We start from the raw sequence: 70,925 nt of genomic DNA, 5'->3' as shown, positions 1-70,925 counted from the left end.
GGAGACACAGGAGCTCACACTATACATGAAAGGGCAGAGAGCAAACTTCTTTTGGGGATCTGTCACCATGCTGGGGACTTTCATGCCACCCTTTCACTGAGTCTTTCCAACTGCCTTGCATCTCCATTTTTGCAGATGAGAACATGGGGGCTCAGAGAGGGAAAACCGCTTGTCCAAGGTGACCCAGTGAGTCAGGAAGTCAGCTGGGATTTGAACCCAGCTCCTTCCAACAGAGACGATGTCTCCCTTCCACTGTAGGACCCACTGCCTTCCTCCACATCCTCTATTAGCATCAATGTTCTGTAGCACCATGTGCTGAGCACCCTGCTAAGGGATTTGTCTCAGGTATTGATGATCTCATTTACTCTCCACCTGAGGTGGGGACAAAAGGTAGGTGTCTCACTGATAAGGAGTCCGAGGCTCAGAGAGGTTGCCACCTACCCCAGATCACACAGCTCTGCAACGAGCAAGACTGAGATTGGCACTCTGTCCTACTGGGTTCAGAGCTCTGTTCCCTAATGCCTGCACCACCCTGCCTCTCCTATCCTAGGCAAGGCAAGACTCGTACTGAACATTAACAAGTGTCAGCTTTTCTTTCCCTTTTGTTTGCTTTTTACAACATTCACTGTCCTCTTGTGGGGAGTCTGTGTAACCTGGAAGGATAGAGAAGACAGAAGAGCGCAGGAAAAGGGAAGACAGAGGAGGAATGTCTGACAATTCATCAAGCTGTAAGAGCCAACACCTCATTCTTCTACAGGAATAAAAATCCAGTTTCTGGAAAAGTAGCATGACATGGTGAAGAAAGAGACTGAAGAAAAGATTTGAAATCAGGTTCTTGGAGATACAGTTAAAGGAACTGGAAATACTTAACTCGGATAGAACTAGTTTTGTTCATTCAACTAACAAATATGTATAAGGCCCCTCCTCTGGGGCAAGTGTTGTGCAAGGTGCTGGGGACACAGAAATAAACAGGACAGACATGGCCTCTGTCCCCATGGGACCTACAGTAGGTGGGATGGTCACAGTCCCTGCCTGCAAATATCTGAAGGGGTGGTGGGGAAGAGAGAATGGCCTTGTTCTGGGTGGGTCCAGAAGACAGAGCTGGGATTGTTGTATGGAAGCCGTGGTGGGCAGATTTCCTCCCCAACAACGGAAGACCTTGCCAACAGGCACAGATCTTCCAAGGTGGACGGCTGCCTCAGGGAAGCAGTGAGCTCCCCGTTATGAGGGGAAAGAGGTGAGCACTTTGAGAGGATATGGAAAAGGGGCTATATCTGTCACCTTCAGCTGCCAAAACAAAACACCACAGACTGGGTGGCTTTATTTATCACAGTTCTGGAAGCTGGGAAGTCCAAGATCAAGATGGCAGCCAATTTGGTTTCTGGTGAGATCTCTCTTCCTGACTTGCAGACAGTTGCCTTTTTCCTGTGTTCTCACATGGCCTTTCCTTGGTGCCTGCTCATGGGGAGGGGGAGAGAGAGAGAGAGAGACCCATCGGGTGTCTCTTCTTATAAGGGCACTATCCCTATCATGAAGGCCCTGCCCTTGTGACCTCATCTAAACCTAATGACGGCACAAATACCCCATCTCCAAATACCATCACATTGTGAGGTTAGGGCTTCAACATATGAATTTGAGGGGGACAAACATTCAGTCCATAACAGGGTTTTCAGCATGAACAGGGCAGCTGAACTAGGTTCACCATGGGAAGCCCTTCTATATCTGATTCTGTACTTCTGGAGAAGCTGAGGCCCATGCAAACCCCTTGCAAAGGGTCAAATATGACACAGATAACTGAAGTTGAGCAGGGTGAGTTGTGGCTCACCCATGGCTCCCCTTTGCTCTGGGACTAGAAGTACAAAGAGGAGCCAAACCACTATTTGCTTATACACCCTGGGAAAGTCCCCTGCCCTCTTGTAGTCTTCTTCATCTGGAAAAGAGGGTGTGGTGGTCCCACCTACTCAGAAAATTATTGCGAAATGGGGATGAGTGGGGGAAATGTGTGTTAAAGCTCAGCGCAGAGCCTGACATATGATAAGCACTCAGTGGATGGGAGCTGTCATTTCTGCTGACTAATAATAATTATAACAAGTGCCTGCTGTGGGGTTTCCACCCAGTCAGGGAACATTCAGGAACACAGCTGAGGTGATTAAGGTGTGGCATCTCTCCACCTCACGGGATGTTTAATTCTCACAGGGTCCCCTCTTGGGGTAAGAGTTAGGGAAGGCTTCCTTGTGGAAGGGACATTCTGAGTTGAAACATGAAGGAAGCTTGAAGAAGTCTAGAGGGAAGGGGCAAGGTTGTTGTAAACTAAAGGTTGAGAAAAAAGAGGCTGTTGGGCTAACTGGAGAAAGAAAACAGCTCATGTGACCCCACAAATATATTCACCCACTTCATCATTCACCACCTCCCACAGCCCCACCTTGGATCCTGCCAACAACCGTAATGGCTCCAGCTCAAAAATCACAACTTGAACATCCAACTGACTACAGCCTCCACTCTTTCACCACATGTACCACCTTAGTCGCCTCCAACTGTCCATCACACTGGCTTCTCCAGCCACTGACCCTCTATCTTCTTCTAGTCCATCAACCCTCTTCTTTCTCTCATGTCTTTCCCCCCACCCCCACCCCCAGGCAACCCCTCTCTACTCTCTGTTTCTATGAGTTTAACAGGTTTTTGTTTTGTTTTGTTTTTAGATCCCACATATGATGTGATATTGTCAGTATTTGTCTTTCTCTGACTTGCTTCATTAGCATAATGCCCTCGCAGTTCATCCATGTTGTCACAAATGGCAGGATTTCCTTCTTTTTCACTATTGAATAATATTGCATTGTATACATACCAAATCTTTATCCATTCATCAATAGATGGACACTTAGGTTGTTTCCATATCTTGGCTATTGTGAATAATGCTGCAATGAACACAGGAGTGTGCATACCTTTTTAAGATCCTGTTTTCATTTCCTTTGGCTATATACCCAGAGTGGGATTGCTGAGTCATGTGATAGTCCTATTTTTAATTTTTTGAGGAACATCCATACTGTTTTCCATAGTGGTTACACCAATCTACATTTCCCACCAACAATGATACACGTTCCCTTTTCTCCACATCCTCACTAACACTTGCTATATCTTGTCTTTTGGATGATGGCCATTCTACCAGGTGTGGGTCATGTCTTCCTTTACTGCAGCTCAGAGTGAAGGCCCAACTTTTCAATGGTAGTCTTGCCAATGCCATGAATTCTCTTGCCACCCCCCCCTTGGTTTTTTTTTTTTTTTTTTTTTGATAGACTGATTGGGCAAACCTCTCCCCATTTGCTTCCTGTGGCTTGCTGTGCCTGGCAGCCAAACACTGCTAAGAGCTACATGCCATGGGGCAGAGGACTTTCCCAAGACTCTGGAACCCTCACCTCAAAAGGGCCTTGGACACTGACCAGCAATCATCTACCCTCCAATGGCCTTGTCACACCTTCACCACAGTCCTCAAGCCAGCTTCTTCTGCCTTCATTCTCAGTGGTGATTCTATCTTCTACTTAACAGAGAAAGAAAACCCCATCCCTTATATTCTACCCACCCCCCCACACACACACACACCTCTATACCCATCCTTTTCTTTTTTTCTTCTATTTCAACATGGAAGCTGATTTTCTCATCAAAGGTCAATTTTTCCTCCTGGGTTTTGATGCCCTCCCTTCACTCTTTCCCAGAAGCCTTGTATTTCTTATTATCCCTCCTTTCTCTTGGATTTTCGACCTCTACTGCAAGGCCTGTGAGGTCTGACTTCCCCTCTCCTCTCCAGCCCCACTGTACCTCATGCTCCCTCCATCCCTGGGCTCTTACCACACTGGCTTCTTTTGAGTCCCTTTAACTTCCTAGGATACCCCCATCACAGGACTTTGCACATGTTGTTTCTTCATCTGGAATGTTCTTCCCACTCATGCTGCAGACTTGGCTCAAGTACCACTTCCTCAGGGAAGCCCTCCTTGACTTCCCAAAGTTGGTCAAATTATCTTGTTACATCTTTACTTAGCACTCTATAGCTCTCTTTGTAGTGCCATGGTTGTGACTTGATTATCTGTACGTTTATCTGTTTCCCTTATAATATCGTTTCCCTCGATGAATTCCTAGGCAAGAGAGTGGGTCTTTGCCCACCATTATATCCCCAATGCCTGACCTAGTGGACTCAGTCTCCAGCATTACTAATAATAGTAGGTGTTCAATTAACGAGCATGTAGTGAGCATCTACAGGGTGCCACGTTCTTCTGTACATTTGGTCGCATTTAATCCTCACGACGACCTGGCAAGTAGGTATTTTGCTCTTTATAGATGAGATCATCATGGCTCAGAGACACTAAGAAACTTACCCACGGTACACGCTGGAGATGACCGAGCTTGAGCAAAAACCTGTCCGTCTGACTACAAGCCAGAATTCTTATCAGTTTCCCCAGCTGCCAGGAAGGGGAAGGATACATTCTCATATCCACTCCCATACTCTGAGGGCCCACGCAGACTAGGTGCTCCATAGCATTATCTCAGTTCATCCTCAGAATCAGCCTGTGAAGTGGGTGTTCTATCCTTTTCCAAGTGTGGTAATTGAGATACAGAAAGGTTTTGTGAACAGCCCCAAATTACTCAGCAAAACAGCAGAACTGAGCTTCAACCCAGGGTATCAGGGCTATTTTCACTGCACCAGGCACGACAGAACAGGTAAGTGAAAACATAGCCAGGGTGGAGGATCTTTAAACTCCCTTAAAGGACTGAAATAGCTTCTGGGCCTTTTATTTGGCCCACACTTGACAACCTGAGTCATCTTGGCTTTGAGGAATACTCGTGCCTAGATCTGCTCTGTTGACCCAAGACCCTGGATCAGACAGTTTCCAGCCAAGGGGGAGGCAAGAGTAGGAATCATGCCACATCCTTGGCTCCAACTCAAGGATCCATTGTCAAGATGGGAGGTGGCAATAAACTGTCTGGTCTTAGGGTGGCTTCCCGAAGACAGCTCCTGTTAGCCATCACCCTCCTTCCAGGGCACTGGGTAGAAGCACAGGGTTAGGTGCTAGAGGCCCACAGGCCTGGGGCAGAATCTGCAAGTTTCCAGCTGGAACAGAACCAAAGAGCCCTTGAGCACTGGAGCTGCTTGCGCCTGATCCTCGTTGTCTGACCTTCTGGTAGCCAGAAGAGACATATCACCTGTAGCAGCCTATGCTAAAGGTAGGGTTCCTAGGAAGGCTTCCTTTGACTCACAGAGTGACAAAACCACCATCTAAGTGGTGGGATGGACATTCTGCCCACCTGGGCCTCCCTATGGAGGACCCACTGGTGCCACAATGGTCTCCTTCGCTCATGCCTTTCTTCAAGAAATAACTGAATAGGGGCGCCTGGGTGGCGCAGTCGGTTAGGCGTCCGACTTCAGCCAGGTCGCGATCTCGCGGTCCGTGAGTTCGAGCCCCGCATCGGGCTCTGGGCTGATGGCTCGGAGCCTGGAGCCTGTTTCCGATTCTGTGTCTCCCTCTCTCTCTGACCCTCCCCCGTTCATGCTCTGTCTCTCTCTGTCCCAAAAATAAAAATAAACGTTGAAAAAAAAATTTTAAAAAAAAAAAAAAAAAAAAAAAAAAGAAATAATTGAATAGAGCAACGTTTCTCGAATTATCGACAACACATCTCAGAGCCATTTTTTCATATTTTGCACTTGGATGTCAAAGCAATGTCAAATAGCTGCAAAATGTTTCTAAATGCTTACTCAGAATTTTAGTATTTAACTCGCTGTGGACTGGTAACAAGAGTGGCTGGTCTCTGTCCAAGAGCCTTCTGTGGCAGCAGGATCAGAGGACTGACTGGATCGGGTAGACAATATTCCAGCTTCCTTGTCCTTCTGTGGGACACTTTCTGCAGTGTGTTCCACATAGTTTATCCGAGGGTCCCCTGTGGGACTGAGCCCCGGTTACCTAAGAGGCAACTTGCTCATCTTTTATTGACTTTTCTCCCTTCTCTGTCTCTTCTCCACTCCTTCACTACGCTTCCTGAGGACACCCTGTGAAATCTAGCACCTGCACCTAAATCTTGGATTCAGTGTCTGCTTTGCAGGGTACCCAAATTAGGACACTTTCAAAGTTCAGTCCCATCGTCTCCTTTCATGCACCCTTGACTAGAGCCAACTTAAACTCTAAACTAGATGCCCTGTGCATTGGCCTTCCATGTCTTTGTTCTTGCTGTGCCTGTTACCTAGAAGCCCTGCTGGCTTTTGCATTCGTCATCTCCTATCTGTTTTTCAAGAACCAGCTCAGGTTCCATTTGTTTCATGATAAGAACAAAGAGTGGTGTTGGCTCAAGGCTTTGAACTCCCAGAGCAGTCGATCAGTTATGGCATGATCTTTGTCTCCCAGGTTCCTTGACCAAGTGGAGTCGACTGACAATCTCCCTGCCCACACCCCTCCTGTCCTCCCTGCCGCCCCACTGATGTTTGATCACTTACTCCCATGGCCACAACTAGACCTATCATGTCTCAGAACTGCGCCGGCTCAGGGATCTTAAAAGCCAGACTCCCCAGGGTGGGGCACAGATGAGGCTCTTGCTCTGTTGCTCCAGGGGCTTATGCTCTCTGAGGTCACCAAGACCTCCCATCTCCTCCTCCTTCAGCCCAACTTACTCTCCTAGCCCCAGTCTTTCCCCCAAACTCACCGGCCGCTTGGCCACTTCCAGCCCTGCAATTGCAATACCCAGCCCTGGGCCACTCGGCCCATCGGCCTCGTGGGATCTCTCTCTACCAGCAGCCTGGGAAGTGCAAAGCAGTTAAAGGCACCCACAGGAGTTACCAGGGCTGGAATCCTGGCTCCACTACATACTCATTGTGTAACCTTGGGCAATTACCTAAGTTTTGGGTCTACAGGCTCCTCACGCATAAAAGAGAAAAATAATGAAACATGCCGCTCAGGTGGACGGTTCAATTTTCAAATGCCAAAGACATGAAAAACCCTCAATAAAAACAAAACAAAACAAAACAAAAAAAACCCAAACCTGCTTTTGTTGACATTGCTTGTATATGTCCACTTCATTGGGTTGGTGGTAGGAATTAAATGAAACAATGCATGTAAACCGTGCATTACATGAAATAATGCATGTAAAACTTAGAACCGTGCCAGGCACAGGGTGGGCACTCCATAAATGTTGGCTGCTGGTATTATTACTGAACTAGTCTCTTGGACAGCAGTAATAAATCACAGCAAACTTGTGGCTTAAATTAATAGAAATGCATCATCTCACAGTTCTAGAGGCCCAGAAGTCTGAAATAAAAATATCAGCGGGTAGGATTCTTCTGGGCCTCTCTCCTTGCTTCAGGGGGATCCTGGAATCCTCAGTGTTTCTTGGCTGTGGCTGCATTACTATGGCCCCTGCCTCTGCGTCTCAGAGCCATCATCCTCTCTTTGCGTCAGTCTCAGATCCCCCTGGCTTTCTCTTGTAAACACACCTGCCACCCTCCCTAAATCGAGGCTGATCTCATCTTGAGATTCTTAACTTAATTACATCTGCAAAGACCCTTTCTCCAAATATGTTCACCTTCAAAGGTTCCAGGGGTTAGGATTTGGACATATCCTGTGGGGGCTAGCACTTAACCCAAAAGCGATCATGACAAGAATTTCAGTGGATAGGCGGGAGCAGAGGCCTGACTGCAAAGAATGAAGAGACAAAGAAGGAAAACAAAGAGAGAGAGAAAGAAGATTTTAAAAAAAAAAAAAAAAAGGACAAAAGGGAGATGAAAAAAGGTAGATAATTACTGGAGAAGCTTGGTTAGGAAGGAATGCAAAAGGACAGGGAGCTGGAGAAGTAGTAGGTAGAAGAGGAATTTTTGTTCCCCTTTGAAATTATGGTAGAAACTTGGGTCTCTTGGGGGAAAAGATGATAGAAAAGAAGACCTTCAAGATGCAGGAGAGTGAAGGGAGGAGCCGTGGGGCAAAGAGCAGGCCCCAGGGCAGAGTCACCCTCAATAAATCAGGGCCGAATGGCTGACAGCAACTCTTGGGATGGGCCAGCTGCCGACTCACAGCAGGCTATGAAGCAAGTCAGAACAGAGATGTGGTCGGAGAAGAAAAGGGTGAGCCAAGCAGCCACCAAAGACAAGAGAAAACATTACCAACTAGCCTTGGAATAGCCTGAGACTTAAAAAGCCTGAGTCAGAGATTATACATTGGACGGTTTGTAAAGCACTGTCTCTGGTCTCTCATCTGAAGCTCCAAATACTGCTCGAGGGCAAGCAGAATGATGATGCCCCTCAGGTGGGGGAGGGGAGGCCTTGGGGTTACCAAAGAACACACGGAAGCCCCAGGCAAGGAGGCAGGGAGCCCAGGGAGGTTCTGGGGGATCCTCTACCTGGGTGCAGGCAGAGACACCACAAGGCCCCACGTAGAAGCGTGCACTCTTGTACTATTCCTCACATTCCCTTTTTCACTTTCCTCCCTGGGCTTCTTTGAGATGGGTCATCCCAGGTTTCTGCCTCTTGGATCCTCTCCAGACCCTTTCCAGAGCACCTTTTCTTCCCTCGACCCTCACACGAATCAAAACCAGATTTACCTTATCCTGCAACAGGCTCCGGCCAGGTCTCCCTACCTCTCGGCTTCTCCAGTCCCTCTTCCAAACCTCTACACCATGATCTTCCTCAACCACCTAGATGATTTTCTTGTTCACCTGTTGCTCACCTGTTTAAAGTTCTCTGCTGACCTCCCACCTCTGTTGGGTAAAGCACAAACCAGCTTTCCGATCTGGGTTAATTTCCTCGCAGTTTTTTTTCCCATGCAGTTAGTAGAATCTCCCTCTGCGAGGTTGCTGGGAAGGTTGAATGGAAGACTGAGTGAAGTCCTTAGCACACAGTAGAGCACCCAGCCCAGCACTACACGTGGCAGCTATTATGCATATTTATATACACGTCGTATAAAATTGGAGTCATGCTGTTTTATAACTTCCCCTTTTCACTTACCAGCATATCTTGAGGTTTCCTCATCTCTTTATTATTCTTCAAGAGTGTGATATTTAATTTCCCCACAGCCTTCCTTCTACGAATGCTGCACAGTCTATCTACCCAGGTCCCTGTCATTGAAAATTTAGAAGACTTCCAATTTACCCCAATTACAAATAAGGCTGGGATAAATCAGCTTTGATTTTAGGGCACATCCTGAAAGCAAAATTGCTAACTCAAAGGATTACTCTTCTAAAAGTTTTCATACGTACTGTCAAATTATCCTGCAGAATACTACAATTTACCTCCTCGGCAGAAAAAAAGGCCCTGGCTTCCCCCACATCGTACCAGCATCTGGTGTTTTCATTATTTTTATCTTGACCAATTCTATAGATAAGAAAAGCCGGAATCTCCTTTTCATTTGTACTTTGGGATTTCTGACATTTTCATAAGGTTTTTGTATTTCCTCGGTGAATTACGTTAATCATCCTTTGCCCCTGGTGTCCACAGGTCAGTTCCTCTCATTGTTACGGGTTTAGCAGGACTTGAAAGGGCCGCTGCGGATGGAAGCCCTTGGGCAGCTTCCTCCCCGCCCTTCTGAGCCTCTTCCTCCCACATTCCCACCCTCCCGAGCCTTCCTCTGCTCCCCAGGGAACCTTTGTCATTCAAAGTAGCCCTTGCTTCCCAGGGCCTTTTCCCAGGAAAGCCCACTCGCACCGCCCTCTCCACCTTTTGCTGGCCTTCCCTCTGGGAGCCCCACATTCTTGCAGCTCCCACCTCACCCCTCTCCACACCCTGCACATTCACCCCTGAAATTCCTCAAGGAGGCCCAAAGCCACAGAGGACCCAGACTGACCTAGCCCTGGAGCAAGAATCCCAGCCCTGCCCTGTTCTGGCCTGAGAGGGGGGAGGATTGAGGGGAGGTGGGGAGCAGTTCAGAGGAACAGTTGTCCCCAGAGGACGGCCTGGGAGAGCAAGGCCACAGTGTGAGGTGGGAGAAAGAGCTTATTTTTGATGTCTTTTTGATGTTTGATGTCTTTCTAGCACAGAGCTCACGCCCCAGGTCAGTCACTCCAAGGCTGTCACCTCACTATCTGGCAGGGTCATAAAAAGGGGGAAATGCAACATTATGCGTAAACAGCTGGCACGGAAGTCAGGTGCACAGATCACCACAAGGCCCCAAGGATCAGGCATGGCTTCCCCAGGAGCGATCCCCAGGACCCAGTGTGCACCTGTGGCTGAAGAGAGAGTGTATCAGGCAGAAGGAACAGCTTGAGCAAAGGCTAGGTGGTCCTGGCTGAGTTCACGTAAATGAAGCACCCAAGGCGTCCCTAGGGTCGGTGGTGCCGGGACTGACAGGGAAGCTCCCACATCGGCTCGAGCTGTGGCCCCCGCCCGGCTTTCCTTCAGGCCCCTCTCTGCCTTCGCCCATTCACTCCCGCTCCAAGGACAGACGGCAGTGTGGCGGTGGGGCCGGTGCCGGGCAGTGCGGGCCCGCCCTGCATGTTGAGGGGAAGCAAGCCTCGACCCGAGTGATCAGAGCCTGAGGGCGCCCCGAGGACAGTGACTAAAACCGGGAGTCAGAGGAGGCTTCCCAGAAGCAGCCTTCGAACTGGGCCTTGGGGTGCAAGGTGGTCAGGTGGCGGGGGCGGGGAAGGCGGGCCCTGCGCTTGGCGGGGGGGTGGGGGGGGCGGGTGGGGAGAGGGGTCGCCCGAACCCCGACCGGGAAGCTCGGCGGCAGCCAGGAGCGGGGCGCGCTCGGGAAGGGGCAGCACTAAGTGGGCGAGGGCCGCCTCCGTCAGCCCCCGACCCGGCAGCTCCAGCGCCCCCCGCCTCCTCCCTGCCCGCGGCCCGCGCACGTAGCGCTCGTCTGCTGGCGCGCCCAGGCAGGTGACCCTGCGCCCTGTCGTCGGGCGGGGCGGCGCCTGCCCGCTACCTGCCCGGCCGCCCGCGCCTCCGGGGCCCCGCGGACCGAAAGGGGGCGGGGCAGTCTCTTGCACCCGAGGCAGGCGGCGGGGTCGGGGTGCTACGGGCCGCCAGTCTGGACCCAGACAAAGAGAGGGGCTGCCCCGGGGCCCGCAGGGACGAGGCCGGCGGCCGGGCGGGGGTCGAGCAGGTGGTGAAATGTACAGTCCCGGGATTTGCAGGAGAGGCGCGGGCAGGGCCCCCCTGTACTTACGCGTGCCCCGACCACACCCCCACCCCGCGTGTGAGGACGAGGACTCCGCCTCGGGCCTCTAAGTGGAATTCGATGTACAAGGACATCCGGGTACACAAGTCTGCGCTCCGGAATGTCTTATCTAGGAGCCAACCTAGATGGACCGGTCTCCAAGGGGCCCTTTATGACAGATTGTCCAGTCCTGTCCGCATCAAAGGGAGGGGGAGAGGTGGCGCCGATGGAGGTCAGTGGGGAGACCAACGCCTTCTCAAGCCAGCCGCAGCACCACCACTGCGGGCACTCGTGCCTACAGGCTACCCTCGTGCTTGCTCACAGTCCCGCAAACACACGGGTACCCACGTATGCGCGTGCACGTGTGTGTAGTCCCACAGACCCTTGTCCACACCTGATCTCACACATGCACGCGTCGGTTCGTGCCCCTCACCAGCCACTCAAGAGATACCCGACTGTCGAGAAGGGTTAGAGAATGAACTCCAGAACGATCCTTTACATTATCTCTTCAATTCACCCTCCCCGCACTCGCCTCCACTCCTCCACCACTTTGTCCTCGGCGCAGGGCAATCCAGGGCCAGATAGGGAGAAAGAATGGGGCCTGGCTCACAGGAGATCAAAAGCACTGAGAGGGAATGTTTTCTGGACCGGGAGCGGCCGCCCTCCCCCACCACACCCACCGGCCAAGCCTCTGCGGAGGGACCTCCCATCCCCCATCTAAACAGCTAAATGCAAAGCCTGGGGACCACCCAGGATAGATTTGTAGGCAGAGGGAGAACTGGGAACTGAAAGGCTGGGCCCCTACCGTTTGGGGGGAGGCGCAGTGGTTGCCTCTGCTTTATCAGTACAGTGGCGAACAGGACCCAGCTCTGCGATCTGCCCCCTCCAGTTCTGCCCTTCTGCTTTGGACCTGATCTGCAGATTTAGGGAGTGGGGCCCTTGTGCTCACAAATACCTCCCCCTTGCAACCTGGCCTAGAGTCCCCATGCCTTGGAGAGGGAGCTCTGGTAGCAGCAGAGAGAAGCTTCAGAGAGGTCAACTAGCCTGGTTCAATCTCCCCCAGGTCAACCAGAGAGGCAGGAGACCAGGCCCGTGCCCTGCCCCCTCCAGGCACTGAGCAACAAGTTACACAAATGCAGACTTGAAACTGTAGCCCAGGGGCACAGGCCTGGGGATTGGTGTCCAAAGAGGGAGGACAGGCTCCCCAAACAGATATATAGGTGGCTCTCAGTACCATGCGGTGACCGAATGAAAGGAATAATGAGTAGGTGAATAAGTGGATGAATAAATGAATGTCTGAGGCCATAAATTTCTTTGGGTTGAAAACCCTCAGCAGGCCTAGGCTGAGACTTTTTGTGGATTGTCACTGCTCTGACCCTGGAATGTGTCATCGCCCCAGCAGGCTACAGCTCCCCAAGGGCCTGGAAACACTTTGATTCAGTCCCTCTGCTCCTGGGTCCAAGGCCTGACATCCACAAGGCGGCCAAGCTGTGCTTTCTGAAAATCTAGAGCTGCGTGTTGATTGTCCATCTCCCCAGACTGAGAACTTTTCACATGCATCTTCAGTGTCTGGGTCAGATTCCTTTCTGTCCCCGTCCCAGTGTCACCTATAGTGTAGGGCAAACTGTGCCAAAAGACAAGGACCCGAAATGGAGGCAGGCCTGACCACTTCCCAGCTGTGTGGCTTAGCAGCCATTTCTCTCTCGGAGCTTTTAGTTTCCTTAACTGTAAAATGGAGACAACAATGCCTTCATTGCTTTACTGAATGTGGGGTCTCTCGCAGCTCTACTCTGCCCTCTGAGCCCCTCCCCCTCAGCAACCTCCTCAGCACCAGGGCCCTGTGCACACTATATACCTTCTTACCCTCCCCTCCCTTTATATCTGCCTTTCTACCTGCACTAATATTCTCCAAGGCCAGGAATTGGGTCTCCCCTCCCTCTGCATGCCCTCTCTTGTTCAGCATTGCCCAACATATGGGCAAGCACATGGCAATGGAAGTAAATGTTCACTGAATGGTAGTGATGAGTGACAGCATTCTGTTCACCGGACGGCTTTGGTCCTGATGACAGTATTTTAAGTCACAGAGGTTCAGGACTTGAACATATCTTATAAATGAACTGAATCCCCCATTTGGAAGATGAAGAAATCAAGGTCCAGAATGTGAAAGAGACTGCCAGACATCACCCATGGAGTGGGTGCTTTGTCATGCTTGGACCTCAACTAAAGTCTCTGCACTCCCAGGGGAGGAGGGCTTTCTCCCTGGTCCCTCCCCAGGTTGTTCTCATCTAGACCCCACCCCCACAGGGCTCAAGCAAGCCAAGACACAGGGAAGCCCAGCCCACGGACCCTTGTCTTCCTCCTTCAGTGATCACCTTCCTCAAGACACCTGAGAGCTATGAGCTTATTGGTTTCTTGAAGGCTGAAGATGCTACGCTAAGGAAGCTGTGAACTCTTGAGTTTGTACTTCAGGTAAAAGCAGAGTGTTAGAAATAAGTCCATCGACCCAATCAAAGGAGGGACCCCAATCAAAAGAGGGACGTGGAGACTCGGAGCACAGTAAAGCAAGGCCTTAATCAACCTTCTTGTAAGAGCAGATGTCTGACGAACAGGCACACTTGAGGCAGTTACAGCAGACGATTTATCTCCGAGTATGCAAGTCCCTCCCCTGGTTCCTCATTGGCTAAGTACTACAGAGGTTACAGCCTAGCGCCCCACCCCCAACATCGCCTATGCCCATATAAGGCAAAAAGTAGTCTGATTGGAAGAAATGTATATTCCCTGATGTGATGCAGAGACTTTCAGTCCCTCCTCCCTTTGTTCTTTGGCACACACTCCTTACAAAGCCCTCGAAAATAAGCCCGGGAAACGGAGAGTGGAAGAAGAACCAGGAAGTGAAGTGTATAAGGGTTTGGGACTCCACTGTGGAGGGGCGGGGGGAGTTATACATATTTCCAGTAGGTTGTAAACCTAGTGTTAACTAGACAGCACAGCTTTTATTTGGTGTTTCTGAAAATGAATCATCTCCCTTACTATTCACAAGAGGCAGTGATGCTGTGAGTGCAGGGCAGAGCTGAAGCCTTAACTGTGGAGTTCCAGCTGAGCCCAGGGCAATGGAATCAGCGTGGCTTGGCTTGGAATCTCGGCTCTGACACTCATTAGCTGGGTGAGTGACTCGGACAAGTTACTTCATCTGTGAGCCTCAGTTTCCTCATCTGTCCAATAGAATACTAATTCCCGGTTAAGATGATTCAATAAAAACATAAACATAAGGGTCTATTCTTGTCTGACTGTTTGTATCCCTTCCTACAAATTCATACGTTGAAGCTTAACCCCCTGTATGGCTATATTTAGGGATGGGGCCTTGAAGGAATTCATTAAGGTTGAATGAGGTCATGAGGGGTCTATCCTGATCGGACAGAATTAGTGTCCTTATAAGAAAAGACACCAGAGAGATTGAGCTCACTCTCTCTCTCTCTCTCTCTCCCTCTCCTTCCCTTTCCCCTATGTACATGTGGAAGAAAGGCTTTGTGGGGACACAGCAAGAAGGCGGTTGTCTACAAGCCAGGAACAGGGCTCTCACCAGAGACCAACTACGCTGGCACCCTAATCTCAGACTCCCAGCCTCCAGGACTGTGAGAAAATAAATGTCTGTTGTTTAAGTTACCCGGTCTGTGGTATTTTATCACGGCAGCCCAAGCTAATGTAGTGTCTAATAAGTAGGAGGGCCATAACTATTCTCTCTCTTGGCTACCTCCAGTTTCCCCTCGACTCCCAGGAGGAATAAGGAAGGCTGCCACTCCATCCCCCGGCTCAGAGGCCATTGGAAGGAGGATAATGAGGTCTGTGGTGAGCTGAAAAAGGTGCCCCAAATGATATCCACATCAAATCCTTGGGACTTATGAGTGTTACCTTATTTATATGGCAAAAGACATGATTAAGCTAAGAATTTTGAGAAGAAGAGCTTCTCCTGAATTGTCCAGGGGGCCCTAAAAGTCATCACAAGTGTCCTTATAAGAAAGAGTTAGAGGGACACAGAGAGGTGAAGACCTGCACTCACGGAGAGAAGAAGGAGATGTGAAGATGGGGGCAGAGCCTGAAGTGATGTGGCCACAAGCCCAGGAACATCTGCAGCCACCAGAAGCTGGAAAGACAAGGAACAGAGTCTCCAGGGGCAGGGGAGCCCTGCTCATGACTTGCTTTCAGATTTCTGGCCTCCGGAGCCATGAACTAATGTGTTTCTACTGTTTCAAGCTCCCCAGTTTGTGGTAATTATAGGACCAGCAGGAAACCAACACAGGTCTATTGGTTCTAGCTCCAACTCAGTCAGCCCCTTGCCTCTGTACTTCTCATCTCCTAGCCAAACCTGGACCTAGACCCCCAGGCACTCACTCACTAAGATCTAGAGCCTGATCCTGGGTAGGGTGGGACACCTAATACCCACAACATAAGCTGAGTCCTAACTGCCACCTGCTCCTTGGCCCTGCCTGCCTCCATTAGACTGTAGTACCAGTTTCTTGCCCCATCAGACCCCAGAGGGAGTGGGAGGAGGTGGGCATGTCTGAAGGAGTCAAGTACTGGTTAGTGGGGGAGAGGGGATCTTGGGAAAATCAGGAGGCCTATACTTTCATTTTGCCTCTATATAAATTTGGGCAAGTTCGCTTTAGCTCTCTGGGCCACAGTTCTCTCACCTGTCAGATTCATGGATTGGAGTGCATGCTTTTTCTGGGACTTTTTAGTTCTGATTGTGAATGAGCAAGGAAAGGGGTGGGAGGGTTTGGGAGAGAGGATGAAGATAATGCATGTTAAGCATAAGAATGTTCAGGGGTGCCTGGGTGGCTCAGTTAGTTGGGCATCTGACTTCAGCTCGGGTCATGACCTCCGTTTTGTGAGTTCAAGCCCCGCATCAGGTGCTGTGCTGACAGAGCACAGCCTGCTTCAGATCCTCTGTCCCCCTTTCTCTGCCCCTCCCCACCCCCACACACATACACACTCTTTCTCTCAAAAAGAAATAAACGTTTAAAAAAGCATTTAAAAAAAGAATGTTCAATCCTATAAATGGGATTTGCGTTTCTTTCACGGATTGGGTGACAAGCAGTGTTAAGGTCACTCGAGGTTTAGGAGGAGGTAGGGCCTAGGGTTGGAGGTCTGTATGAGAGGTTTCATTGCATCACAGGACCCACCACGTCACACGCCTTTCAAGGGATCACTCTGTTCCCAGTCCTAATGCCCAAATGGATACACTTGCACCATGGAATTTTGACCCCGTGGACAGAAACAACTGGAAGGAAGAAAGGGGACCTGACTAGAGGGCTGCCAGGCAACCAATGACATGGAGGGAAAAGTTGAGACAGGCCAAAGCAGATCGTCACACTTGGGAACTTGAAGTGAGGAACACTGGGAAACATGGTAGGAAAATGGAGGCAAAGGAATTATGGTAGGGAGAAGTCCAGAGATCTGAACCTGTTTAAGCCAGTGGCTAAAAAAGGAAAGGAAAGGAAAGGAGTTAATAGCAGGCAGAATGAAGTGAAGCAAAGTTGGATAGTAATTGAGTTGTGGAGTTAGTATTGAGATGTGAATGTAAAAGTCCATTTCCTACTTTTGTTGCTGGTGGTCCTCAAGGTTCCCAGTGTCAGAGGGTGAGATCAGAGACTCGAAATTAGTAAGAACTTAGTTTATTAAAAGTGTACTGCTGGAAAGAGAGAGCAGCATGCTCACCAACCAGGAATTGAGGATTATCACATCAGTTTATGAACACATCAAAATTATAGACTTCTAAGCTACTAACACTGAGTTTAGCAAGGTCACAGGATACAAAGCCAATGTTCTCAATTCAATCAAATTTCTATATACTAGCAATAAGCCACTGGAAACTGAAAGTTTTAAAATGTCTTTTATGGGTGCCTGGGTGGCTCAGTAGGTTAAGTGTCCAACTCTTGGTTTCAGCTCAGGTCACGATCTCACAGTTTCTTGAGTTCGAGCCCTGCGTCAGACACTGTGCTGACAGCATGGATCCTGCTTGGGATTCTCTCTCTCCCTCTCTCTGCTCCTCCCCAACTCACACTGTCTCTGTCTCTCTCAAAATAAATAATTAAACTTAAAAAATTAAAATAAAACATCTTTTAAAATTGCATCAAGGGATGCCTGGGTGGTTCAGTCGGTAGAGTGACTCTTGATCTCGAGGTTGTGAAATCAAGCCCCACACTGGGTATAGAGACACTTAAAAATAAAATCTTAGGGGCTCCTGGGTGGCTCAGTTGATTAAGCACCTAACTTTGGCTCAGGTCATGATCTCACAGTTTGTGAGTTTGAGCCCTGCTGTCAGTGCAGAGCCTGTTTTGTATCCTCTGTCTTTCTCTCTCTGCCCCTCCCCTGCTTGTGCTCTGTCTGTCCATCTCTCTCTCTCTGTCTCTCAAAAATAAATAAATATTTAAAAAACTAAAATAAATAAACAAAATCTTAAAAATACATAAAACTAAAAAATAAAATTGCATCAAAAAATCAAATAGTGATACATTTAACAGAATAAATGCAAGATGTATGTATTAGTTATCTACTGCTGTGTAACAAATTATCCCAAACTTAGTAGCTTAAAACAGGAAACATCTGCTACTGCAGTTTCCATGGATCAGGAATTCAAGAGCAGTTTACCTGCATGGCTCTGGCTCAGTGTCTCTCGTAGGTTGCAACCCAGATGTTGGCCAGAGCTGTGGTCATCTGAAGGCTTGATGTGGCTGTTAGCAGGAAACCTCTGTTGCTCATCACATGGAACTCTCCACAGGGCTGCTTACAACATACCAGCTGGCTTCTCCCAGTGTGAATGATCTAAGAGAGAAAGGGCAATCCAATTGGAACGCCACAGTGTTTTTTTATGACCTAGTCTCCAGAGCCCCACACTGTCACTTCTGCCTTATTGTATCATTTGAACAAGTCAAGCCATCACATCTAGCCCTTACTCAAGGGGAGAATTAGTCTCCAATTTTGAAACGGAGAATTAGTCTCCAATTTTGATATTAGTCTCCAATATCAAATAATTTCTGAACATATTTTCAATTTTAATTTTTTATTTTTTTAAGTTTATTTATTTATTTTGAAAGAGAGTGCACAAGAGTACAGGAGAGGGTCAGAGAGAGAGGAAGAGAGAATCCCAAGTAGGCTTCGCACTGTCAACGCAGAGCCCAATGCAGGGCTCAAACTGATGAACCGTGAGATCATGACCTGAGCTGAAGTCAAGAGTCGGACACTTAACTGACTGAGTCCCCCAGGCACCCCTGAGCATATTTTTAAAACCACCGCAACCAGTACATTGAAAACAACAAAACGCTGTGAATAAAACTTGGCAAAGATAAAGTATGTTTGTAGATGAGAATACCTGTATTGTATTGTATAGATCTTAGACTGATCTATAGATTCAATACAATCTCAATCAAAACACCAGCAAGATGTTTTTGTAGAAATTAACAAGTTGATTCCAAAGTTACAAAAATGTGAAGGTCTTAAGACAACCAAAACAATTTTGTAAAGTAAGAACAAAGTTTCAGTATTATACTACCTGATTTCAAGACTTAATATAAAGCTACAGTAATCAAGACAGTGCAGTATTGATGTAAGGATAGACATAAAAATCAGTGGAATAAACAGAGTCCAGAAATAGACCTACAGTTAACGTAGTCAATCAATTTTTTATAAAGGGGCCAAGATAATTCAATGGGGGAAGGATAGATGGCCTTTTCAACAAATGGGGCTAAAACAATTAAGTATCTGCATGCAACAAAATGAATCTCCACCATCACATCAAATGCAAGAATCAACTCAAAATATGTCATAGAAATTGTAAGAATTTATGCTATACAGCTTCTAGAAGAGAATGTAGAAGAAAATAATTTTTTTGTTGGTTTAGGTCAGTGTTTCTTAACCTGGGAAAGGCTCCCCTCCCCCCACCCCCGAAACATTTGGCAATGTCTGAAGACATTTTTGGTTGTCACAACTGGAGGGGTGATGCTACTAAGTTAGTGGGTAAAGGGCAGGAAAGCTACTAAATATTCTGCGATACACAGACAGCCTCCCCCTACAAAGAATTATCTGACCCAGAATAACAATTGTACTGGAATTAAGAAACCCTGAGCTAAGCAAAAGTTTCTTAGATAGGACACAAAAGTCAGAAACCATAAAAGAAAATGAAAAACTTCTGCTCTTTAAAAGACATCATTTGGAGTGCCTGGGTGGTGCAGTCGGTTAAGCGTCCGACTTCAGCCAGGTCACGATCTCGCGGTCCGTGAGTTCGAGCCCCGCGTCGGGCTCTGGGCTGATGGCTCAGAGCCTGGAGCCTGTTTCCGATTCTGTGTCTCCCTCTGTCTCTGCCCCTCCCCCGTTCATGCTCTGTCTCTCCCTGTCCCAAAAATAAATAAACGTTGAAAGAAAAAAAAAAATTAAAAAATAAAAGACATCATTGGGGCGCCTGGGTGGTGCAGTCGGTTAAGCGTCCGACTTCAGCCAGGTCACGGTCTCGCGGTCCGTGAGTTCGAGCCCCGCGTCGGGCTCTGGGCTGATGGCTCAGAGCCTGGAGCCTGTTTCCGATTCTGTGTCTCCCTCTCTCTCTGCCCCTCCCCCGTTCATGCTCTGTCTCTCTCTGTCCCAAAAATAAATAAACGTTGAAAAAAAAATTTTTTTTTTAAATAAAATAAAATAAAAGACATCATTAAAAAGGCAAAGGCAAGGCACAAATGGGTGAAAGCATTTGCAAAACACGTATCAGATAAGGGACTTTTAGGCAGAATACATAAAGAGTTCTGACAACTCAAAGTAGGAAGGCAACCAACTATTTTAATGGAAAAAAGATTTGATTAGACACTTCACCAAAGAAGATACATAAACAGCCAAAGCGCACACAACGAGATACTCGTATCTAGACATCATTAGTCATCAGAGAAACCCAAACTTAAATCACAATGAAATGCCACTCCATATCCACTAGAATGACTAAAAATAAAAAAAAAAAAATAGAAAAATTGACCACACCAATGTTAACGAGGATGTGGACAACTATAACTCCCCTATAATGCTGGTGGGAATGAAAAATGGTCCAACTTTGGAAAACAGTCTAGCCGTTCCAAATAAATATGCACTTACATCACACCCATGCCATCCCATTCCTACATGTTTGCCCAAGAGATATTTACCAAGAGATATTTATCGAGGGACATATAAGTGAATGTCCATGACAACTCTGTTCACCATAGCCAAAAGCTGAAGAGAACCCAAATGCCAATTAGCTGGTAAATGGGTTAACTGTCTGTCGTATATCCACAGAATGGAATTTACTCAGCATACTACTGCTATTGTGATATATACACAATAATATGGATGAATCTCAAAATCATTATGCTGGCTGACGGAAGCCAGACACAAGAGAATGCATATTAGATGATTCCGTTTATAAGAAATCCTGGAAATTCGCAATTATGATGACAGAAAGCAGATCAGTAGTTGCCAGAGGCTGAGAGGAGGGGGAAGGGATTGACTTCAAAGGGTACAGGGAACTTTTAGGGTGATAGAAATGCTATCTCTCTCAATACATATATCGAGGTATAGATATATGTATATCTATATATATGGGGGCTATGCAACTATACATTTGTCAATCATATTTTACACTAGAAACTGGAGAATTTTATTGCGTGTAATTTGTGTCTAAATAAAACCTATTTTTTAAAAATACAGGCTTCTTTTTAGACACAAAGCCACCTCCAAGATTGGCCTTGTGGTCAGCAGTGTAGGAGGGGCCTCAGAGCACCAAGGTAGGACAAATGAAATCTTAGGAAGTTTAGCCAAAGGGGAAAGGCACTGAGCACTTTCATGAGCAAAATTTTTTAATTTGAAAGGAGTTCTAATATTATACATTTGAAAGGATTTACTATTTTTGTCCAGTATCATATATATGAGTTACAGTATTTGTCCGGTGGAGATTGCTACTAAAGATCTATAAAGGGGCGCCTGGGTGGCTCAGTTGGTTAAGCATCTGACCTCGGCTCAGGTCATGATCTCATGGTTCATGAGTTTGAGTCCCGCTTTGGGTGAGCTTGAGCCCCAGGTGAGCCCCACTTCTCTCCCTCTCTCTCTTTCTGTCCCTTGCTCACTTGCGCCCTCTCTCTTTAAAAAAAAAAAAAATCTATAAAGGGATCACTGTCCAGAGAACAAATCATTTCAGGATCTCTGTTAGTGGAGATGATTGATATTTAGACCCTGACATGAAGTTCCGCTGATTAGACAGAGGCTGTATCCCTCATCTTTAGGGACCTACCTCCATCTGGACCTCCTGAGGCCCAGCACTGTAGGATCTCTGTAAGAATATTCGTGGGGGGCACCTGAGTGGTTCAGTCGGTTAAGCATCCGACTTCAGCTCAGGTCAGGATCTTGCAGTTTGTGGGTCCGATCCCTACATCGGATTCTGCACTGCTGGTGTGGAGCCTGCTTGGGATTCTCTCTCTCTTTCTCCCCTTCTCTCTGCCCATTCCCCACTTGCACACACTCTCTCTCTCAAAATAAATAAATTAACTTAAAAAGTAAAAAAGAATATTCCTGGGATTTCGCTTAGCGCACCATACATACTCTCATACTAATGCCCCTCCGTCCTTTGTTTCTTGCCATTAAAAGCTCTTCACTAGGAAAGGATCAGAGTTGTAGTTTATGACTAAGGATTGGGTTAAGATTATATTTAGGGTTCTGGTCATGGAAAACCTAACTCCTATTGCTCCTACAAGTGTATCTAACACATAGGGAGAGATTAGTATATGTTGTTCAAATAAATGGATGAATGAAAACTGGTTTAAACAGAAGGAATCTGTTAGTTGGCTTTCAGTGGCTCAAACATCAGCGAGAATGAGGAAGGGGGTGCTCTCTATCTCTCTGCCCTGACCTCTGTCTGCAGTGCCATTCGAAAACTTCCCACCACCCACCACCAGTCTGCCAAGAGCCTCCTTGTGCCTCCCTGCAGTGTTCCATAAAAGGGGGGGTCTCCTGGTAGCACCCATGGAGAAGAGAGGCCGCTTCTCCTTCTCAGGAGTAACAGAAGAAATCTTGCTTTTCACTGGCTCTGATGTGCTTTAGGGCCAAACCTGGACAATGGCTGTGGATATATGGACTGGCTAAAACCAATCAGAACCTGTTCTTGGTGCTGGGGAGTGAGCAACTTCCTGCAAAGAGGGAGAATGGGTGTTTGAACTGTCACAAGGATGTCCAAAAGGCTCCAGCTTAGACTGAGCAGGAAAAAGGTTGAGTTGTGTTTTTTTAGACCCAGATAAGGAGGAAAAAGCATAACACTTTGTGTCTTGCATTCCACTTTTCAGGACTTTCCCTGAGAACCCAAAATCACCTACCTAAAAACTGTTTTTCTTGGTGTTCTTTGCTCGGAGGAGTATAAGACCACATGTAAATATGCAGGGTTGGGGGAGGGGGAACAAATGTTTATGCACATATTGAATTACGGTAGTAAAAACACTGTCTTCATATGGACAAAAATATGGAAAAACTAAATATTATGAGATGTGCTAGGATACTTAATGATATACAAGACATGGAAAACAATTTAAATGTTTCAACGCTGTTCTCCACAAATATCACAATGTTTGCATAATCATAAGAACAAATCAAACAGAGTTTGGATTAGGTTAGGAGCAAACGCTGGGGCTGGGATTCAGTGAGATGACATTTCCTTGGGGAAGTGATTTAACCTCTCTGAGCTTCAGTTTCCTCAGATGTAAAACAGAGATCATAGTAACAGCGCCACCTCACAAGGCTGTTGTGAGGCTTAAGCGAAAACTCCATTCATATATTTTTTAAGTGTTTATTTATGTATTTTGAGAGAGATAGTGTGAGTGGGGGAAGGGTAAAAAGAGAGGGAGACAGAGAATCCCAAGCAGGCTCCGTACTGTTAGTGCAGAGCCTGACATGGGGTTCGATCCCATGAACCATGAAATCATGACCTGAGCTGAAATCAAGAGCCATACGCTTAAACGACTGAGCCACCCAGGCGCTCCAAACTGCATATATTTAGTGGAAGTATTTAGGACACGGAGTTTGGTGCACAGCTACCTTTCACTGTGCCCTGGTGGTTGGGAGGAAGACACGGTGATGGATGCTGTGTTAGGACCAGCCTGGCTATGACCGCGCATAACTAGCATCAGAGTTTTCAAACAGCTTTATTGAGGTATAACCGACGTACAAGAAACAGCACATGCTTAAATGATACAATCTGACAAGTTTTGACACATGTATATGCACTTGAAACTCTCGCCACCACCAAGATAAGGCACATTATCTATCACCTCCGAAAGGTCTTCATCCCCTTGGTCATCCTCCTTGTCATCCCTCCGCCACCCTCCATCCCAGATAACCATGGGTCTGCTTTCTGTCAACACAGATTAGTTTGCATTTCCGAGAATTTCATAAAAATGGAATCACATGCATTATGTATGCTCTCTCTCTTTTCTGGCTTCTTTCATTCAACTGGCTTTGACATTTGTCCATGTTGCTGCATGCATTACTAGCTCATGCTTTTTCGTTGCTGAGTAGTGCCCCATTGTATAATTTGTTTCTTTAGTCACCTGTCAGTGAGTATGTAGATCGTTTCCAGTCTTCGGCTATTACAAATAGAGCTGTTATGGCCTTTTACCTACAAGTCTTTGGGTGAACATACTCTCTCCTCCATGTTGGGTAAATACCTACCAGTGGGACTGCTGGATTGTAATGTAAGTGTATATATCTTTAAAAGAAACTTCCTGGCGGTCAATGTGGCATTCCAACCGCACGCTTTGCGGGTGGAGCCATGCCCGAGTCCATCCTCACCAGAGCTTGGAGCCAGGGGCAGGTCAGACCCCATGCAGACTTCGGTTCCCCAGGATGGGGGCAGATGGTCATTGGACTCAAGATGAGTCTGAGGGGAGCCTCATCTGAAGACGGACGAAGCATGAGCAAGAAAGTAGCCCCAGGTGCCTCCGCAGCCCATCTTCACAGGTAGCCATAGAAGGGAAGTGGTTCATGACATAAAGGAACTGGAGGCAGGAGTCCTCTGCTCTTTGCCTTGTAGCTTCTTCCTTCAGGACCAGGGCTCTGACACCCCGCCTGGCTCCTGGGAACTCTTTTCCGGGGCTGGACTTTGCCCTGATTCCTGCATGCAGGCTGGAGTCCTGCTGTGGACCTCCCAAGTCTCTAGACCCAGACCCAGCTGCATCTGCTGACCTTGAGCCTACCCCAGCCCAAAGGCCAAGAGTTCCTAGAGCTCCTGCCTGCCTCAGCCTGTCTTTGACCTCAAGCCTGGAAAACGCCCAGTCGCCCTGATGGGGCCAGCTCTGCAGCCTGTCTGCCCCACGCTGACCTCGGTTCTTATGCCCAGAGGTGCTCACACCTGCTGAGCCACCCACCTGTCCTGCCCTAGTTAGGCCTTGGCTTCTCCCACCTGGACTATGTCTCGTCCTCTCCTGGCTGCTCTGCCTGGCCTTTCCTGCTCCAGCCCATTCCCCCCAAACCAGCTGCCACACGTTGTCATTCTAAGACACAAATCTGACCATGTCCCTCCCCAGCTCACAATCCTCCAATGGCTCCCCATTGCCTATGGTGGAAAGTTCTAGTTCCTTAGCCCAGCATTCAAGGCCCTCCATGGACCACCCCTCTGACCTCTCCAGGCTCCACCCCCTCTGTCCCTTGAGCCTTCCTTGTGCTCTAGCCATTGCAAACCATCTTTCACTGCCTTGATGCTTGCTGTTCCCACCGTATGCTACACTCTCTTTAAGTTCCTGTTCCTTCACCAAGAATCAGCCTTCCTTTGGTTCCTCCCTGGGTTTTTGGCACCCTGAGCAAAACTCCATGTGGCAATAGTCACATTGTATTACCGTTGTCCCATTGTTGTTTGTTTACCCACTCAGCTGGCAATTCCACGAGAGGCTCTCATCTGCCTACGGCTTCATCCTGTGTCTGGCACGTGGCACCTATATGTTGAATGAATGAGGGAAGAAATGAATGAATGGCAGAGTGAGTGAGTGGGACAGTGACATCGTAGCACCCACACTGGTGACAGCTTGGGTGGGGTTGGAGCAGGCAAGGGATTGTGATGAACCAGAAGGACTGAATAAAGGCACGAAGACGCAAGGAGATGGCTCTGGCGGGGGTCAAGGAAGTTGTTGCAACAAGGTTCTCCCCCCATCTCTCTGCGTGGGTCCATCCTGTACCCAGGCTGTGTGCTCTGAAATCCCCAGAATCCCTGTCATTTCCTCGTGTTTGTTATTTCTGCTACCCCTGTGAGGAAATGCTCCTTGACCCTGCCCTTGAGAAGAGTTGCTCAGGACTTACCGAAGGCTGTTGGCTTCTTTGTGGGCTGGGGGGTGAGGTGGAGGCTGCACAGCTCACCCCTTCCCTGGGCACCAGGAACTGCCTGGCAGAGGCACCATGGGGAGAGTCTGAGAGCTGGGCAGGCAAGGCCTGAGCCATCTGGGAGAGGAGGTGGGGCCTGTGGGAGAGAAGAATCAGGAAGCCACGGAGTCTGGAGACTGGGCCACTGGGCGCTGCTGCTGTCTCTGTCTGAGCCCCCCGGGTGGGTTTCCTGTCCCAGTTCTCTTGTACTTAGCCACATTCCTGATGACGAAGCACACCATGCTCCGCCAGCTAAGGGAGCTGGGGCTGATGGAAAGTTCTGTAGGGGGAACGCAGAGTGTCTGCTTTATTCACCACTGTACCTCCAGGACCCGAAACCTTGCCTGGCACATGTGAGGGAGCTCAAGAACTGTGTCTGGTGAACGGACAGATGGATGAATGGACAGAGGGAAGGAAAGTTGTCCTGCTTGGGGCCAGGGGAGTAGCATCTCCGGGGTCTATCCCTGGTGGCAAATGTGGCCATCAGAATGTGGGACTCTCTTGGACAGGGGGAGGGGGTGAGGAGTCTAAGTCAGGGATTGCTTGTATTACCTCCCCACCTTCTCAAGATCTCTGCTCAGATCTTAGAGGTCTGGGATTGGTATTTCAGTGAGGCCTATCCCTGCTTAGAGATAGCCTCTTCCGCAGAGCAGGGGGTTCTCATACCTGGTTGGGCACCAGAATTTCCTAGGGAGCCTTAACCACAGTGATTCCTAGGTCTTACCTGACACCTACTACTCAGCATATTGCTGGGTGGAACCACCAAAATCTGTGTTTTTCTAAAGTATTCTGGGTGATTTTGCCACATGGACGACAGGCATAGGAACTAATGAAACGGCTCTGTGGTTCCCAGACACGCTCACGCTCTCTCACCGCTGAGCCCTTCCTCAAATTCATCTCTCTACCTGCCCCCTCCTCTACCTGGGGAACTTCTGTACATCCTTTCACGCCCAGAAAACGCCACTTCCCCAGGAAGCCTTCCACACCCTTCTCCTACCCAGCCAGGCAGAACTTTTATCTCCTTCCTGTGAATTTCACAACACCTGTCACTCTGCTCGGTAATTATCTAATAAAGGCTGCGCCAGTTTGCACCAGCAGCCTTGGTAAATCCTTCCAAACATCCTTGGAGGTAAATGATGATCATGATGATGATGACAGTGGAAGCAAAGACTGATTAGGGGAAAAGCCTGCTTGAAGCCATTAAATCCTCACAACAGCCAGGTGAGGGGGGTACTATTACTAGCAGGCCCATCATACAGATGAGGAAACTGAGACCCAGAGAGGCAAACGCCCTTGCCCTGGGTCACCCTGGAAGTGGCAGAGCCGGGATCTACCCCAGGCACTGCTCCAGATCGTGCCAGATGGCACAGTCTTACCCACCACACTTCAGCCCTTTTACAAATAAGGACTGAGGCTCAGGGAAATATTGCCCCCAAACTCACCACTTTTTTTTTTAATATATATATAATAATTTTTTTCCAAACTCCCCATTTCCATAAGTGGCACACACATTATTTACACCCAGGAGGCCTGATGCCCGAGCTCCACACTCCCACATGGCCCCTTTTTAAACATGTTGGTAAGGAATCCATAGGCCAAGCCCCATTCTAGGCTCCCTTTCTCATCCCATGACCCCCCCAGAGACCAGCCCTCTCCTCTTTCTGGCCTGGCCTGCCCTCTAAGCTCATTCCCATTCATCCTGCCCCACCTTGAGTTCCCTGGAAGGAACACCCAGCCCTGGCTGAGTCCACTTCAGCTGGCAGGCTGAAGTCCGTTCATTGCTGGCAAGTTTTTCTCCATTACTTCCCCATACAGCAATCTGGACTGAGTAGGCTGAGTCTGTAGAGGAAACAAGCCTCCTCCTCTCCCTGGGCCTCAGTTTCTCCATCTGTAAGGCAAACAGTGGTTGCCTTCCAGGGCTGAGAAGAGGCTCTGGTGATCAGAGGACAAGATGCTTTGCAAATACTGGTGGTGGTCCAGCCCCGAGTACCTCACTCCAGTGAGCATGCAACTCAGCACTGTTGCCCTGGCAGGTCACTGAACTTCCCTGTGCCCCAGCACCCCATCCAATGAATGGGATCACAAGAAGACCTTTGCACAGAATCACCATGGGAATTGAACGCAGAAAGGCAGTAGGTACATATAAAGGGCGCCTAACACAGGCGTAATACCTCCCTAGGTAAATGGTAGCAGTTACTAAGTGAAGGGCCCTGCCTCCTTCTGAGGGAAGAGTGGAACAAAGTAGAATCATAGCTGTGAAGTCAAGCACCCTTTTGGAGAACTCCAGCAGTAAACTTGGCTCTCCGTGGTGGGTCCCCAGCCCAGCCATCCCACCCACTGAGAATGCTCTACTGGTCCAGCTGGGTGACAGCAGGGTTTTAAAATCACACTCATGTTTCCAGTTCTGCTATTTATTAGCTGCACGATTGGGGGCAAGTTATTTCCCTTCTCTGGGCCTCATTTTGCCACATCTGTAAAGTGGGCAGGACACTCCCAACCTTGGAGGATCCCGTGAAAGTTACAGGTATCAGGCAAGAGAAAGAACATAATCCTTAAAGCTCTATTACCCCCACATTCTAGATGAAGATTCTAGATGAAGAAACTGAGGCTCAGAAAGGCTCCATTGCTTGCTGGCTCAAGTCCAGGACACTTGCTACCACACAGGAAGGTGTCCCCCAGTTCATGAGTTTTTGAGGCCATGAGGAATGGCTCTGGCTGTTCAAGGCCAAGGACGCAGGGTTCCGCTTTATATGCCTCTCCTTACAACTCTCATTAGTCATAGCCAGCCAGGTCCAGACCTAACTATCAGGCCCTCCAGAGTGGGTCAGAGGGGAAAGAGCCAGACCCAAGATGGGTGTGGCAGCATGGCAGGTGAGGCCATGTGCCCTGTGACTACCGGAAGACCCGCAGACACCAGACCGGAAAGCAGAGCACTTGTCCCGATCGACCGCACAGCGGGGACACAGTGACCTCATCTCCACTGTCAGGAGCTCAGCTGTCAGCACTGTGTTCCTTTTTACAGCCTGAGTCAGCGGACAGAAACACATTGCATCGCACTGGCTTTGTGTCCACTGATTTTAGACACAAAAGGGCCTAAAGGGCCACTTCTGAGTAAATGACAAGAACTCTCCTTAAGCCTCTGGGTGAGGCAACTTTTAATTTTCTCTCTTCTGAAGACGATGAGATACTATTTTTCACCGATCCAATGGACAAAGACAAAAAAGACAGACCACACCCAGTATTGGCAGAGGACTGTGAGAAGGGCAGGTCCCTTTACACTGGTAGAAGTGCAATGCATACCATGTTTTTGACGGGTGACTTGGCAACGCTTTAAAAATTCCTGTCCTTTGACCTCATAATCCCTCTCTTGAAAGGATTCATACCTAGTTCTTGGTACAAAGTTGGTCTTCATAGAGTTGTTTACAACTGCCCTCAAATGAAAGCCACCTAAACATTTATCAATGGGAGATTGGTTAAACCAATGATAGTCTATCAGTCAACCATTAAAAGTCAAGCTGGGAAGAATATTCACTTACTGAGAAAGTGCTCCTTATAGATTAGACCACAAAGCAAATTATATTCAGAACAATTTGCATTGATACGAGCAGGCTTGATACGTTTTCCCACATTGGGGTTTGCCCACTTGGAATATTCCCTGTTAGCCCCAGACACAAGGTTGTAAGGAAGCCCAGGCTACTGGAGACAGAGGAGAGTGTGACACCACGTGCAGAGACTGGCCCGCACCAAGTATCCCGCTGAATGCACCTGCATGAGGAAATTCAGCTGCACCACAGGGAGCAGAATTGCTGAATCCACAAAATCAGGAGAAATCACATATCATTGCCATTTAAAGCCACTCAGCTTGGAGTGGCTTAGATAGTGGAAGCACCCCAGTGTTTTCATTTCCTAGATTTTTGAAATGTATGTAGACCCGTAGAAAAGAGCACCTGTGACCGAGCACCCAGCTCCCGTGTGTGCCACCTGACAGAAGAGCCTTGGCTGAGCCCAGTTATTGAGTATCTACCACCGGCCCATCACTGCGTGGCTTTCGCAAACACCATCATGTACGAGATGGTTAGTAAATATTTATGGAATAAGTGAATAAATGTCTTAGCACACACTGCAGCCCTGTGAAGTAAGAGCACCTTCATTATGACTCAACTGATATTCATTCTTTAGGGAAAAAAATCAGAAAAATGCAGATATTACAAAAGAAGAAAATAAAAATTACCCCTAAGTCTACTACTCGTCATTTCAATTAATATTTAGCCTACATTTGTGTATAGAGATTCATTTACATCACATATGATATTTACTTTTAAAAATGGCATAAACATGCTTGTTCTGTAACCTGTTTTGTTCATCCAAAAAAACCCTCTTGACTTTCTTTCCATGTCAATGACGGTATATGTCCATTAAACAACATTTTTTTAAAGATTTTTTTTTAACGTTTATTTTTTTGAGACAGAGCATGAACAGGGGAGGGGCAGAGAGAGAGGGAGACACAGAATCTGAAACAAGCTCCAGGCTCTGAGCTGTCAGCACAGAGCCCGACGCGGGGCTCGAATCCACAGACCGTGAGATCGTGACCTGAGCCGAAGTAGGACGCTTAACCGACTGAGCCACCCAGGCGCGCCTAAACAACATTTTTAATGGGTGCACATATTTGCCTGTGTGCCTCCATCAGGAATCACACATCTTCCTCCGCCCCACCCCCACACAGAGGTGAGCCCTGCCAGCCTGGTATGTGCTCTATGACCCCATCACCTGACTATAGCCAATCGGACCCAAGATAAACATCTCACCCAAACTGGGCTGATATGCTTCTCTTGTCTACAAACTTAGAATCAGGACCAGGAGACAGTCAAATCAGCCTGAGGGTCGTTGAAATGGTCCCACGCATATTCTGGCATAATCTGCCTTGTGGAGACATGCCTGTCTGGGCAGAGAAAGAAGAATAAAGCAGGGATGAGTGACACAGACCATCCCTGTGGCAGCCTCCTCGCTGATGGCACAGCTTTGTCAGCATCCAACTGCCTTTCTGCCCCTGGTTTGTGAGGCACCTCTGTATCCTTTAATAAATTCTCCTTTGTTGGCTGAAGTTGGCTTAAATATATTGATACTTGCACCCAAAAAATCCTAACAATGATTACTCTAAGGGTATAAGAAAGATGGGACTCTCAGGCACAGAGGACCTCCCAGGCCTCTGGGAACCAGTGAAAAGAAGAACAAGCCAAGATAGAAGAATATCGCCCCAGCACCTGCTATAAGCAAGGCTCTACCAGCCACCTTCCAATACCAGGTACACAGGATGGAATGCAAGCTGCCTGAGGGCAGGGCTCCATAGCTGAGCAGTCAAGGCTCTCTCTTTATGCCATGGCCTGCACCTCCCAGCCTCAGTAGCAAACATCTGTTGGGCACCTGCCATCTACAGGTCACAGTGTTCAGGGCATAGATGCCCACAGATGCGTGGAGTTCTGTGCACGACTCTGGACAAGTCATTTCTACCTCTCTGGGCCTCAGTCTTCTCATCTGTACATAGGTTGACATGTGCAACCTGAACATCTTTCCAGCTCTTATACCCCTAAATCTAAGCCAGGGTCCCGGTCCCAGTGCTCCAGGAAGAAGGTACATATAACAAGCCCTAGCAGTGGCGTCGCACCCTCCGAACACCTTCACTCATGGTCTCCTGGAATCCTGCTAACAGCCCCACAAGTCAGGGCTCATTAGGCCAATTTTAGGGTTGTGGAAACGGCAGACTCAGAGAGAGAGAGAGAGAGATGAAGCAACCTGCCTGAGGGCACACAGCTGTTGAATGGAAGAACTGGAGCCAGGTGCTCCCCTGGGAGAAGGAACAAATTACCCGAACTTTTATTATCATAATTTTAAAGATGAGAAAAATTTATATGAGGTACCCAGACCAGTCAGATTCATAGAGACCCAAAGTAATATGGTGGTTGCCAGGGGCTGGGGGTAAGGTGATGGGGGTGACTGTTCAATGGGTAAGGAGTTTCACTTCGGGAGGATGAAAAAGTTCTGGGGATGGATGGTGGTGATGGTTGCACAACAGTGTGAATGCACTTAATGCCACCGGACTGTACCCTTAAAAGCGGCTAAAATGGTAAATTTCATGTTGTGTATATTTTACCACGATTTTTTTTTTAATGAGAAAAATGAGGTCTAGCAAGATCAACAGAATGGGTGTAGAGCAGTTTATGAGAGTTCTAGGAACAGACTGGGTTCAGTTCTCAGATCTGCCACTTGTTTACTTGCTTGACCTGGGGCACATTACTCGAGAAATGCGCCTTGGTTAACTTCTTTGTGAAATGGAGTGGGTCTGGGATTGGTTATAAGAATTAAAGAAGATAATTCCACGCTGAGCACTCAGCCATGCGCCTGGCACACAGCAAATTGTCATTACACATGACTTCTTTTTTTTTTTAAGTTTATTTATTTTGAGAGAAAGATAGAAAGCAAGTGGGGGGAGGGTCAGAGAGAGAGAGAGAGAGAGAGAGAGAGAATCCCAAGCAGGCTCCACACTGTCAGCACAGAGCCGGATGCAGGAGTCGAATCCACAAACCGTGAGATCATGACCTGAGCCGAAATCAAGAGTTGGACCCTTAACCGACTGAGCCACCCAGGCGCCCCACGCATGACTTTTTCTTATGACAAGGCCTCTCAACCCAGAGTCAGGAGGGCCTTGGAGGGTACCTGTTACAAGCTCCTCGTTACAAAATGGAAGAGACTGAGGCTTAGAAAGGGACAGTGACTGGCCTGAAGTCACCCAGCAGACCCGTAACACAGCCCAGCATGGCGGAACCACCAACCCTCTCTGAGTCCTCTGTCTCCAGCCAGCCCACGACATTTTTCCTGTTTTTAGAACTAAACTTCCATGGATTTGGGGCATTCATTTCAAGCCTCATGGAGGAAGGGAGGGTTTCTCTGGGCGCCCAACTGGTTTTCACTCTCCCCCTTCTAAAGCATGAGTCAGCTCTGGTATAAACGGTGTGAGTCAGCCAGCAACTCCTGATGAATGTGCGTGTGACTGCCAGGTGGCATCCAGGTGGGGGCTGGGGGAGGGGGGTGAGCACAGCGTGACACCTGCTGGGTCGAGGCTGCTTGCTTGGGGAATGAGCTGTCTGGATCCCAATCGCCGCACGGTGGTATCCGGCCATTAAGAAGCCCAGGTTTCATACCTTCGATTTGCTACCAGATCTGGTGTGGCGTCTAACTCCTGCGCGTCTCGGTCTCCTCAACCGCACTGCGGAAATCTGAATAAATCTAGTCTTGCCCTCAGCACAAGGTGTGAGGAGGACGCAAGGAATGATGCGTGGGAAGGTATCTTACACACTTAAAAAAAAGTTGCATCAGCATAAAGGGCAATGTTATTTTTCAGGAGAAACAAGTCTCTAAGAACAAAAGAGACCCCGGTCAGGCTGTTTGTTTTTCCCATCAGTCCTTGGGCTTCTCAGGGTCGCTGAGACGCTCCAGTCTTCTCGCTGGTCCTACCTTAGGGTGCCAGATTAATTCCTCAGACGCAACCTTAACAGAGAGACTACTGGGCACGAGGCCCAGGGACAAGCTGATGAAGCCTCCTCAGTGGCCCCCATAGGGTCAAGACTGTTCTGAGCTCCATTTTACAGAGACAAAACTGAGGCTCACAGAGAGAACACAACGTGTCAAAGATGGGACCACTGGCCACATGGAGCTGAGCCATAAGGCCAACTTCAGGACTGTTCCAGTACTCTCCCTGTCTGTGGGCTTGAGGAGGAAAGCCCTCATGGCTGCATCAGGTCCCCTCCTTCTAACTCCAGAGACCCCCAGAAAACAATACATGGAAATCCAAAGAGGTAGATTCCTGCCACCCTGACGTAAATCCGGCTTTGAGAATGTAAAACACAGTTATCATTTTTCAAGTATTAATTATATGCCAGTCACCCGACAAACATTTTCTCACTTCCTATTCTCAATCGGTCTTTGAGGTACGTACTAATATTCCTCTCATTTTACAGTTGGGGAAATCGAGACTCAGAAAGCCTAAGTAATATGCCCAAAGACACACAGCTAGCAGATCTGTCTCCAATACCTGTGCTCTCCATACCACATATCACTGACAGACTCCTCACTCATTCATTCATTCATTCTTTGCTTCATTTATTTATTAAACATTTACAGCCTCTTCCTTGTGCTAAGCAACTAGTTGGACAGAGAGAAGACAGAAGCCTGAGCCCCTGCCCCAAAGAGGTCATTACCTGGGGAAAGATAAGGCTCAAATCATTGTAATCTAATTGATAAGAGCCAGACCCAGGTACATGCTTGTGCTGGTGTCGGGCCAAGTACCTGAACAAGTGCTGCTTGTCAGAGTTTTTATTTTTTTCATCAAGGCGCTAGAACTCACACTTACTACCTGATCTCGGTCAAATTACTTCACTTCCCTGAATCTCGGTTGTCTCTTTTACAAATGGGAGAGGGGCACCTGGGTGTCTCAGTCGGTTAAGCCTCTGACTTCGGCTCAGGTCATGATCTCCCGGTTCATGAGTTTGAGCCCTGTGTTGGGCTCTGTGCTGACAGCTCAGAGCCTGGAGCCTGCTTTGGATTCTGTGTCTCCCTTTCTCTCTGCCCCTCTCCTGCTCTCTCTGTCTCAAAAATGAACATGAAAAAAAATGTAAAAAAGAAAATGGGAGAGAAAAATATTTATCTCATCAAGGTCTTGTGGGAATTAAGTTAACTGGAATAATATTGTATTCATTCTTTCAACAACTATATACTGAGTCCCAGCATGTGCCAGGTACTGTTCTTGGTGCTACAGATGCTAGGGCAAGTGGACTTACTTCGTTAAGTAAAACAAGGAAAAAAATTAATCGAAGCATGATGTACATACAGAAAAGTGCAAAAATTGAAAGTGTATACAGCTCGGTGAATTTCTACAAACTGAACACACCCTGTAACTAACACCCTGATTACAAAACATTCCCAGCCGGGTCAGGGCTAGGATATAGCAAGTGAGGCGCTCACCTCCACAGTAAAATTTAAGGCGGGGTGGGGGGAGGGGTCAAAAAGTTCAGTCATCAAGATAAACAATGTTTCAATGTGGTATTTTTCAAAAACTCAAAGTTAATGCAAAAAAATCCATGATGACAAAATATCTAAATTTTATATGAAGACGGGATTAGTAATGGTACCGTGTTGAGTCATATGAAAGCTCAAGGCAAAAGGAAAATGTCAGTAATGTTGATCCTGCCTTATACCAACCAGTCCCAGCGCTCATATCAGCTCCCCTCATAGTCACTGCCTTCCCCCCAAGGGTAACTATTATCCAGACTTCTAATCCCTCAGGTAAGTTTTGCCTGTTTCTGAATTTTGTACACATGAAATCACACTGTTTTGCATATGGCTTCTTTCACTCCACATTATGTCTGCGAGATGTAGCCATGTGTGGCATGCCTGGGAAAGATGTTTAAACAAGGGAAGGATGCAGTGGCTGGGCGTTTTAGAGAGACCACTATGGTGGTAAGTGGGAGCATGGATACACGGGGGTACTAGACTGTGCTGGCTCAGGGCCAGCGGGGACGAAGAGGAGGGGGCAGAGTCCAGTGATATTTTGGAAGGACAGGGTTCTTAGGACAGGATATTAGGAATGAGAGAGAAAGAGGAGTCAAGGAAGATGCGAGGTCTCTGGCTTAGGCAATCTGGTGGATAGAGGAGCCATCTCTGAGGTGGGGACCGTGGGGGTGGGTGGCGGGGGAAGATGGATTTAGAGTTAAACAAAGTGAGTGCCAGGTAGGTACCTGTAGGACATTTAAAGGGCTCTCATGGAGGCAGCTGTACAGACAAGCCTGGCGCTCGGGAGAGAATGGAGAAGGAATATATTCCCTCTTTGTCCTCCAGCATTAGCGAGCAGGTGGTTGCCCCGATGAGAACGCTTGCAGAGATCCGGGGAAGGGTGCACGAAAGGATAAAGAAGGCAAACTGAAAAGTTCTCGGACAGCGGGTGGTTTGAACAGGTGTGCAAATTAGAATGAAAATATTAAACAGAAAACTGTCCTGCTTGGCCCATCAGGCCTTCCTGGAGTCCAACACCGTGTTTACCTGCAGCCTGGGAGGATTTGAGTTGCAAAACATACTCAGGATTAGGGGCGCCCCGGTCCCAGCCAGGGCCAGCCCCCCTTGCATCAGCGGAGGCTTACTCAGCAACGGTTTTTCGCCTTTTCTCTGGGACGCTTGCCTTTAAAGGCAAAAGGAAAAAAAACAAAACAAAAAAAAAAAAAACAAACCCTCTTCCCGGGCCTCCTTACTCACTCGAGGCTAGGGAGCCGCTAGGACCGCCCTGCACAGCTCCGCCCGAACCCACGTGCGTGCTCTCAGGCACGCACCCCGGCGCCAGCAGCCGCTGGGCCACCTGGCACCGCCCCTTCAGTCCCAGAGAGCCCTTCCTCCGACTGGCTAGGGCTGGAACTGCTTGGAATCAGACCCAGAAAAAGTCGAGTTCCTTCCAGAGCTAAAGGCAGCCTCCAGGGAACAAAGCTGCCAGTGTGAGCACAGCTTGGGGTTGAGGGGGAGTGGAAGGGGCCCTAAGTCCCTCCAAGCTGAGCACCAGGACTCCACAGCCTCCTTTCCAGCCTTCTTTAAAGCCTTGGGGTAGGGGAGGCTTGAGGGGAAGCTGAGATTTCCTTCGGTCCTTCCCCTGCTCAAAAACCCTCCATGGCTCCCCAACGCTCACTGAATAAAGTCTTAACTCCTATACCCTGGCATTTGAGGGACTTTATGACCCCAGCTCTTCCATAGCTCCAGTTCTCCCTAACTTGATCTCCTCTCTCTCCCAAGTCCCTACGTGGCAGCCACAGGGGCTGCCTAGGAGGGGTCTGTGGTTTAGGCTGCACCTTCATGACCCCTTCCTGGCATTTGCTCATGCTCTCTCTTCCCTCACATCCCAAACTTGCAGGCTCAGATGCCATTTAGGCTTTTTCTCTGGTGTTACCTCTCTGGTTGGAGTTAAATCCTGTTTTCCCCCTGTTTTGGGGGGTGGAAACTCAGCCACCCCCCAAAATAAACTAGCCCACCTGAGAATCTAACCTCTGATCCACTTAATAGCTTCTCATGAATTTACCTCTAAAAGGCAGCCTCTGGGGGGGGTCATAAAACTTTTACAGAGAGAGAACACCCAGAAATGGAATTTCAAGCAGATAACGGGGGGTCTCTTTGGGCAGGTATGATGAAGTGGGGTGAAGGTAAAGCTGTTTTTCTGGCCACTCTGCTTTGTCTTCTAATGCTACCCTGACCACGGGAAGGGGATTTGATTTGACATTATTAATTAGTACTGTTTATTTGGATAAACTTTTACACATATCCATTTTTCCTCAGGCCGATCCAGGAGGAAATTGTTATACCTATTTTACAGATATGAGTCTTGAGGCTCAGAGAGAAGGGATTTGCTCAGTGATGTTTGGCAAATAAATTGCAGAACTGGGACTCAGGAGTCTGAATCCAGAGGTCCACCATCAGTCTCTGAGTATGGTCTAGAGATTCTTTCTTCCTTTTAGCAATTGTTCTCTCTCTACCTGCTGTCTTTGCACATGTTCTTCCCTCTTGCAAGAATGGCCTTCCCTATGATCCACCTGGTGAACTCATGTTCAGCCTTCTAAACCCTGCTCAGCATGCCCCCTCCCTTCCCTGAAGCTCTCTACTCCCTCTCCTTCTTCTGGGGTACAAGTTCTGCTCCTATGTACATTCTTATCCCTGTACACTCAACTTGGTATTATTGCTGTCCATTTCTCCTCTTCCATCCTTTCCAGTTTAGGGGCTCCATAAAGCTAGCAACAGACACATATACATCTATCCCTGGGGAAGTGACCAACACAGGGCTGGTCTAGAGAAGGAAAGGAAGCCTGATGGTGAGTGTGACCCATGGGCTGAGTGAGACATACTCACAGCTGGGAAGAGGCATGAACAATAGACTGAATGTGCTTGGAAACAAGGAGCTATGGAGAATTTGAGCAGGGAAGTGGCAAAACCAAAAAGGTACTTAAGGAAATACTAGAAGCGTTGGCAGGAAACAGGCAGACTAGCTACTCATATGATCGTTCATTATCACCTGCCTTCACTCCTTCACCATGTGTCTCCACCACAGAAGCCGTCCTCAGGGTGCTCCATCTAGGGGAGGATAGGAAGGACCAGCAGCACACTAAGAAACACCAAAGGTATGGGGTGCCTGGGTGGCTCAGTCAGTTGAGCGACCTACTCCTGATTTTGGCTCGGGTCATGGTCTCATGATTCATGAGTTTGAGCCCCATGAACTCTCTCCCTCTCTCTCAAAATAAATAAACTTAAAGAAAGAAAGAAGGAAAGAGGGAGGAAAGAAAGAAAGAAAGAAAGAAAGAAAGAAAGAAAGAAAGAAAGAAAGAAAAGAAAGAAAGAAAGAAAGAAAGAAAGAAAGAAAGAAAGAAAGAAAGAGAAAGAAAGAAAGAAAGAAAAAAGAAAGACGGGCCCAAGGGTAAAGAAGATAAAGATTCTCTCTTGGGGGACTCTGGGACACTTTCCAGAAGCCCCATTCCAGAGGTACTTTGTGCAGTCTGAAGCATTCTGGCACACTGAGGGGGGAAGTGGAGGGAATCGGGCAGAGGGAACACCCCGAGCAAGAGTAGAGATGTAGAAAATGCCGGTGTGGAGGTGAGGCAGAGCTGGTAAACTAAGCAGGCTGGGCCTTGCTCCCTCTCCGGCAGCATCAGTCACACAGGGCATGACAGTGAAGGTCAGGAATGGAGGTGAGACCAGAGGAGCAGAGGCCCTGCAGACAGCAGGGAGGGAAGGAGGATGGGGTGGTACAGAAATTGAAATCAACAGGACTTGGTGGCCGCTGGTACCTGAAGAAGAGGTACCCCCAAGCTTTCCAGGCTGAGCAGCTGGTTGACCACAGAAATAGAAGCCGCCGGCAGGTGTGTGTCCAGAAGGGGCCTGCTCCCCCTTCCAGAGCTCCGGGCCCAGCCAGGGTGCCCCCTCTGCAGCAGTGGACACACGGCCCAGACAAACGAGTCCAGGAGTCATGTGGTCAGCTCAGCCTGCTCCTTTCCAGCTGAAAGTAACCTCTCTCTGTCCCTCTCCACAGGAAAAGGGACACTCTGCCTACCCTCGGGACTTTGGACTGGGGGTCTTTGTCTTCACTGTGTCTCAAGTAAGACACAGTTTAGAAGAGGAAAGAAGGTGAAGTAATACCACTACCCCTAAGGAGGACTTGCTGTGTGTCAGCAAGCGCTGAGTACTTCATGGACTTATCTGGAAATTATAACTCTCACGACAGCACATGAGGTTGAAGGGGTATTAATTCCGTTTTACCCGTAAGAAAACCGAGGCTCAAAGGCCAGCACGTTGCCTGGGATCATGCTAGGGTTGGTATACAATAGAGCTGGCTTAAACCCAAGGCCTCCTGTGCTCTTAGCCTTCGTATTTTTCACACTTACCTGTTGCCATAGACTCACATGTCCTGTCAGGAGTAGAGAAGACTTCACAAAGGAATGATGCGAAAGCCCAGAGAAGAGGTGGGTATGGATTTTCAGGCAGAGGGCCCAGCCCGTGCTAAAGCAAGGCTTGGCTGGCAAACAGGAATGTTGGGGGTGGACGGGGGTTAGGAGAAAATCTCGGAGCGAGACCTCCTGTAGTTAGTCTAACAAATACTTAAATAGCACTTAGCACGAAACAGACACTGTTCTAAACACTTTATAAATATTAACTCACTTAATCTTAACAAACCTATGAGGTGGCACTATTATTATCCTTAGTTTACGGAAGTTATCTGGCGGCGGAGTAAGGACTCCACAGAGTCCTCGCTCTTAAGCGCTACCCTACGCCGCTCCCAATTTGCCGTACAGCCGGGTACCAGCTCCACCATTTTGCTAGAAGTCCCTGAGGCTCAGAGAGGTGTGCACACTTATTTAGCGTCACACAGCGAGGGCGCTTCCTGGGACCCAGGGCACGGGCAGCGGGAGAGATCCGCCGCCAGAGCGAGGTGCGGACAGGGCGCCTTCCAGCCCTCATCCCCCGACCCCTCCCCCACCCTTGGCCCCCTCCCCGCGAGCCCCGCCCCGGACGTGCCCCAGGCCCCGCCCCCAGGCTCTGCCCACACACCCCACACACACCGGCAGCGCCAGCCAATGGCTGGGGTCCTATAAACTCTACCGTCCGCGCGCTCGAGGCAAGAAGCTAGAGGTAGCCCCGGCTAGCGCGGAGATCGTGGGCCGAGGGTCTTGGGAACGAGCTCGCCAGGGAGCAGGAGGCCAAACGACCGGAATCACAGTCGGAGTCTCGGAACCGGAGCAGAAGCCTGAACCGGAGAGCGCCGCCCGTCCGCCCGTCACCGCCCGCGCACCCAGCGCTGCCAGAGCCTCCGGCGCAGCGCGGCCATGGAGCCTAGCAGCAAGGTGAGTCGCGCGCTCGCGGCGCGGGCCCTCCCCGCCCGGAACAAAGGCGCAGACCCCTCCGACCCTCCGCCTGCCCGAACCTCCCCCGCCGCCCCTCCGCGCTGTGCGCCCGAGGAGGGCGGCGCGCCTCTCTGAGCCTTCCTCGGCGCTGGCCTGCAGCGCCGCGCTCTGCCGGGGCAGGGGACGCGGGTGCGGATGGGTTCGGGATGTGGCGGGCGCGAGGGCGCCGCGTGCGTAGTTGGCGCCCGCATTGAGTATCTGGCTTCCTTCCGGGGGCGCCGCGCCGTCCACGCGGCCCGGCGGGGCCAAGGCACCCAGGGCCCTGGCGCGGCACGTCGCTCACGATCTCCCCGGCGGAGGCCCCGCGCCGACTCCTCCCGAGGCGGGGGAGGGGGCTCGAGCGCGGCGCCCATTGGCTGAGCGAGCCGAGCCCCCGGCCCGGCCCCGGCCCCGGCGCGCGGAGGCGGCGGGACCCGCCCCCACTCGGCAAGCTCCGAGCCGGTGCTCCCCTTTCCCGGGGGGCCACACTCCGCGCGGCCTGCTGCTTGGCGCTAGACACGGCCTCGCGCGGTCCCGGAGCCAGTCCTCCGAGGTTCCGAGGCGGAGGGCACTTTTCTCAGGCCGGGGCTTCAACTCCAGGATGCCCGGCTCCAGGGCGGAGAAGGAAAGCCGGCCTCCGAGGCCCTTCTTTCCGCGTAGTGCAGGCCCCAAAGCTTTGCCAAGTACCGGGGAAAGGAGCTCCAAGGTGGCACGTTTCCCTGCTCGGGCGGGGCTGGCGAGGGCCGGGTCGAGAGAGCACCCGGGAGAGTGCGAGCCCCTGGGGACCGGCCCGGGAAGGGGTCCCTAGCCGCCACGGAGAGAGAGGAGCGCACGCCAGGAGCCCGGGGTCCGGCGGGCACTCCGTACTCTGAAGAGATGTGGTCTCTTCCTCGGGGGGGCGAACAACTGCCTAGATAAGATCTCTTTTTTCGTCTGTAAAGAGGCTTGTCCTGCAGGGGATCTTTGTGACTTTCCCAGAACGGTTCCTTTTCAACAAATATTTGTTGATCTCCTCCTGTGTGCAGGGCATTGTTTCTTCCCTCCCTTCCCCCTTGTATAGAGTATTTTCAAGTGATTTTTTAATTTGAAAAGCTCCCTCTTGAATTTTCCCAGCTTCTTGGCAGGGGGAGGCACGAGGGTGTCTCCCCGCCCCCCCCACACACCCCTTTTTTTAAAAAGTCTGAAAGGCAGGGAGAGGACTGAACTCTACACTGCCCTTCCTATGGGCTGTGGAGGTGTGAGCGGGACCCAGCGGGTCTTGCCTGGGCAGAGTGGCGCCTGACTGACGCTGGGCTGTCCTCTCAAGGGGTACAGACGATCTCCTTCATACCTGTTGAATCCAGACAGCTTGTGTCACCCCACCCTGGCCCTTGGGCTTGAGTTGAGACCCTGAGTCGGGAACCCCACATTCATGGGTGAGCCATTATGCTCGGATATGAATATAACAACATAAAAATAAAACAAGAAGTGAGTTTTAGCTGGTGGTGAGGGCTTGAGACCTTCAAGTCCAGATACTTGCTGTTTCATTCAGGGCTCTGATAGGCCACTTAACCCCTCTGGGCCTCAGTTTGTCTTCTGTAAAAGAGAATGGCTTTTTTTTTTTTTTTTTTTTTAACTTCCTCAACAGTAAGAACTGTCCTGTTCAGCAGGACCTGGGTGTTTATTTGTGGAGTGGATAAATGAACATTCTGAGCAGAGACAGAAAAGTGCAGGAGAAAATCAATAGCCACTTACAGTTTACTAGGCTCTTGGCTAAAATACCATGGTGTCACTGACCCTCCATATAGCCCTGCTGGTTCACAGGTCTGGAGTTCAGAGAAGGGAGGTAATTTTCCTGAAGTCACACAGTTAGTAAATGGCGGGGCTGGATCTAAACCCAGGCTGGTCAGAAAGGGCTTTCAGTCTCCACTGCTCCTTTCACCACAGCCTTTCTTGAATTTTGGGCTGAAGGGAGTTTGCCTAAACTCTCAAAGGCTGCCTTGTATGAGCTGGTTCTCAATGCTGTAGCTGGTAGGTGTTTTTCATGCAATACGCTCCAAACTTGACTGTCTGCCCATCAGTAAATAATTTTGGAGCACCTCCTCAGTGGTTTATTTAAAAATTCGTGTATATAGCCCTGTTACAATAGTAGACTATATGACTACATAAAATAGAAATTTAAAAAGACGCAGGTGACAATTATGGTAAAAAACCACACTTTTTTCCCCCTCCTAAACCCCGTATAGGTCATTTGTGTACATTCTGGAATAAAACTTTTTTTCTTTGGAGACTGCTGATTTGGTCAGCAAGCACAGCCCTTTTTTGTGCAGGATGTTAAGACTGAGGCCTAGAAGGGTTATGGCCCTTACCCAAGGTCTTTTAAACCAGGCGTGTCTGACTCTGAAGTTTTTGGTGTTTTTTTGTTTTTTAATTTTTTAATTTTTTAAAAATTTTTAAATAGCCTCTTCACCCACCGTGGGGCTCAGACTCACAAACCCAAGGTCAAGAGTTCAGGCTTCACCGACTGAGCCAGCCAGGCGCCCCTGAAGTTCTTTCTGCTGTGTTTCCTTCATCTCCTAGGCACTGAGAATAGATTCAACTGACTTCCCTGTGTTCTGTCATGTCCTCTGTGCATGGGGCTGAATTTAACTGAATGAGGGGACAGGTTGAATGCCTCCCCTCCCAGCCAGGGGTTCACTCATGCTCCCCTTTGGGCAGCAGGTGAGCCCTCCCCTGGGACATTTCATGCAGCCCTTTGTGAAGAATTCCTGGCTAGTTCCCTGTGGTGCCCTGGGTCTCTGCGGGATCTCTGCTATCTTGCCTTCCAGATGAAGGAGAAATCAGACATCTGCAGGGCTCCTCAGCTCCTCAGTGGTATGAAGAGCTTAGACTTTAGAAGTCCCGTGGATGTGGTTTTGAATTCCAGTTTAGCTCAGTTCCCTCATCTGCAGAGTGATGTAATGTTTTATTAGAGTGTCTGTAAGAATTCAGAAAAAAATGTGTCTGTCCCCATAGATGCTCCATAAATGTTCCTTGCTTCTTTGGACTCCTGTGATGCATTAGACTTACCTTGGTCCCAGGTGTACCTGGGTGGTGTACCTGTACCTGGGTGGTGGCCTCTGTCCAGAAGCCTGGCGTTCTGACAATGTGAGCTTTTGGGGAGCCCCAGAATCCCCAGGCCACGAGTGTTGGTTGGTTGGGTAAATCATTAAAGATCCCACTGACCAATTCTTCTGCAGCTGGGTTTGTTGGGAAGCCAGGTTGCAGAGGTAGCACCTGGCTAGGAGTGCCGGGCCTAGACATGGGTCAGCTAATGTGGCTGCGTTGTCTCGTCTGTCTCATCTGTGAGGGAGATATGAGCCACAGTTGACATACATCACCGTCCAATGAAAAGTGACTTTCCCAAGGTCACACACTGAGCCTCCTACTGCAAAACATGCTGCCAGCCTTTCTAGGAAGACATGAGAGGATAAAGGAAAGTTGGAGCAGGAAGGGACTTTCAGGTGCATGACCCAGCCCTCCGTTTGACAGATGGGGAAAATGAGGCCTGAGAAGGAAAAACTTGTCCAAGATAAGGGTGTCACAAAAAACTTGTGATGTTCCACAGTATTAAAAAAAAAAGATGCTTTTTCCACACCCTTGTGTTCTGTGCCAACCCTCCATTCACCCCAGATGAACAAGAATTCTCACACTCCAGGACTTGCCAAGCTCCTTCTGGGTGCAGTAGGAGTTTCAAAGGTGGATTAGATAGGGGCACCTGGGTGGCTCAGTCAGTTAAGCGTCTGACTCTTGATTTTGGCTCAGGTCATGATCTCATGGTTTGTGAGTTCAAGCCCCTCATCGGGCTCTGTGCTGACAGTGGGGAGCCTGCTTGGGATTCTCTGTCTCCCTCTCTCTGCCCTTCCCCCATGCTCATGCATGCTCTCTCTCTCTCTCTCTCTCTCTCAAAATAAATTTAAAAACATTAAAAAAAATTTTTTTAAGAACAGTTTTTTGGGTGCCTGGGTGGCTCAGTCATTTAATCATCCAACTTTGACTCAGGTAATGATCTCATGGTTTGCATCGAGCTCTCTGCTGTCAGCAGGGAACTTGCTTTGGATCCTCTGTCCCCTTCTCTCTCTACCCCTCCCCAGCTTGTTCTCTCTAACCGTGCGCTAAGTAAATAAAGTTAGAGAAAAAAAGTCTTTTTTTTTTAATGCTTATTTTTTTATTTATGTAAAACCGACTGAGCCAGTAGGCCCCCCCCCCCCCCCAATTTTTTTTAAACAAACAAATAAATAAATAAGAGTTGGATTAGACATAACTTGACAGCTGAAACCCTTCTGTGAATGGAAATAAAACATGTCCTCACAAAAACACGACCTTGGGGAAGTGACTTTTCTCAGAGCCTTGATTTCCTTCCCTGGAGATGGAGCCTGCTACCCCGTGGCAGGTATGGTGAAACTGGCCAAGTACCCCACCTCAAGGGGGAGGCTGTTGAGGTGGGAAGACCTTTTGTTGGGTCATTTTGGGTGCATGGACAGTATAAACATATCCATGATGATCCTTGTCCCATGCTGAGCCATTTGGGGACCCAACTCTACTTGCCCCAGAGCTGGGTCAGTCCCAAATCCTCCGTAATCAGCTTGTGACTTCTGGGAGCTCAGCTTTACCCAGTGCCTCCTGGTCACGAGGTGTAGGGCCTAGAGCTCTTCTCTGGCTCCGAGGGTACAGGCATTCAGTTCCCCCTCCCCCAGGGCTGGCAGAGCTGGGGAGGCCTGGAACAAAGGGAGAAGTGTGCAGCATTGGCTTGGGACCTGCAGCCTCACCCTTCCCCCGCCTCACTCCTGGGCACGCAGGTGACAAAGCCACTCAGTTGGGTAACTGGCATCCCGGGGATGGTGGAGACTGAGAAGGCTCCTGGTTGGCCTCGTGGGCTCCCAGAGGCTGTGACCAGGCCGGCAGGCCCAAGCCTGGCCACCAAAACAAACCTCTGATTGTTACCTCCCTCCGTGGGAGGGGTGGAGTGGAGCCCAAGGCTCTGCCATCCGGCCACCAAGCCAGGGAGGCAGTAGCTAATGCATAAATGTTGGGGTTTTATAGTAACTGAGCAGGGCTCCCAGGCCTTGAACTCAGGGCAGAATGAGGGCAGAGTTCACCCTCTCTAAGACCTCGGCACCAATACCTTGCTGGCTTTCGCCTCCCTGGGGGGGGCTTCAGCATCCTGAAAGGGGAGAGACCTCTTGCCACACCCAGCTTATGGAATCTTTGGCTACTGAGGCCTCAGCTGGACAGGACATCTGCCCAAATTTCCTAGCCCAGGGCTGGCCCACCACTGTCATTTGGGAGTCGGGCTGGGGGCAGAGGAAGGCATCCATCAGAAACAGCTCTACCATTTAACCTCAAGCAAGCTACACACCTCCTGTTGGAGCTTGTTTTCTCAAGTGCAGTGGGGGTCATATCCACCTCTCTGGGTCAGGTTGAGGATTTTAAAAAATTACAGAACTGGTGGAGTCAGTCATACAAAGCAAAAGAGTGAATGTTGTCTCCCAGTTGTAATGGTTTGGTGTTTACCCTCACAGACCTCTTTCTGGGCATGTGTATATATGTGCCTATAAATGTGACTTTTATGTGATTGAATCGCACTCTCTACATAGTTCTGAGCAGCCCATCCTGTTCACCCACCACCCCTCAGAGGTAAATATTTACAGGTGTATTTGCTCTGCCCCTACAAGCCAAGTGCCATTGTACAAGTTCATTTTCTTCTCCTTCCTTACACAAAATGTATATCCTACACATTATTTTTCACCTTGCTTTTTCCCTTAACAGTCTGCCCTGACACTCCCTTCATCAACAGCTGCATAATATTCCATTACAGGCATATCCCACTGTGATTAAGCCATAGCACTCCCGTCACTTTCTTTCTTCATACCACTCACCGCCTGATGTATTTTAGGTATTTATTTTCTGCCCGCCCGCCCCCAACTAAAATATCAAGTTCTGTGCAGGCAGGGGTTTGGTGTAGTTTATTGCCGAATCCCCATCAACTAGAATAGTGTTGGGAACGTGCATACAGGTATGATCTTCCCTTAGTAATGTATTATTAGGAAACCTTTCTTGTGGAGAAAAAGAGGTCTGAAGGGAAGGGGCTTTTTCAAGGTCATGCGAGTGGGGGGGGGGGGGGTAGGCTGGGACTTGAACTTGTCTGCTGCCAGGGACCTCTGCATATTCCCGTGGTTTTACCAAATTAATTTCATCAAGGTCGAATTGGTGCCCGTTTCACTACTGAATGGGTACCTGTCAGGGGTGTTGGTTTCTGCAGATGTCCAGGGCCTGACCAAGGCCCATGCACACAACCCTGCTTGTTTGCTTTTAACATCCCATTTTAGGACACACACCTTTTTGGTTTTTTAGAGAGAACGATTCGGTTTTACCTGGAAGCCTTTGAAAATCCTGTGCAGTTCATGTGTTAGGTTTGCACATAGCCGTTCAGAGGACGTAGGGCTTCAGGCAGAGATTGATGAACTTTTTCTGCTCTGTGGGCCATATGGTCCCTGTGTGCCATTGTAGTGCAAAAGCAGCTATAAACAATATATAAATCAATGAGTGTGACTGTGTTCCAATAATATGTTCTTAGTGGTCACTGAAATTTGAATTTGGTATCATTTTCATGTACCACAAAATATTAGTCTTTTTTTTCCCAGCCACTTAAAAATGTAAACTTCGTTCTTAGCTGGCAAGCTAGATTTAGCCAACAGACCATAGTTTGCCAACCTTGGCTTAGAGCAAAATCTACCCAAGTGGCCAAAGGTTTCTGAGCTCTGGCCTGGGCTGTCCTGGCTCAGATTGGCCAAGGCCCAAAAGTTTGTAGAATAGAATTTGACCTACATAGAAAGCACCAGGTAGAAACCTTGTTTCCTTCAGGGAGAGTACCCGGAAGCAAGGTGTGGGGGAGGACATGAGCAGGAAGGACATAGGATTTGGCATCAGAGACCTCCTGCTGGAAGCTTCACAGAAGCGGAGGACCTTCTGATTATCCACTTTTTCCTCTCAGAGCCTCCCGTTTTCTCATCTGTGAAGTCAGAGTAATCTCTCCCCCAGCGTGTGTTCACGGTGATTTAAATCAGTACCCGTGAGCCCCTGGCATGGCGCCTAGGGCCTCACTGGTGCTGCCGGTACTGATAAATGCAGCAGCTCCCTCCTCTCCCCTCTGCTTTAAAGATTGATGAGTACCTTCTGTCCCCAGGGCCACCGTGGGGTGCATTGAAGGAAATGGCAAGAGGAGTAAATGCCTGAGGTCACCTGAAGGTTAGGCTTTGGAGGGGGTAACCCATCACTCTTCTTTGTGAAAAGACTTGGCAGGATGGAAGAGGTCAGAGAGTAAACTGCCAGTCAAGGAATCCAAAGAACTCAAGTCCCAGCCCTGGCTTTTGTTTTCTGACTATCCTGGGCCTCTGCCCTCTGACCTTAGGCTCCCCATCTGTCGCATAAGAGTGTTACAGGAATTCTGCAATTTCTTGGGCTTTTTTTTTTTTTTAATTTTTTTTTAAAACGTTTATTTATTTTTGAGACAGAGAGAGACAGAGCATGAACAGGGGAGGGGCAGAGAGAGAGGGAGACACAGAATCTGAAACAGGCTCCAGGCTCCGAGCTGTCAGCACAGAGCCCGACGCGGGGCTCGAACTCACGGACCGTGAGATCATGACCTGAGCCGAAGTCGGACGCTTAACCGACCAAGCCACCCAGGCGCCCCTCTTGGGCTTCTTTTTTAATGCCCAGAATTAAAAACAAACAGAACCATACACAAAATAAATAAAAAAGGAGCTGTTACAGATTCCATAATCCCCTCCCTCACCAACCCCTCCCGCCCTCCTTAGAACTGGGGACCAAGCCGTTACAAGCTCCCCATGTCCTAGGCTTCAGTGCACCTCCAAAAACCATGGGGAAGCTGTGGGAGGAGGCCAGGATGAGAGCAATGTCTGGATCGTGCCAGCACTGTGACCCTCCTCCTGCAGAGAAGGCCCTGCCTCTGAATGGCAGTAGACACATGCCCTCCCTCTGCCAATATTGACCAAGGGCCAAGCCCAAGGCTGGAGCACTGTGCTGAGGAAGGGCACACAGGCATGGGTCAAAAGGCCACAATGCTTAGCAAGTGATGCGACACGGCCGGTGCCATTTGGCATCCCGGCATGTAGGAGGAGAGGTCCTGAGGCTGACACCCTGGGAGGGAGAGAACCCTCAGTGGGCCCTGGGACCCTCACACTGGGATAGGGCTGGTCGGGGTGAGGGGGTGAGGACCTCCTCTGTGCTAGACTCTGAGCCTGGGCATTTGCTGACCTGAGAGGTCTATGGCGCTCCCAGGAGAGTCAGGATTTGTACTCTGCCTAATTTCAGAGATCTTTCCTCTCTGGTCCCGGGAGTTGTGAGTTACTGTTAGCCTGTTTCTCTGCCTCTCAGAGCTGATGTTCCAGTACTCATCAGAGGTTCGATAATGGCCGGGTTAAAATCTGTTAGGATGAGTACTGTTCTGGCAAAGTGGATACACGTAGAGCCTGTTTTGCCTGAGAGCTAAATTCCAAAGTGGTCTGTTTTACAAATGTTCTGTGCCATGCCTGACCCTGGGCACTCTGGCTGCAGAGCTGGGTAAGACCCAGGTCCCATTTTTAGGGAGTTCCCAGACTGGTTGGTGGGTGAACAGCAAATGGGTATTCCCAACTGCTAGAAGCCACAGCTAGAGACTGCAGAGGACATAAGGGCAAAAACCCTGGAAGAGTGTGGGATGTTCTAGAAGGTAGCCTCAGCCCCAGGGCGGTGATGGACTGCTGGGGGTCACAGATCCCAAATATGTTGCTCCTCCACTCCTAAAGAAGGCCTCACAAGAAAGCCACAACTGTGGGCTTTGTTCCCCTTCTCTTAAGTTTTCACCAAGCAGTTCATCAGCTTGGTACATAAATAAATACCTGTGGAATCACATGGAATGAATGATTCCATCACGGCATTTCAGTTGCAGCCACAGAGCTGGTGGGGACAGATGGTGCCCTGGTGGCCCAATTGAGGGTGACTTCCCATTCTTCCCTGATTCAGCAAGCAAATGCTTGTCAGGTGAACCTTGCCAGGCTCCATGATGGCCACTGATACAGAACTTGACAGCAACTCCTGAGGGAAAGAACTCCGATCCCCATTTCCTATGTGAGGAAACCGAGGCCCAGAGGCCTCCACATATCCCAACTCCCAAGTGAAGGGAAGCAGTTCTTGGACTTTCAGCCCAGGTCTCCTGATTCTCAGTGCAGCCGTGATCAAGCTGGATGTGGTGGGGGCAGCCTACCCAGGAGCGGGTGATGCTCCTCCCCCTGTATCTCGCACCCAGCTGCACCCAGCTGCACCCAGCTACACGGAGCGCTCCCTGTTTAATCCAGTGGAATCAGGCCCCTCTTCTTTCCCCTGCACACACTGTTCTGTCTACCTGGAATGCAGTCTTGCCACTGCTTCCCCACTTGGCAGACTGTCTGCATGTCCTTCACGGCCCAACTCCAATGTCACCTCCTGGGAACCTATCTTTCGATTGTCCCCAGGCAAAATTAGAAGTCTCTCCCTCCAGGACTCCCACAATGCCTTCCCCCACCCCCCTGTTGAAACTCAGACCACTCTGGCCTCTGCACTTGCTGGGGTTCCTCTTCCTTGATGTCAGGACAGGGGCCTCTTTCATCCAGGGCCTGGAGCATGGGCCACTGAGCATTAGTCCTAGTACAGCAGCCTGCCTGGGTGGCTGTGGATATAACCCAGGGCGTGGGTAGGCTGGTTTTCTAAAGTAGAGTTTGACCTTGACCTGCCCATGCAATTCCAGCCCAGGGGTTTGTCTTTGGCTCCCAGTAGCCCCTACTGCCAGAGGCCACAGCTGCCCAACAGGGCCCTAAGAGCAACAACTTCAGAGGCCCAGACACCCCTGGAACATCAGAGCCAGACTGAAAACGGGATCTGTAATACGAGGACTTAGCTCTCACGGAGCCCCTGCTGCAGCGTCATTCATTCCTGTGCTACCAGCATGGCTCTTACAGATCCACGTTATCATCTGTATTATTTTTCACTTATATTTTTATCTAAATGCTTTGTTCTAAGTAATATGAAACCACGGGGCTTATACAAAAAAATTCTTCTGAGTAGGTGACACATTCACATGGTTCAAATTCAAAAACACACAAAAGGGGGTAAAATGAAAAGTCTCTCTTCCACCCAGCCTCTGCCATGAGGAAAGCTCCAGCATAGGAGGGATGTCCAGAGTTGGGCCAGGAAGGGGCCAGGTGGGCCAGTGGGAACGTGGTCTCAGCACTCATCTGATGAAGAATGGACACAGCCTGTGCACTCGTGCTAGCCAAAGCCTCTTTCTCTTTCTCCGCATCTGATGTGAGAACCTTGGCTTTTGCGATCGTTGGCCTGAAAGCTTCTAGGGAATGAAAAGACCATACTAGAAACCTGTCTGATTAACCGTAAGCCCAGTGCTCTCTGTGAGGATCTTGAAGTCAGGGCTGCTTCGGGATTCTGTGGGGAAACTGAGGCCGAAGGCTATGGCCAAGCAGCTCTCCCCTCCACATGTGTGGCTCAGTGCTTCCCAACCTTCCCCCCTAGCGCCCAGCCCCCAGCCCTGTGTGGTGCCCACAGTGAATGCCAGTTGCTTTGGTGCCCTTCCCCCAGTTCCATTCTTTCACAACCAATTAAGGGCCTGCCTCACGTCACATTTTGGCTTCTTTATTTTCTTTTATTTTATTATTTTATTTTATTTTATTTATCTTTATTTTATCTTATTTTATTTTTATTTTTTGATAGAGAGCACACAGGTGCACAGGGAAGGGGCAGAGAGAGGGGGAGAGAATGAATCTCAAGCAGGCTCCATGCTCAGCACGGAGCCTGACATGGGGCTCAATCCCACACGACCCTGAGATTGTGACCTAAGCCAAAGTCAACAGTCAGATGCTCAACCAGCTGAGCCACCCAGGTGTCCCTTGGCTTTTTCATTTTATAAGCCAGAAAAGAAGAGTCCTCTCCCTTTCTCCAGCAAGGGCATCTTGCTCACCTAGGGCTGTCCTGCCTGCCGGCCTCTTCCCTGCCTGTGGCCTTCATGCCCCAGGCTGCCATGGGACAAAAACCCACCACCCTTTTTCTCTCCCAGACCTTTGCCCATTGAAACACCTTGGCCACGGGCGCCTGGGTGGTTCAGTCAGTTAAATGTTTGACTCTTGATTTGGGCTCAGGTCATGACCTCAGGGTCATGGGATCAAGCCCAGTGTCCGGCTCCATCCACACTGAGTGTGAAGCCTGCTTGGGATTCTCTCTCTCTCTCTCTCTCTCTCTCTCTCTCTCTCTCTCTCCCCCCCCTGCTCCTCTCTCACACACTGTCTCTGTCTCTCTCTAAATAAATAAATATGAAAGAAAGAAAAGAGAAAGAAAGAAAAGAAAGAAAGAAAGAAAGAAAGACCTTGGTCCAATACTCTTACTTGCCTGATGTCCTGTACTTTTCCAAAGCACATTCCTTGCTGTTGTCATCTATGTCCAAATAACCCTGGGAAGCTCATGGTCTGCAGATGGTTGCCATGAAAGGCACGAGATAGGGAGTCAGGAGCCCTGAGCTCCAGTCTGGCTCTTTGCAGTCTCCTGAGTAATTTGGGACTTACTCTGCCTCTCAGGATTCAGTTTCCTGCCCCGTCAATGGAGGGAGGAGAGGAGAGGAAAGGGCAAGACCCCACCTCCAATGCTGACTGGCATGACTGTTCCCGTCTTGCACAGAAACAAACGAGGGTCCAGGGAGGAGTGAGGATGGGCGACAGCCTGCTGGAATTCACAGAACAAGTAGCAGGGGGGCTAGAATCAGAAGCCAGCACACTCTGGTCCAAATCTAGGGTGCTTCCCCCTACCTATGCAGCTCCTCCCACATAATTTGGCCCCCATTGTTAAGGAGAGTTGATTCCTGGGCTTCCCAAACAGTCTAGAGCCACCTGGACCCAGGGCATGGCTCCACCAGAGGAATGAGACTCCGGAGTGCCAAGTCCTGGCTGCAAAGAAAGAAGACCCTAATTCCCCTCTCTCCCCAGGAATGAGTCTGGCCGGCCCAGTGTCTAGAAGTCAGCGGAGCTGGTTCAGGCACCTGAGATCAGGAAGTGGCTGAGTTTCCTGGGAGAAGGGCTGGTGTGGTGCCAGGAGTCAGGCCAGATATCTGAACGAGGGAACCAGCCCATGTCCTGCCCTGTAGTAACCTGGGCCCAGACATGCCTGTCACAGTATGGTTTTTTTTTCTCTGCAGAAGCTGACCGGCCGCCTCATGCTGGCCGTGGGAGGGGCAGTGCTCGGCTCCCTACAGTTCGGCTACAACACTGGAGTCATCAATGCCCCCCAGAAGGTGAGTGCAGTGCCTTCCTTGGATTATCAACACCAGCTTGCTCTGCTGCACACTGCACACCCCACATCCCACATGCTCACCCTGCCTGTTGGGTGTCAGTCGTTCACATCAATTCACCATCTGCTCCCACCAGCCAATTATTCTGGCCCCGAAAAGTCAAAAACCCTTGGCTTTGGCCTTGGAATCTCAGGGCTGCAGAATCATGGGGTCTTTATAAGTCATTTTGACCAACCTCGCACCCACACGGACATTTCTAATAATCAAAACAATGCTTGGTGTGATGATGCTCCATTTACATAACACTCTGGGATTACATAGGGCTTTGTGGTGCTTACCTCACTTGCTGCTCACAGTGCTCTATAAGGCAGGCAGGCAACAATCGGCTAGCGCTCCCCTCCTGCAGGTGGGAAGAGTGGCCAGAGAAAGGAAACCTGCCCAGTATCCCCCCAACTAGGCAGGGATGGAGCTGGTATCCAACCCTAGTCTGCCATGGAGCCCTCCAGACCAAGTGCTCCTACCACCCTCCCTCGTAAAGCATCCTGTTCCACGTGGAAACAGCCTCCTTCCCCTGGAGGCCCAGTGCCAGTCACATCAAAAATGGTGTCTTATCCTAGGGAACCAGAGGGATTAGGGGTCTGCTGGAAGGAAGGCTTGCTTCCTTCTTCTCACAGCACATCCCAGATCCGTCCTCACTTGTTCCTTGAATGTCAAGACTGGGAGGGTCCCCCGTGATCACCCCCAGCTCAGCCCACCTGCTTCAGGAAGGAGAGAAGATGAAAGGGGTCAAGGGGCAGGACAGTATACTGTAAGGAGTCCCTTCTCTATACCAGCCCTTTTGCACATGTTTATGAGGTTGGGTGGTGAGTCCCCATTTCATAGACCCAAAGACTGAGGCCCTGGACAGATGAAATGACCAACAGGCTCAAGGTCACATAGCTAGTGAATGGTGGCTCCGGAAGCCAGACTCTGTTTCCACCACCACAGGCTATCTTCTTGATCAGTTGCCATGTCAGTTGGCAAATCTGTACCTTCCTGGGGAGGACGAAATGAGAGTGGACAGTCCTGTCAGGACCACATTCATTGTGCAGAAGGGGAGGCTAGAGAGTGAGTGTGGCTGGGTCCCGAGGCCCAGTGGCCTGTCTGGGGAAACTGGGAGTGTTGGGAGTCAGAGCTGTCCTCCTCCAGATAGGCAGAGGGTGGCTGTGAGGGGCCACGCCTGATGCCCGGGAGCAGGTCACCAGGAAGGCCTGGCCTGCTGAGTCATGCTCAGCTGCAGCGGAGGTGACGGGACTTTTCCAAACTCGTCTGAAATGGCTCCCATGCTTGGAACAGCACCAAGCCCTGCTTTAGCTAAGTGCTCTGAGCAACTCTTGCCAAGGTGCGTGCCTCGACACTGACTCCCTTTGGGAATCTACAGATGGAAATCCTGCAGTCTTAGAGGGAGGTTGAGTTCTGCACTTGTGGTGTCCTGGACGCTCCTGACACTCCCGATTCTGATGTAATTTATCTGGGATGCTGTTTGGGCATGGAATGTTTAGTGCTCCCCTGCTGATCCTAATGTGTGCCCAAAGTCCAGAGCTCCTGGATTAAGTGATGTCTCGACCTATCACCTAGTGAATTAATTAGAGAACGAGGACTCTAAGATCAGGATAGAAGAAGTGTTTTCCAGAAACAGAACAGGGATTGGTATGCAGAGGAGAGAGGCTCGTGTGTCTGTAGGGTGAGTGGGAGGAGAAAGAAGGCTGGGGAGGCCAACAGGTAAGCCCAGGCCTGACTACAAAGGGCGTCGTGGGTAGATTTCATCTACAAAATCTCAGCCACTGGCATGGCAGGGCACCATCAGGACGGGCACGTAGGCACCAAAGAGTCGGCCAAGCTAGGAGTAGGGACTTCAGAGTGAGGACAATAGGGACTCATTGAAGAGGACAGATATGATCAGATTTGCATTTTAGGGAAAGGATTCGGGCATCTGGGCGGTGGGAGGGATCTGAGAATGGGAAATGAGAGACCAGGAAATAGCAAGAAAGCTGCTTTGGAATAGGGATAGGAAAACAAACACCATGCAGGAAGAATGGGCAGGGTTTGGTCATCAGTTCAGTGTGAGGATAAGAGTGGGGTTTAAAAAGGGCTTCTAGGGGCGCCTGGGTGGCTCAGTCGGTTGACCGGCCGACTTCAGCTCAGGTCATGATCTCGCGGTCCGTGAGTTCGAGCCCCGCGTTGGGCTCTGTGCTGACAGCTCAGAGCCTGGAGCCTGTTGCAGATTCTGTGTCTCCCTCTCTCTGACCCTCCCCCATTCATGCTCTGTCCCTCTCTGTCTCAAAAATAAATAAAACGTTAAAAAAAAAAAAAAAGGGCTTCTAGGGGCACCTGGGTGGCTCTCAGTTAAGTGCCTGACTCTTGATTGTAGCTCAGGTCATGATCTCACAGTTCGTGAGATCAAGCCCCACATCAGGCTCCACACTGATGGTGCGAAGCCTGCTTGGGATTCTCTCCCTCTGTCTCTGCCCCTCTCCCCCTTCCATGCTCTCTCAATAAAAAAACATTTAAAAAAAAAATGGCTTCTAGGTTTCTGGCTTGGGCAATATGGGATCTGGAGGAGCAGGTATGGGAGGAATAATTGATAGGTGCCTGTGGGACATGTCAGAACTGAGGTGACACATTTGGAGATGTACAGGAAGCACTTGGACATGGGGGTCTGTTTCTCAGGCGTGTGGTCAGCTGGAGAAAACCTGAGCGCTGGTCACTGGTATCCAAACAGCAGGAGAGGAAGCTGTCCTGGAGAGACTGGAATGAAAAGAGAAGAAGAGTCAAGTAGGAGGTGATGGATGAGGTGAAGAAGGAGTGCTGTCAGGTGCCCCAGAGGTTAACCTGGACAAGTCAGCCCCATATTGCTGAATGCCAAAGACTGGATGGTGACCCTGTGGTGACCAAAGTTTGACTGGGTGAAGCCATGTGGGTAGAAACCTCCCTCCAGCAGGTTGAGGAGGGAGGAGGGCATGGGAAAGATTAGAGATGGCTCTTCCAAGAGACTTAGTGGAGAAAGAAGAAAAAGGGGTGGTGGTTGCAGGGGTCATCTGGCTGGGATGCTTTTTCCCATGCGAAGACTTCATTTTTAAATGCGCTGTAAGGAATCACCAGAGGGGTTGAGGGTGAGCTGGGGAGAGGTCTCAGGACTCAGGGGCTGCTGGAGCAGAGGCACCAGGGTGCCACTGGGCGGGGAGGGCCCGAGATTCTTCTGAGGCTGTAGATGCGGACAAACCCACAGTGAAGTTCTCGGGTTCTCGGTGCCTCCCGCCTAATCAGAGACAGACGGAAGGGGAGAACAGCTGAGAAGGATGGGAGGGGCAGCTGGCCGGGGCGTCTAGCAGGCCTGGTAGGCGGCACAGAGGGCATTTCTGGGAGCATTTGTGAACACCTGTCCAGAGATCACTTCAGGAGCCAGGCAGCGAAGCCCGGAGTGGCCACAGTTGATTGTGCACACACTGAAATGGAGTGGTGTTTCCAGGGTGTGCGCTCGGGCTCCCCGTGTTGCAGACACTTCTCGAAAGCCTGGTCATAGTCCTTCCAGGCAGGGGCGGGTTCAATGTCATAAACTTAAGCTGCGAAGAGGGGATAGGATGACACAAGGGTAAGGGTGACGAGCACAGTGACTCAGCCCTGCCTCAGCCCTGCGGACACTTTCGCTCCACAAGGTCTACAGGCTCTATCCCAGACAGTGGGAGGTGGGGCAGGGGTGGAGCTGTGCCAAGGTCTGCGCACTAGGGGAGACCCCTGGGAAGATCCAGAACATAGTTAATGGAGAGCTTCTGGGTGCCACTGGAGAAAGAGGAAGGCAGGCTTGTGCAGAGGGGGAGGGGGCAGCCTTTCAAGGGGCAGGTGGCCCAGGCACTGGGGACATGCGGTGGCAGAAGTGTTGCGCCCACACACCGACAGCCCCTGTCTGTTTAGGACTGTTAGGAAGCTGCCCTGGGCTGGCCGGATCGGCCTGCTTTCCTGAGGAGCCTGCACCTCACTAATGGTGAGGATGCCAGAAGCTGGGGCTCCTCCATAAAAAAGGCCCCAAAGGGCTTCCTCCTGGAAGTGGTTAATTAATCATAACATTATCTTAAATGTTTACAGAGCACCTCCCCATAAATCGTCTCCTCATGGCCACCCCACAAGGTGGGTGGGGCTGGGTTATCTTGCCTTCTTATAAAGGAGGAAACTAGGCTGATGAGGTCACCTGGAAAGTGAGAGGCTGAGCTACGGCTGGCCTCCAGGCTTCACCAGGGAGTGATGACCACATCCCTGTGACGCCCCTGCCAGGCCTCCTGCCTTCTGGGGAGGAAGGAGGAGGGAAGCCCAGCCACAGAGACAGCAAATAAATGAACAAGGCATCCTGACCACCATAGTGGGTGGAGAGAACAGCCTCTCCCTTCCCCAAATGGCCGAGTTGCCAATAGAGATGACTAAAGGCCATTTAGAAACCATGAGTTCCTGGCCAAGGGACAGTGTCAGGCATGTCTCAGAATGAAGCATCCTCAGAAGCCAGAGTTAGGGCTGGAAGGGGCCTGATGGTCCACTGGTTTAGCATGCCTTATTTGACAAAGGAGGAACTTGGCCTGGAAGGTAGGCGAAGTCTGCCTGAGATGACCCGGCTTGTGAGCGAAAGTACTAGAGGCCCACCTCTCAGCCCAGACTTCTGCCCACTGGGGCTGCACTGGGCTCCAGGCTCCGGGTAGCCTCTCCTTATCTCTGTCAAGATCCAGAGAGTTCTGTGTTCCCTCTGGCCTTCACCCATCTCCACTAATACAGACCCTTACAGCTTACTGTGTAAGTGCACAGAAATCAGAATTCAATTGTTTCTTATAATCACCTCGTTAGGTACGCACTATAATCCCTGTTTTATAAGAAACTGGGACACAAAGATGTTAAGCAACTAACTAAACCAAGGACACACAGCCAGGAAGTGGCAGAGCTGGGATTGGAATCCAGGGAGTCTGGTTCCAGTCTGCATCCTTGACCACCGTAGAAGGAATGGCAATTATACTACAGTCAGATGGGCACTGAAACACCCTTTCACACACCTATAACTGCTACCCAGCTGCCCCCTCTTACTCTGACTTCCAGGCCGAGTCAAGCTCAGTCACGTACAGACATCTCAACGGTTTCCCACACATGGTTGCACAATTTTCTTACACCATTACAGCCCTGTCATAGCTACATCATCGCTTAAGCCCCTCGAATTCATGGCTTGTTTATCAATTAATGACGACTCTTTCTACCCCTAGCCCTGTGCTGGGATCTAGTGACACAGATGAATCGGACGTCTCCCGTGTTGAAATGTAGTCTAGAGGGAGCACATGTTTCCCTGTAGTTAGCTCTTGGGGCAACAACGGACAGAAGCATGGATGGAAGTGTGGGCAGGCTCTGGGAGTGGAGAAGGGAGAGGGAGAAGGTACCTGGCCCACAGAGCAGGGTTCTTCTCAACATTCACCTTTGGGGCCAGATAGTTCTTTGGTGCTGTGGGAGGCTGTCCCATGCATTGTAGGATGTTTAGCAGCATCCTTGCCAGCGCGACAACCAAAAATGTCCCGACGTAGCCAGATGTCCTCTGCGAAGCCGCACTGCCCATGTTTGAGAGCCACTGCAGTGAGAAGGAGGGGTACTTTCAGGAAGGCTCTCCAGAGGAGTGTTTGTGTATTCTCTGAAACTCGCCAGGGAGAAGGCAGAGGAGCAGCACAAGCGAAATTGCAGCGATGTGGGGTGCCTGGGTGGTATGGGGGAGTCACTGTGTGGGGGTGGGAGGGGGCAGTGGGGAGCAAGAAGGGCTGGGAGCAGGGCTCCTGCAGGGACATGAAGATCTCTCTGCCGGCAGGGGAGACTCTGGAGATCAGGGACCAGTGAGGAGGCCAGGGTGAAGGCCTGGCCTGGGTTTAGAGAGAAACCATGCCAGGGCTGTTCTGGAGAAGCAGCATGGGTGGTAGGAACCTCTCCTGTGGGCTTGGGGCCCAGCTTCCAGTTCCGTCTGGCTGCCTGGGCCTCTTCCCCAGGCTCCAAGGAGAGGCCCCAGGGGACCCAGCAGGTGGAGCTATCTGTCTAACACCACCTGTAGCATCTGCTCTGAACTCTCAGCTGACCCTGGGGTGTGGCTGAAAGTTGCTATGGAGACATAAACTCTGGGCTGAGGGAGGGTAGCTGTGGGGGAGGGGATAGCAGGGAATAGGAAATCGTGGTCAAGGCCGGGCTGAGGGACTGACCTGGACAAGCTGGCCCTTTCCTCTTTCTAACTGGAGCTCAGAGCTTAGGTGGCTCTTTAACCCTTTCGCCCCCCCCCCCCCCCAGTAACATCTGGGAAAGAGAAGAGAAGCTGAGGTGGGAGCTCTAACTCTCCCTCACAGGATGATCTAGAAGACCCTGGGTTGGAGGAGTCTACACAGAAGGATGTTGAGACCGGCCGGGGGTTCTGAAGCATACCCCTTCTCTTGGCAGTAATCTAGAATTCTAGATCAAGGGTTGGCAGGGAGGCCAGGTCCAGCTAGCAGCTGATTTTGTATGGCTCATGTGCTAAGAATGGTTTTTACGGGGGCGCCTGGGTGGCGCAGTCGGTTAAGCGTCCGACTTCAGCCAGGTCACGATCTCCCGGTCCGTGAGTTCGAGCCCCGCGTCAGGCTCTGGGCTGATGGCTCAGAGCCTGGAGCCTGTTTCCGATTCTGTGTCTCTCTCTCTCTCTCTCGGCCCCTCCCCCGTTCATGCTCTGTCTCTCTCTGTCCCAAAAATAAATAAAAAACGTTGAAAAAAAAAATTAAAAAAAAAAAAAAAGAATGGTTTTTACGTTTTTAAAGGGGGGAGAAAATTACGTTACATTGAGACGGGGGAAGAAAAATAAGCAACTGTGGCCATATGTGGTCAGCAGACCCTAATATTTTCTGTCAAGCCTTTTACATAAAATGTTTAGCAATCTTTGCCCTAAACTTTGACTTGTATGCTCCCTGCTGACAGGGAACTCACTACCTGTAAGGTAGACAGTCTCCTCCTCTGAAGCCTAGAAAGCTTTTCTTCCCCGAGGTGAAGCCTGTGCCCTGGGGCTCTGCAGACCTGCTGGGTTTCTCTATGAGTGGGGCAGCCAGGCAGGGTCTGAAGAAAGACTCCTTGAGGCAGGGCCCTAGATCCTTCAGGTCTTTCTTGCACTATAAATTCCTTAGGATAATGCTATATCTTTGGGCACTTTAAAAATGGAAAACTCTGTCTGTCCTTAATGCTCCTCTGAAGATGGCAGCTTCTCTCCTTGAAAGAACAACAGTGACTTAAGTAACCGCTTATTCTGTATGCTGGGCAGCAGACTGTGCCTCATGCCCAGGCCCTCACTACAGACACTGCCCAGACACAGAGGAAGTCAGAACTTCCTCTGCAGACAGGCAGACGTGTGGTCCTTCTCCCACAGTTGCCCGGGTGGGGAGAGGGAGGAGGGGGGATTCCCAAGGAGTCAGATGTGATGCAAGCCTCCCGCCACTGCCACCCTCTCGAGAACTGCTGGGATGAGGAATAGGTTTTACTGGGAACCATCCAGTCTAAGGGATCTCAGCAGCCCAGAGGAGGTCTGCTTCACCACGCTGGCTCCTACAGTGTCACTAAGCAGGCATCTGCCCTCTAGGGTCAATGTGGGGTGATTGGACAGATATCCTTCATAGCCCTCAACTCCTGAGAGTCTGATGCCATGTGGCGGTCCCCCCTCAAGCTGACTAGGAGCACCCCCCACTTCTGCCCAGCATGCATGCACTCACACAGACCCTTGGTGGGTAGAGAGGTTGGGAATAGGTTGGGAAGGGAGCAGAGATACAGACAGATCTGGCTAAACCTGATGCATTTGATGTGCAGGGCTCCATGGAGAGTAATTAATCACGGGAGGCAGAATCAGTTGGGTGGATGGGAGGAGTCAGGAGGAGAATCCGGGTGAGACCCAGGGCAGGTGCTGTACAGGCAGAGAATAGGATAGATGAAGAGGGCGAACTGACCGGGACCTAGTGACTGATTGGATGTGGGGCGGTGACAGGATCAAGCCTCGTGAAAAGCATGTGAGGTGGGAGGGAGCACGGGAGTGGGAGCTTTCAGAAGCACCAGCCAGGCCTCAAACATGAGCCAGGGTTGCGGAGGCTGCCGGTGACTGTGTAGTGGAGACTGGGTCTGTGGGATCCTTCGGAGGAAGAAGGCTCTTCTTTGCTTAGGGGCACTCAGCCAGTGCTAGGGTGGATGTTGAGGGCAGGGACTGGGTGGATGGTGACCCCAGAACTTGTCCCCACGTAGGGTTCTTCCCATTCTCCAGGGACTCCCTGCCTTTCCTGGGCCAAGGGCCAGTTCAGCCCCACGTGGGGCATAGACCCCCCAGATCAGAAGGCAGGAACTCACTGCGCAGCCTCAGCTTGGCCAGGAAGTGCTGCTGGGGGTGGAAAGGATGAGCCTGAGGCCAAGGTGAAGGTGAAGGGGGCTGGCTATTCCCCGTTATGCATGCCCATAAAGAGGTCTGATCTGAGTAGCAGGGGAGCTCATGAGCCATTGAGGAGCTACCTCTCGACAAGGTTTGGTCCCTCTCACTTGTTACCGCAAGCAGCACACTTCGCTGGGGGAAGGGAGCCTCTGGGATTGTGGTCCTCTTACTGGCTGCCTCAACATCTCCAGCCAGCCCCAAGAAGAGGGTTAAAGACCCGAGCAGCCAGAACAGAAACCTCAGCCTCACATCTTTAAGCTCCTTTAGGTAGAAAGCCCTTACTCAGCCCTTGTTGACTCTGCACACAATTCAGGCAATTCCATTAGCTGACTTCTTTTTTTTTTTTTTTTAATTTTTTTTAATGTTTATTTATTTTTGATAGAGAGAGAGACAGAGCGTGAGCAGGGGAGGGGCAGAGAGAGAGGGAGACACGGATTCCAAAGCAGGCTACAGGCTCTGAGCTGTTAGTGCTGAGCCCAATGTGGGGCTCGAACTCACAGTCTGCGAGATCATGACCTGAGCCAAGGTCGGACGCTCAACCTACTGAGCCACCCAGGCGCCCCACCATTAGCTGACTTCTTGGCAAAATTTAAACTGGATGTGGAGACTTCTCTTGAGACAGCATCTGAACCACAGGGGTGTGGAGGAAGACCCTGAGAACTACAGAATGCATCAATTAAAGGCCATCTGGGGCAAACACCTCTTCCTGCCCCCGTGGAGAGCCCCAAGGGCAGCAGAGCGAGAGTGACGAAGGGAGAAAGATTTCCACCCTGATGATGGGTCCTTAGTGGGGCAAGCGTCATTTATCTGGACAGTCCCCTTATCCGGGACAGCTTGTTCTCTGCAGGGCCTGATAAATGGACCATTACTGCTCCCAACCAGTCCTCCTCTGGGGTTGGTTTTATCCCTTGAAGAACACAGCACTTTGTTTTGTTTTGTTAAAATCTGCCTTCTTTCTGCCCCAGCAGAAGCAGGGGCTCCCAGGAGGAGAGCCTAAGGCCCTCTCTTCATTCACTCACCAGGCATCCCTGGCACCAGCTCTGGGACAGGTCCCAGTGTGAATCCACTAGGGTCCCTGCGCTCAGGGAGGACACACTCCTGGGAGCCTTTGAGCTGGATCTCAAAAGGTTTCAGCATGGTAAGGCAGGATGGGCCTTCAAGGCAGAGTAACCATGAAGAGCATGAAAATGAGGCCGAGAGCAAAGGTAGAGATGGTGTTAGGTGGGGAGGTCAGACTGATACCTGGCAGGAGCCTTGATTTTGAATGATGGGATGCAGGGTTGGTTGTACTTTGTCAGTGGTCTGACTGCCCTTGGGTCAGTACCAGAACATGGTGGGGTCCCTTGGCTCAGTGAACGTGCCAGGAACCATGTAAGCACTCTACGTTTCATTACTCCCCTGCAGCATGATGAAATAGATATTGCTGATGTCGCCATTTGAGATGAAATAATTTGCCCTCGGTCCCAGTTGAGATAAATGGTGGAGCTGGGATCTGAACTCAATTGTCATCCAGGTTCCTAACCCCTACACTCTGTCTGGCTTCCTTGGGACATAAGATCTTTAGGTCTGCCTTCCTCCTCTCCCCATTCCTGTGTCAATCTGTCCTCACCCCCTAGAGCCCGGCCTCTGTCAGGTGTCTCCAGACTTGGGACAGATCATGGCAGCAGGGCAGGAAGAAGGTAGAGGCCAAGGACCCGTTGCAACTGTGCGGCCAGGCCCAGCATACTCGATGAGCATTCCTGGGACCAAGAGCCTCGTTCTCCCCTTGGCAATTATGGCTTACCCACCGCATCCTTTCTGCTAGACCCCTGGGGCTTGGGAGGATTAGAGAGGTTCAAGGGCAGTGGCATGCAGGTTGTGTAAGAGGCTGCATACTGCTGCGTGCACATGAACTTGCAGCATGCATGTGCAGAGGGGTGCCAGGATGGACTAGCTACGCAAGTTTGAGCTGCAGGTGGTTGAAGGGAAAGAGGGACATCCAGGTTTGTGACTGGCTGAAGCCAGGAATATTCAGATCGTGTGAGCACTAGTATGTGTGTGTGATGGTGCATGTACACAGGAAGCTGTTTCTGGGTATGTTGGGCCTGTGCCCAGCTACGCATGTGGCTGGGTGGGTCTGGCCAGTCCCGTGGCACTGGGTGTGTGTCTGTGTTGCCTTAGAGTAGGGTGAACGTGCTCAGGCAGAACCGGTGGATCAGGTAAGGCCCTCCGTTGGGCGGGGGCGGGGGTAGTGGGCAGGCCTCTAGGACAGGTGTTTCCAGTTCCTGGAACTGCTTCCTTGTCCTTAGCTTTCCCTATGCCTCCCAGCTCGGCACCCTGGAGAGGGGAGGAGGCCATGGGTCCTTCAGGGTGTAACTCCCACAAATAGCTGGGCCTGGGGGTCAGAAAGCAATTTGCACAAGTCTCTGGAGCATGTCTTATGTGCAGGTCGGTCACAACAGGCCCTGAGTGTGAAGTCTATGAGCCTTCCCTTCATCCCAGAGCGTCTGGAACGTGGAACCATCTGTCCAGCTGTATTTCCTTCCCAGCAGGGGTTTGGGGACAGGGCCCAGGTGGCCAGAGCCTAGCACCTTAGGCACTTTGAAGAGAAAAGGGGCAAGTGGGAAGAAGCACTTTCTCCCTGAACCTGTCTCTGCTCTGCGCCTGAAGTTCCACCATTGGTCATTTGCTGTCCACTCCAGCAAGTTCTGTGGAACATATGAAACCATAGAGCACTGGAAACCACACCTGGGGGAAGCAGGAGAGCTGGTGCCACTCTGGAGATGGAGCCCATCCCCTTGTTTCTCACCTGGGGAAACTAAGGCCCACAAAAGGGAGGGACTTGGCTCAGTGACATGCAGTGAGTTTGGGGTCTGGCCGGGTGCTGGGCCCTCTTTGAGGGGGCAGTGCAGTGCAAGGGGAAAAGGAGGCTGGGTCCCGGCCGACTCAACAGGCTGCTTCCCCCACTGCAGGTGATTGAAGAGTTCTACAACCAGACTTGGATCCACCGCTATGGGGAGAGCATCTTGCCTACCACGCTCACCACGCTGTGGTCCCTCTCCGTGGCCATCTTCTCTGTAGGAGGCATGATTGGCTCCTTCTCTGTGGGCCTTTTTGTTAACCGCTTTGGCCGGTGAGCAGAAGGGGTCCTGGCCCTGGCCAGGGCATCCCATATGGGAGTGGGGGAGACTTCCCTGCCTGTTCAGGGTGTTGCCTATGACCTAGCCCCTGGGAATCTGGGGAGATCCAGGCACCCACCTGACCTGTGACCCCACCCCCAGACGGAACTCAATGCTGATAATAAACCTGCTGGCCGTCCTGTCCTCTATGCTCATGGGCTTCTCGAAACTGGCCAAGTCCTTTGAGATGCTGATCCTGGGCCGCTTCATCATCGGTGTGTACTGTGGCCTGACCACAGGCTTCGTCCCCATGTATGTGGGGGAGGTGTCCCCTACGGCCCTCCGTGGGGCCCTGGGCACCCTGCACCAGCTGGGCATCGTTGTTGGCATCCTCATCGCCCAGGTAAGCTGGGGCTGGGTCTCCTTGCCCAGCACTGCCCCCACCCCACAGCTTTGGTGGCCCTCCTGTGTCCAGATGACACCCTGATCAGAGTTGTCACCCAGACTTCCACAGCCCCGCAGCAAGGGATAGCCTCGTGCACACACCCTAGTAGGCACAGGCCCCAGAGAGCACTCTTGTCACTCACAGTTCCGCCAAGGCCTCCCTGGTGTGAGCGCATGTCCCAGATGACTTGGCCCTTCTGGTCCCAGCCTCGTGACCTGTCCTTCCCCTGGGGAGCCAGCCACAGGGAAGCCCCCTGGGACCTCCACATGCCAGGTTCTCTGCTGCCTGCAGGCCTTGAGGCCTTCCTTGTATACACTACCCTCTCTCTAGAAGGCTTTCCCTTTCCCCTCCCCAAAGTTGTCCCGCCGCAGAGTGACAGCCCCTATGCCATGTGCCATTTGTCCTCCCACTATGCTGCGAGGTCGGTCCTCCTTTCTTCATGCGACAAATGAGGACACCGGGGTAAAGCGGCCGCTGACACCACGGAGGCCACTGGGTGGGGCGGGCTCGTGTGGGGGCGGGGCTAGGGCACTCAGGGCGGCTTTCCCCACCCCTGCTGCCCGCAGGTGTTTGGCCTGGACTCCATCATGGGCAGCGAGGAGCTGTGGCCCCTGCTGCTGAGCGTCATCTTCGTCCCGGCGCTGCTGCAGTGCGTCCTGCTGCCCTTCTGCCCCGAGAGCCCCCGCTTCCTGCTCATCAACCGCAACGAGGAGAACCGGGCCAAGAGCGGTATGGGCGGGGCTCTGCCCTCTCCCCAGCCCCCCTCCCGCCCCGGCCTCCTTCCTGCTCTGAGCCACCCCCACCTTCCCTCCGGTCCCCCCAGTGCTGAAGAAGCTGCGCGGGACGGCTGACGTGACCCGCGACCTGCAGGAGATGAAGGAGGAGAGTCGGCAGATGATGCGGGAGAAGAAGGTCACCATCCTGGAGCTGTTCCGCTCGCCCGCCTACCGCCAGCCCATCCTCATCGCCGTGGTCCTGCAGCTGTCCCAGCAGCTGTCGGGCATCAACGCTGTGAGTGCCCCTCACCCACCCTTTCCTTTGGGCCCAGCCAAACCCCGTGGTCAAGTGTGTGCTGTGAACAGATCCCAAACTTAAAACAGACAATCCCCTTCCAATGGAGTAGCTTTCCTTCAGAACCAAAACCCAGACATGTCCCCTTCATTCTACACTCACCCGTGTCCCACACCCACAGCGACGGAGGTGGGGAAAGAGCCACGGCACCTGGCCAAGTCCCAACAAATTCTCTGTCCCTTAGGTTTTCTATTACTCCACAAGTATCTTCGAGAAGGCGGGGGTGCAGCAGCCTGTATATGCCACCATTGGCTCCGGCATCGTCAACACAGCCTTCACTGTCGTGTCGGTGAGTCTGCGTCATTGCCCACCGCCGGTCAGCTGCCAGGGTCCAGCTCAGGGTGGCCCCAGGGCCTTGTGACCGAACGGCAGCATTTACTGCAAGCCAAGCAGTGTGTCAGGTTCTTCCTGAGTGCTGTGTCGTCTCATCCTCACAAACCTGTCAAGTTCATTACTCATATCAAACAGCCCATGACACTGATGCTCAGAGAAGGGCAGCGGCTTGCCCAAAGTCACAGCCAGGATGCTCCGCTGTCTGGCTCTCTGGGGCTGGCTCTCACCCCCTGTCCTGCTGCCTGGAGTCAGCTCTCTGCCCCTCAGATCCTATGTGGTCCTTAAGCTGAGCCCCACGGAGGAGGCAGTGCTGTTTGGCTTTCTCAACACTTGGGACGAGCCTCTAGATGGGGGGCGGGCGTGGTCAGAGAGGCACTAGGAGGGGGTGGCACTGACTCTGTCTCTGCCCACAGCTGTTTGTGGTGGAACGAGCCGGCCGGCGGACCCTGCACCTCATAGGCCTGGCTGGCATGGCAGGCTGTGCTGTGCTCATGACCATCGCGCTGGCACTGCTGGTGAGTTGCTCCGCTCTGGGAGACAGCAGGGGTTGGGGGGAAAGCTCAGACAGCTTCTGATCCGAGTGACTGTGTCAGCCCCAGTCTGGCCAGAAGCATCCAGAGACCAGGTAGGGGCTGCCTTCTCCCTAGTTCTGCCCCCTTCTCCCCAGCCCCATGGGCCTGGGTATGGCCTTCTGGCTCCCTAGATTGTCTCCTACCCACTCACATCCTGTCTTGAACTGGCTCCTCCCTGTTCCGTGCTTTCTCACCACAGCACCTCTGGCCCCAGGACCTAAGGCCCCTTTCCCCAGGAATTGCTCTGCCCAGTACTAAGTCTTCCAAAGTCTTCAACTGTGACCTTAGTTCATCTTCAGAACAGCCCTAGAAAGTATTCCCCTCCTTACCACCAAGACATGGAAACATGCCTTTTCTCAGTTCTCCCCCCTGCCAGGTGTAGTTAGTATTCCCATTTCACAAGTGAGGAATTCTAGTCCTGCTGAGGTTAGTAACTCAGCAGATAAAGGACAAAGCCAGGAATCGACCCCAGGTCTGCTGGCCCCGAGCCTGTGACTGTAATCACTGTGGTAACCCTGTGCCAGGCACTTCACATGCACGAACCCTCCTTTGTCTACCCTCTGGGCAAGGAAGCAACAGTATGCTCATTTTACAACTTAACCAGAGCGTAGAAAGTCTGGTGATAGCTGAGAGGTCCAGCACGCAGCAGGTGATGTGTGGCAGATCTGGGATCAGACCCAAAGCCTATACCTTTTCTACTGTGGCCTCCTCAAAGAGAATGAGGATATAGGACCACATGCTTTGGGCCTACTCTGCTGGCCCTGAGCTGGGCACCTTACAAACTCTTTAACACTTAGTCCTAGGAATGCTCTTCCACAGCATTCGGCTTCAGGTGGACTGCTCTGCATCTAGAGCCAGGGGACCACAGGGACCTCTTCTTAGCACCTTCCATGTGCACACCGCATTACCATTCCCAGAGGGTAGGCTTGAGCTCACAGCCATTCTGCAGGACTTAGATCATTTTGTTCAGATGAGGAAGCGGAGACCCAGTGGAGGGAACCTAAGCTATGTGGCAAATCCAGGATCAGCCCCCAGGACTGCCTCCCAGCCTAGGACTCTTAGCCCTGCCCTGGGCTACCTCTGCAGTTTTGGTTTCCTCTGAGGATCCATAACAACCTAATCTAACTTTCCACCCTTCTGTTGTCCTCAACAGGAACAGCTGCCCTGGATGTCCTATCTCAGCATCGTGGCCATCTTTGGCTTCGTGGCCTTCTTTGAAGTGGGCCCTGGCCCTATCCCATGGTTCATTGTGGCTGAACTCTTCAGCCAGGGTCCTCGCCCAGCTGCTATTGCTGTTGCTGGCTTCTCCAACTGGACCTCCAATTTCATTGTGGGCATGTGCTTCCAGTATGTAGAGGTGAGAACCCTGCACTGTCCCTGCTCACCATTGCTCTCCTGCATGCAGGACCCTGCAAAGTGCTCTGCAAAGTGCTCTCCCAGCTGTTCTCATTGGAATCCTGCTGAGGAGGAAATTGAGGCTCAGAAGCCCAGGTCACACAGCTAAAAACAGACCTCGATTCCAGGGTTCTTTCCTTAGCTTTGAATTGTCTCTATTCTGCTCTACGGTGGGACCCTGCTCCCTGGAGCCCTTCACATGCCAGGTGCAGGCAGTCTCATTTAATCATCCCAGCATGCCTGGGCCGTGAGTAGCTGTTCCCTTTTTCAGATCAAAGATCAAGTCCTATAAGCCAAGGTCCTACAGTCAGGATGTAGGATCAGTACTCCAACCAAGTGTATGTGTGTGTCTTTCAGCAACTGTGTGGTCCATATGTCTTCATCATCTTCACTGTACTCCTGGTTCTGTTCTTCATCTTCACCTACTTCAAAGTTCCCGAGACGAAAGGCCGGACCTTCGATGAGATTGCTTCCGGCTTCCGGCAGGGAGGAGCCGGTCAAAGTGACAAGACACCCGAGGAGCTGTTTCACCCCCTGGGGGCCGATTCCCAAGTGTGAGGTGCCCCACACCACCAGCCCGGCCTGCTCCCAGCAGCCCCAAGGATCTCTCGGAGCACAGGCAGCTGGATGAGACTTTCAAACTGATGGATTTCAGCAGAGCCGGGCCTGGGGCTCCTTTCTTCAGCCAACAGTGATGTCCAGAAGAATAATAGGACTTTAATGGCTCCAGGATTTTAACAAAAACAAGACTGTTGCTCAGATCTATTCAGATAAGCAACAGGTTTTATAATTTTTTTTATTACTGATTTTGTTATTATTTTTTTATCAGCCAGAGTCTCCTGTACCTACACCCAGACTTCACTCTGAATGGCTCAGTACCTGAAGGTGGGGACCAAGTCCTGCCTAGACACTTGCCTTCTTTGCCACGCTAATCTGTAGGGCTGGACCTATGACCAAGGACATACTAATCAAACAACGAACTATGAGGCTTCTACCCCAAGAGGTAGCTGTGGCCGCTCTCTTCTGAGGCCTGGATCTCCCTACCGTAATGGTTAGGCTCCACTAGGGTTCGCCCATACCCATCCCTTCCTGCCCAACCACTCAAAGTAATCTTGCCTTGCCTGAGACCAGTTGGGAGCACTGGAGTGCAGGGAGGAGAGGGGAAGGGCCAGACTGGGCTGCCAGCTTCTAGTCTCCTTTGCACTGAGGGCCAGACGATCACCATGAGAGGAGGGCCGTAGGAGACTGAGAACTCACTGCTCAAGAAGACATGGACACTCCTGCCCTGCTGTGTATAGATGGAAGATATTTATATATATTTTTTGGTTGTCAATATTAAATACAGACACTAAGTTATAGTATATCTGGACAAACCAACTTGTAAATACACCACCTTACTTCCTCTGTAACTTACCTAAACAGATATAAATGGCTGGTTTTTAGAAACATGGTTTTGAAATGCTTGTGCGTTAAGGGTAGGGAGAATGAGATGGAATGGGAGCGAGATAATGGCTATAGAGACTTTGAACTTTGTGACTTGAAACCCAGTCCCTTCCAAGGAATGAACACCCACTATTGCTTAGTCTAGGGTCATACTACCTTCAAGGCATCTGAGCTCCTCTGATCTCCAGAAGCTAAGCAGAGTGGGGCCTGGTTAGTACTTGGATGGGAGACCCTCCATTGCTTAAAAATCTGTCTAATCCCTATTCCCCAGAGAAAATCTAAATATCTTGGCATCCAAGACATTCCTATTTTCCTTCACATGATAGTTGGTATTCAAAAAATGACAGCTATGTGCTAACCTTGATGCTCAGGCCTTGATACACATTATCTTGAATGTGAGGTAGGTACCATATCTGCCTTTGAAAGGCTCAGAGGTTATGTGCCTGAAACTTCCAAGTAAGTCATGCTAGAACCCCTACTTTTAACAATTACACTACACAACCCCTACCCCATAGCTGATTTCCTCTAACCTTTAAACTAGGAAATGACCCCTCTGATCCAGCTTACATGCTACTGGGGCCTCTCAAAAGACTTCTTACCCCCTTTCCCACCCAGGAATTTCAAGGGCCTCCTCTGTTCCTTTCCTATGGCACTGTACTCTTGCACCCTTTATCTACAACTCCTAATTTTCCCCTTGTATCAATGTCATAGAAAGTCAAATTTGGTTCATCTGTGTCTTCAGCACTTAAGGCAGGCTTGGCACACAGCAGGCGCTTGGAAAATAGTTGATGAAATAAAGCACTAAGGGTATTTGTCCCTACAGACTCAGAGGAGAAAATCGGGGGAATCTGCCTGTAGAAGCCTTTATAACTGCAGTCAGGCAAAACTATAAAATTTCCTTGGCACCAAGAGTGATTGTAAGGAGGGAGTGAGGAGGGAAATGGAACTTAGTAAATGGAAGTGTCTATGTATGTTATTAGTTACAAAGAATCTGAGGCGTTATCTATCCATCCCCATCTCACAAATGAGGGGTGCGTTTCAGAGTAATGCCCGGCCTGAGCCTGAGGGCTTAAAGCGCGAAGGGTTGAGGCCACGTGAGGCGTTGCGTGGGATGGAGAAAGCCTTGTGTGTCTCCAAAAATCTAACGCTGAAAGCAAGATATCTTTGTAAACTTCGAGGAGGCGCCCGAAGGGGCAGTGTAAAGAGGAGAGTTAGGGGTCCAGAGTGCCAGGAGTGAGTTCCATCCAGGCTCTTAAAAGCTCATGGCGGCACTCGGCGGCTGCTGCGCTGGATGCAAGTTAACAGACCAGGGCTGGGTTGGGGCGGAAGGGGCGTACCCAGGGCCGGAGCTCGAGGATGCAAAGACCATGGCGTGCAGAGACCGCGCCGCTCCTTGGCGCCCACGAGCCCCGGGCTCCGAAGCGGGGCACAGCCCACAGCACCCCAGCCCCGCCCCGGCCCAGGGCTCCAGACCCGGGTGTGAAAAGGCCCGAGAACCCCTCCCCAGTTCCCTGCCCGCACTAGGTTGCCCCTATGTGCCTGGTGCCGGCCATTTCCCAAAGTGCGCAGTGCGCGCAGGCGCCCGGAGCCCAGTCCCGCCCCAGCCGTGGCCCACAATGCTGTGGGAGGCACAGCTTCCGTTCCCTCGACGCCTTTTCTCCTGGCGTCCACCACGGCCCGGGCGACAGGCCGTCCTCCCCAGACCCCACCAGCGGTGCTCCAGGACCTGCCCTGGCGGTCGCTCCCTTGGTCTCCTCGCGGGAGGGGTGGGGCTACGCGGTACCTCCG

The 70,925-nt window shown here is 50.6% G+C and overlaps 1 protein-coding gene across 1 annotated transcript; it reads left to right on the top strand.

Annotated features, from left to right (window-relative positions):
* The first annotated feature begins 39,658 nt into the window (after window positions 1-39,658).
* SLC2A1 (solute carrier family 2 member 1) lies at window positions 39,659-69,140 on the top strand. The gene is made up of 10 exons (XM_030325830.1): window positions 39,659-39,931; window positions 52,221-52,316; window positions 63,732-63,892; window positions 64,041-64,281; window positions 64,890-65,052; window positions 65,147-65,334; window positions 65,579-65,683; window positions 66,141-66,242; window positions 67,453-67,656; window positions 68,052-69,140. Exons 1-10 carry the CDS (start codon window positions 39,914-39,916, stop codon window positions 68,250-68,252), a joined length of 1,479 nt encoding a protein of 492 aa, XP_030181690.1. The 5' UTR covers window positions 39,659-39,913; the 3' UTR covers window positions 68,253-69,140.
* The last annotated feature ends 1,785 nt before the right edge of the window (window positions 69,141-70,925 follow it).

The sequence above is a fragment of the Lynx canadensis genome, chromosome C1, assembly GCF_007474595.2.
Source record: "Lynx canadensis isolate LIC74 chromosome C1, mLynCan4.pri.v2, whole genome shotgun sequence".
Taxonomy (NCBI): Eukaryota; Metazoa; Chordata; class Mammalia; order Carnivora; family Felidae; genus Lynx; species Lynx canadensis.
The sequence above is the reverse complement of the archived record's forward strand: the minus strand, read 5'-3'. Positions and strand labels throughout refer to the sequence as shown.

Coding starts and splice junctions, on each gene's coding strand:
- SLC2A1 (XM_030325830.1), top strand. Junction 52,317..63,731: donor TCATCAATGCCCCCCAGAAG/GTGAGTGCAGTG, acceptor CCCCCACTGCAG/GTGATTGAAGAGTTCTACAA. Junction 66,243..67,452: donor CCATCGCGCTGGCACTGCTG/GTGAGTTGCTCC, acceptor TGTCCTCAACAG/GAACAGCTGCCCTGGATGTC.